This window comes from Pseudorasbora parva, chromosome 14 (genome assembly GCF_024679245.1).
Source record: "Pseudorasbora parva isolate DD20220531a chromosome 14, ASM2467924v1, whole genome shotgun sequence".
Classification (NCBI taxonomy): domain Eukaryota; kingdom Metazoa; phylum Chordata; class Actinopteri; order Cypriniformes; family Gobionidae; genus Pseudorasbora; species Pseudorasbora parva.
The window spans coordinates 21,849,689-21,921,263 of record NC_090185.1 but is presented as its reverse complement, the minus strand read 5'-3'; the positions used below and the strand labels follow the sequence as shown (position 1 = coordinate 21,921,263).

The following is a 71,575-nucleotide window of genomic DNA, read 5'->3' as shown; positions in this document are numbered from 1 at the left end:
TGTCTTTCACGTCTCTAGGCCGTTTTATTTCTGTCCTTGAAAAGAAAACTAACCACAGTTCCTTCACGAGGACCAAACAAATTGTAGATAGGTTGTCAGTTCGACCAATAGAATTGCAGCTCTCATGCGGCTTCGACATGGCCCAATCAGAGCGAGCGATTGTAGCATACGTCATCAAAATACTCCTTCAGCTGTTCGAACACTCAAGTGTCACCACGAGAGCTGCTACATGGGACATAAACTCATTCATTAAACTCTCCAAACGAAGATGGTTAGTAGATTTACTTTTTCCACCGTTAAATTGATTTGTAAACGTGCTCTTTTACACGACCGAACCGGCTGGTTGTTTGTATGTTCTGTATTGAAATCATGTTAGCACCGTGATAGCTTGCAGATTGGTTAGTGGTATTTTGTATCCACTGTACGTTACTTGTATTACTTGTGTAAGTGGCTGTGGCCTTGCAACTGCACCTTTTCTTTTGTTCCAGTTCTCAATGGTAGCTCTGTAGTGTTGTATTATAGGATGTTTAGCTATAGCATGTAAGCTAACCACCCATGGCTCCCCATGTCTTGGGGGTTTGCAATGCCACCACCTGCTCGCTTTGACAGCTTGGCTCCAGTGCTCATCTTGAGTGACTGGCACAGGCCCACAGTCAAGTAGCTTTGGAAGTGAAGTGCTGTAAATATACTAGAACCATATTTAAAGGAATTGTTCAAAACAAATAAGCTCCAGTGACATGCTTCTTATTAGCATAGAAAGCCATTTTGACCAGTATTTTAGTTTGTAAAGTAAACAAAAGTCGCATTTATTGTAGTTATTTTACTATGGAACTCTGTGGGGCAAGGCATGTCTCCCAGACAAACGTTAAAACACTTTTTGAAAGGAAAGTCATGAGAGTTAAACATTTTACATGTTAAAGCGAGACTAGTGTGACAAACATCACTTGATAACCTTGTCATTGCAAACTTCATTCATTCAAATTCCTCTAATGTGCAATAAATTTCCACAAACATGGTAGCTTTCCCGCGACGTGTGCAAGAGCACCAGGAGACTGTTTACATTCTTTGAAACAAATTAAGATCTTTTTGGTGAAATCTGAGAGATTTCTATCTCTCCATTGACAGCTACGCAACTACCATTTTGATGCTTCAAAAAATTCATAAAGAGATTGTAAAAATAATCCATATGAATCAAGTGGTTTAGTCCAAATTTTCTGAAGAGTCATGATCGCTTTATATGCAAAACATATTGAATATAGGCTTTTTTCACATAAACATTCATCAACTCACATATACATTGTTGGGAAGCTTAAGCATGTTTGCAAGAACCAATGAGGTTCATACAGCGTTTGAACTTCCTAAAGAATCAATGAGGTTAATTCTCATGTTACACGTTTAAACTAAAAGAACCAATGAATTTCATTCTTGTGTTGCTGAACATTTGAGCTTCAGCTAGAACCAATGAGGTTCATTCTCGTGTTAAGCAGCACATTAGTTTTCATTTTCATTTTTGGGTGAACTAACCCTTTAATATTAGTAATATTTGACTGCACTGACACTATTAGATGAGAGCAAAACTTAAACTGAACTGAGCTGGAAGAGATGACACAAGCTGCTTTATAGTTGATTCCACTTTATTTCATAATTGACTATTTTTTCCACATCAACACTTATTATTGAACTGAATTTTATTCACTTAATTCTTTTTTTTTTAGCTGATTTACAGCATAATTTAATTCTATTTGGATCATTGATCATTATTTCCTATTTATCACTGTAAAGCTGTTTAACCATCTCTATTGTATAAATTGTATTGTATAAAGCGCTATAAATAAATAAAGGTGACAAGTCGACTTCCATTGTAAAATCAGAAAAGTACATGCAATTTTAGTTTGTTTTTTAAAATTATAAAGGCATGAGTCGACATTATTTTCTGTACCAATATACATTCTCTATATGTCTGTCTCTTTTAAGGCTCTGATGGGGGTTCAGTTGGTGGTGAGCTTGCTGGCGGTCAGCATAATGCAAAGAATGGCCCCACATCTCTCCTTCGCACGCTGGCTCTTATGTAATGGCAGGTAAGTAATACACGTTTTTTTTTCATGTAGACATACATAAAATAACCAGTTCTTTCTAAAACCCCAGCCTGTTGGTTTCCTCAGCCTTTTCAGATTCAAACACCCATCTGAAGGCGAGTTGTGCGCCCTCGCAGGGAAGCAGATTCCTAAGAACAGCAGGCGAGACAGGTGTGAGCTTAAATCAGTGCAACTGTTGTCACTGTTACTTTTCTGTTAAGGAATATAGGAACTTTTGCTTGCTGTTTCCAGGAGACAAAACGGACATGGAGAATCCAAGCCACTCACAGTCCCGAAAGACATTGATCTTCATTTGGAGAGTGCGCCTGTAAATGTCTTGGATGCACTTGGTAGGTCTTCATCTCGGTTCTTGAACATCTGCAACTAAGTTTGATCTCAGAAAAGGTCCTTGAATGATCTTAACCTTCTCTGTTCCTCACAGTTTTACGGTTCTTTGTGGAGTACCAGTGGCTGATTGACTTTGCCATCTACGCCACAGGGATCTACCTCTTCACTGAAGGCTACTATAGTGTAGTGGATGCCAGCAAGGAAGTCAATATCGCTTCCATCTGGTGTGTGCTGATGGTTTTCTTCTGCCTGTATCCTCCAACACTGCAGTCCTTTGGATTAACAGACCTGAAGCCACCTGAGAAATTCAGATGTGACTTACCTCATGCTTAAAAAAATTGTAGGTCTTGTCTTGTTGTCCTTGACTGAAGTTCTCAGGAGGACGCTGTATCTTCTCATGAGCCACTACTTCCGCTCCGAGGAGGGCGGCGAGCGCTCTGTGTGTCTTGCTTTCGGCTTCTTATCTCTGCTTATTGCGATGCTGGTTCTTGTAGTGAGAGAAGACTACCTGGAGTTTGGTCTTGAGCCTGGTATGTGGTTATCTGTCCTGTATTTTCTAGAAGTGAAAGGGCATTTGATATTTTGCCACAGTGACATTTTTCCCGATCTATTTTTTTGTTGTTGCAGGATTTACCAGCCTTTTTGACAACTTCGAGGTCTTTGCCAAACAGCAAGGCTATGAGTGGACGTAAGTTATACATTAATGGATAGACAACATGTTCTGTATTCTTTTGTCATGAAAACACTGAAAATATTTTAACATTTCAACAGAGTTCCCTTCACCAAGCTATCAGTGAAGTTGGGGCTGGCTGTCATTTGTGCCTTCATTGGAGCTCTCCTTGCATTCCCTGGACTGCGATTGGCCCAAACTCACCTGGACGCCGTTCAGATGAACGCAGACCGTCCAATCATTCAGTAAGACTCACAATATAGAACTCTATAAGAACATGAAGATATTGAAAGTTTGATTTGATATGTCGCAACAACAACTTGTTTTGCTTTTTAGGATCCTTTTGCACATGAGTTTTCTATCGCCACTGGTCATAATTGTAATGTGGATTAAACCGATTGCTCGAGACTTCCTAGAGAACGCCCCCATGGGAAAGACCTCAGTTACATTGTAAGTTGAGTACATTTTATGTGATTTTTTCCCCCAATAATTTATGTATTTGAGGGTGCTTCCACATCTCTAGTTTGGTTCATTTGGTCCGAACCAAGGGCAAACAATTATACATTGTTGCATTTTCAGCTTGTTTGGTTCCTTTTCACACCACACTGATTGCTTTGGTCCGAACGAGTTAAAACAACCTAAATTCAGGCACATGACAACATCCACATCACTCATTAGCCATGGCGTATTTCCTAAACTGCTTTTCGATTGGTCAGAATTTACGTGTAGGAAAATTCCAACAGAAGAGGAAAAGCCAGCAAACTACACAACTATGGAGAGACGACTGTGCGGGCTGGTGTTGTCCCTGGCCATAATCTACTACATTGTGTATCTTTACCACAGTAGGCAAACAATACATTTCCATAATGAAGCGTGTGTGCGACTTGAAAACAACGTCCTAATGTACTGCAAATGGCGAGCATGCATCACTCGTCACTTCAAATGGAGGCGTGCATTAATTATTCTTAACTCTGACATGCTCGACTTAAAATATTGCCAACGATCTATCAGGTAATGTCATGCACAATGTCAGCGCAGCTGGTTTTGTCCAAAAATGATCAGCACTTTTGCAGTTGGTTCTGTTCGAGGTCGGATCACGTTCTCACCACAAACGAACCGCTCCAGAGTTCGTTTGAAAGCGTACCAAGACCACCTCTTCAAGGAGGTCTCGGTACGCTTGTTTGGGCCACTTTTGGTGAGCATCTGAGTGTGATTGCTGCTTTCACACCTGACCAAACGAACCACACTAAAGAAGGAAACGAACTCTAGTACGATTCAACCGAAAGCACCCTTAATGCTTTTTAGTTTAGTTAAAAGTTTAGTATAGTTCCTTTTTTTTTTCTCCAGACTTTCTAGTTCTGCCTTTAACTCAGTACGTCTATGGACTATCGTGGTGCTGTGTGTTTTGCGGCTGCTGCTCACACGCTACCACCTGCAGGCCTACCTCAACCTCTCTCAGAAGTGGGTGGAGCAAATGAAGAAAGAGGCGGGGCGTATCGCTGCCATTGACATCCAGAGGAAGGTGGGGTTGCAATGTGAAGTAGCATTGTTTTATGTATATAAAAAATTATAAATCACAGAGTGGAAAGCATTAATGTTTACAATAAATTCACGTTAATGATGTAATAAATACTATGATGTAATGTTTTCAAACCTGTTTATGTAGGTGACACGAGTTTTCTGCTACCTGACTGTCGTCACTCTCCAGTACATTATACCCATTCTGCTTGTGCTTTTCTCAACTTTGGCACTCAAATCTTTAGGTGGGTTATTACACTTCTCACTGGCAGTTAAAGGTACATGTTTAAAAAAACAAAACTGCATGCAATTTGTGAAAGAACATTGTTTTGGTTTTGCTTCGTCTCTGCTTGACTGAATATGGTTATCTGCTCATAAATCATTCACTATTAGGGTTACGATATATAACCAGTTTAGATGAAAATTACATCAAGCTAAAACATTACTGTAGCTACACCCATTATTTGACACGGTACTTCCTTGAAAATAAATTCTTTTTATTTTCAAGGAATAAGCGCTACAACCGCTTGTTGTAGCAAGCGCTACACACTACAGCGCTACAACCACCATAATGAAATGAGCCTTCATAATCGAGAACACTGAGAACTACGTATCTCCACGTCGCTCTTACCATATTTCAAGTCCCTCAGTTCTCTCCTTCTCATAGCCAAGCCGATGTTGATTCTTGTTTTATTATGAGCGGTCACATTCTCTTTTTACCAGATGACTCTTCTATGTTCAGTGTTGGTTTAAAACGTGTGATTCCCTTGAAGTTCAATATTTAGCTGCTCCATTTCTCAATTGCTGTGACAATTAACCTATGCAACTCCCACACCATACACACATCAGTAGCTGGAGTAAGGACTGAGTACATTGACTCATACTCGTGTGTATTGAAATGTTGGAAATTTTGAACAAAAAAGTTACCTTTAAATAAGTGTTCATAATATAATAATAATGTAAAAATATTGTAATAATTTTTCATGTTTTTTATATATATATATATATATATATATATATATATATATATATATATATATATATATATATATATATATATATATATATAATATGTATATGTATATGTATATATAAAACATTAATTATTTTATATATATATATATATATATATTTTTTTTTAAATTTATTTATTATTTTATTTATAGTTTATGTGTTATATAATATAATAATCTATATTTTTATATTTAATGTTATATTTATTTTATAAAATGTATTAGTCAATGTTATTTTATATTAATTAGCCTTGTTTTATTACTTGTATTTAAAATTATTATTTGTATTTAAATTCTTTTTTATTATTTTTTTTATAATTTATATTGATTTAAATTTTTCAATACTTGTTTTTGAAAGAATGTTTAATATATTCTAAAATTCTAATGTACCCCTCAGGTGACTTCTCATGGGGCCTTGGAGAAGAGACTCCAGGTGTAACCCCTGCTCCCATACTTCCCACCACCCCTCCACCAGCCCCTAGACTGGAAGACGACGAGGACATGGAAGACATGGAGGAGGACATCCAGGCCACCGTAGCCCACGTGATGGAGCTGTTCACTGCCTTACGTGGAGTCCTTACGCCTCTTTTCTTCAGGGGCATCTTTGCCTTTATCACATGGTGGGTCGCGGCCTGTCAACTCCTCAGCAGCCTGTTAGGCATCTATTTCCACCAGTATCTGATGCACAACTGAAAAGTGCTGCAAAATGAAGCTCTGTGCACTGAATCTAATCCCTCAAGGTACCGCAGTATCAACACGGACAGTCATGCAAACACATCTGACGCATCAGCGAGAGATGAAGGCTGGCCTTCGGAACAAACGCTCAAGTTTGACCATCTGAACCCATTTAATTTTCCCGGTACCTTATGGAAAATTTTGTTAGGTACAATCAAAGCAAAGATGCTAGTTAACTGAGCTGTTAAGATTTTCATCAGCTCATCAACAATATGCCAAACACCATTCTTGTTTGTAAAAAAAAAAATCTCACTTTTTACCTCGAAAGTTTTCAGTCAAATCGCATGCGTCCCCCTTCGTTGAGGTGCAAATCTAAGGGCCTGGCAGCTCAGGGATGTGGTCCGAAATAGCTTTTTTCCCACCAGCACAATATCGTCAAGTGCAAATGAAAACCTGCAAAACAGTTTAGCGCTGTAGTTAACAGACTTGAAAATACCATTTAATTTCATGCCTTGGATGATTTTTTTTAACAGAATGTTATAGTGTATTTTAAATACTGTGTTTGCTAAATGGCTGATGACGTGTAACAGCAGTCCTAATCATTTTGCCAATGTGTGTTAATAATCATCTATGAGTTTTTAATTTGTTCACTCGGTTAGCTACCAATCTTCACTCATAGGATCAGAGGAAGTCATCAGGGATTAATATCATTTAAGATGGTAGACTTAAAAACAATTTATTTATTCATTTTCTAATGTCAAACAACTTTCATTTGATTCACACTAATAAACTGATGATTAAAAAAAACATGACTGGTTGTTTTTCCATGACATTATTTTCCATGATTTATTGCTTTTTTTTTACATTAAAGGGAAATTTTGACCTAAAAATGAAGATTCTGTCATTTTCTCACCCTCATGTCTTTCCAACCCCGACTTTCGTTCATCTTCAGAACACTAATAAAGATATTTTTAATGAAATCTGAGAAATTTCTCTCCCTCCATTGACAGCTATGCAACTACCACTTTGTTCATAAAGGGATTATAAAAATAATTCATATGATTGGAGTAGATTAGTCAAGATTTTCTGAAGAGACTCGATTGTTTAATATGATGAACAGACTGTATTGAGTCTTTTATTCACATATTTGATCAGCGAACAAAAAACAGAAGCTCAACCGAACCTTGACATGTGAGAGCAAACCTCTGGTTCTTGCACGTCATCTGAACATGCTTGAGCGTCCGTTTACCATAACTGACGTATGTTTACTAGTAAATACACAATAAAATTCAATCTGTTCATCATATAAAGCAATCGAGTCTTTTCAGAAAATACATATGAAAATACACGCTCGATACATATGGATTAGCTTTACAATCTCTTTATGCACTTTTTGAAGCATCAAAGAGGAAGTGACACGTGTCACAGAATTGATTAAAATATCTTAATTTGTGTTTTGAAGATGAACGAAAGTCTAATGGGTTAGTAAGGACATGAAGGTGAATAATTAATGACAGAATTTTCATTTTGGGGTGTACTATCCCTTTAAAATACTCAAAAACAGCACATTTTAGTAAATAACTATAGTACTAATAAGAAATATCAGAATATGTGTAGTCTTCTGTTAAAGTGCTAATTTGTTACACAGATCCTGATAATCTCAAAATGGTCAAATATTGACCATATAGTTTGGTATATCACTACTAATTAATTCTGCAATGTTAATAACTAATACTACATTAATAGACAAACCAATGCATGATCTCATTCAACTAGCATGCAAATAGCGCATTGCTCAGACACAATTGAATTTATACATGTATGTTTATAAATTAAATCTAAATGATCAATCCTAACGATAAACACACACACACACACACACACACACACACACACACACACACACACACACACACACACACACACACACACGCATATTGGTTTGATCAGGCTTGTAGTTTTGTGTCTGAAAGACGACATGATTAATGGCTGATAAAATGTGACTTCCACAGTCAGAACAGACAACGTCCCATTCAAAGGGTCAGATGGTCACATGTCTGACTAATATGTAAGAATCTTACAATATGAACTGATAAAATGTATATTTCTGTTTTTAGTTCAAACCTATGGACTGATATTTCTTCATTTAAATATTTTTTATTTTATTTTTTATGGTACATCTAAATAAATCGACCAAAACAATTGGGTGTTTTTTCAGTTGTTCATCTATTGCCCATTTATTGTAAATTCGAAGTTCTTTACATACATATTATGGGGGTGATATTTGAAGCATGAATGCACCATTAACCGTCTGGTGCATTTGTGTCTATATCCTCTGTCTCGCCACCAGCCCGGTGCTGTCCCAATGACGTCTCATCTTGAACTCAGACGGATATTTTTTCCCACGTCGGGCTTGCTGATGACACGTCTGGAGGCCGTGTCTGGCTTAATGAAGTGGAGGGTGACGGGGTTGACATATCTATATAATCACATTAATTATGTGCATCTGTCAGGAGGCCCAGTCTGAGACCTACTGCAGCCCTGGCTGTTGCTATAGGGACTGGACCGAGGACCATTCAGACGTGCCCCACAGACTCGCCCCATCGCCCCCCCGAGACCTGCCCAGACGTGACCTATGTAGCCCTCTTTTCAAATGTGGTAGGGTAGGGTGTGTTGACGAGATGGAGAGATGGGTAATTTCAGCCAATTTTCAGTTTTTTAATAGCTCAAGGGGTTCAGGATGGTGTGGATGGGTGTCTGAGAAATGTGATTTGAATATAATTGTGTGTAGATATAACGGAAGTGCTCGTATGATTTTAGCGCTGATTATAATCAGTATTGTACACAGAAGTGACCTGATAGACTAGAATATCTGATAACACACTCATCCTGTCTGTTTTGACAAGCTTCATCATTGTGAAGATGATGGTAATTTTCTGCATTTCATGTGTCAGTCCTAAACGGTCTTTCAACATTATGCTAAAAATGCCTTTCAAAAACATACTCTTCGTCTTTTAATATTTATTTTTGCCATTTTTACCTTTATTATGGCAGGACAGTAAGCTGGCAGTAAACTTAGTGGGAGAGAGAGGGGGTGGCAGGATCGGGAAGGGTCTTGTGAGCCGGGACTCGAACTCGGGTTGCCCGAAGCACAATGGCGCTAGATGACGCTGCACTGACCATGATGGGTTTGATGAATGTTTTAACTGAGAAAATGTATAATTTTAAGGGGAAAATAAGTTTATTTTAAATTTCATGGCATCAACACATCTCAGAAAAGTTGGGACAAGGCCATGTTTACCACTGTGTGGCATCCTTTCTTCTTTTTATAACAGTCTGCAAACGTCTGGGGACTGAGGAGACAAGTTGCTCAAGTTTAGGAATAGGAATGTTGTCCCATTCTTGTCTAACACAGGCTTCTAGTTGCTCAACTGTCTTAGGGCTTCTTTGTCGCATCTTCCTCTTTATGATGCGCCAAATGTTTTCTACGGGTGATAGATCTGGACTGCAGACTGGCCATTTCAGTACGTGGATCTTTCTTCTACACAGCCATGATGTTATAATTGATGCAGTATGTGGTCTGACATTGTCATGTTGGAAAATCCATGACATGGCGTCCAAGCTTTCCAAAAAGAACTTCACATTTTGATACGTCTGACCACAGAACAGTTTTCCACTTTGCCACAGTCCATTTTAAATGAGCCTTGGTCCAGAGAAAATGTCTGCGCTTCTGGATCATGTTTAGAGATGGCTTCTTTTTTTACCTATAGAGTTTTAGCCGGCAACACCGAATGGCACGGTGGATTGTGTTCACCGACAATGTTTTCTGGAAGTATTCCTGAACCCATCTTGTGATTTCCATTACAGTAGCATTCCTGTATGTGATGCAGTGCCGTCTGAGGGCCCGAAGATCACAGGCATCCAGTATGGTTTTCCGGCCTTGTCCCCTTACGCACAGAGGTTGTTCCAGATTCTCTGAATCTTTGGATGATATTATGCACTGTAGATGATGATAACTTTAAACTCTTAGCAAATGTTTCTCTGAGAAACTCCTTTCTGATATTGCTTCACTATTTTTCGCCACAGCATTGGGGGAATTGGTGATCCTCTGCCCATCTTGACTTCTGAGAGACACTGCCACTCTGAGAGGCTCTTTTTATACTCAGTCATGTTGCCAACTGACCTAATAAATTGCAAATTGGTCTCCAGCTGTTCCTTATATGAACATTTAACTTTCCGGCCTCTTATTGCTACCTGTCCCAACTTTTTTGGAACGTGTAGCTCTCATGAAATCCAAAATGAGCCAATATTTAGCATAACATTTCAAAATGTCTCGCTTTCAACATTTGATATCTATATTTTATTGTGAATAAAATATAATACGTTTATGAGATTTGTAAATTGCATTCCTTTTTTATTCACAATTTGTACAGTGTCCAAACTTTTTTGGAATCAGGTTTGTGCATTATTTTCCTGTTATCACTGTAAAGTTACTTTGAAATAATCGGCATTATAAAAAATGCTATAAAAATAAAGGTGACTTTACATGGTACTGGTCAGGTGAAATCACTTGATCATTTTGATTAGATTATAAGAGTAGACAGATTGCTATATAATGAATTTGTGTTCTTCAGTCTCTTCCCAAGAAAGATGTGCATTGCATCAAAATGGCCTCATGCAAAGACATTTCTGCAATGAATACTGCACCTGAAAGAACCATTTACCGATCATCAAGAACGCATCCCAGTGTCCAGCAAGTACCAGGACCCTCTCTACCTGAGGAATCAGCAACAGAATCATGTCACCACCAGTGCAGAGCTTGATCAATATTGGCAGCAGGTGGGTGTGAGGGAATCTGCGCAGTGGGGCGAAGAATGTCAGCAAAGAAGCCACTTTTCTCCTAGAAAAACATCAAGGATAGACTGAAATACTGCAGGAAGTACAATGAGTGGACAGCAGAAGACAAAAGTGCAATCTTATTTTCTCTGATGAAGCTTCCTTCTGACTGTTTGGGACATCTGGAAATTCGATTGTCCAGAGAGGAATAGGTGAACGCTACCATGAGACCTGTTACTGTATCGTGCCAACCATGAAATCCTGAGACCATCCATGTGTGTGGTTGCTTTTCAGTTATGCCCAAAAACACTGCAGTGAATAAAGAATGGTATCAAAACTTCCAGGAACAATTTAGGGATGGAGCACCATGTCACAAGGCAATGAAGTGGCTCGTAGATCATTACATTGAAATTTTGGATCCTTGGCCAGGACACTTTTCGGATCTTAATACCACAGAGAGCCTGTGGTCAATTCTCAAAAGCAGTGTGGCCAAGCAGAAGTTCACAAATTGTGATCAACTTTTTTAAAACCTAAGCTGGTCTTACAGGTTGGCTTTAGAGGGATTTCAGGCACTTTTTTAGCTGACCAGGCTGGACTTGTCATTGTCTATTTTTTTGTTTGGCCACGACTGTAAAGTCCTATCAATAAGTGTTCCTTGACGTTTAATCAGTTAAACATTTAAAAATACGCCTTTCCATTTTTTTTTTTCAGTTCGCAAATGTGGCTTTCTGATGGTGTAGACGGCCTAAATTTAAACGTGGCAGTGAAAACGTAGGTTATGTTGTGTTTAATAGTTTAATACGGATTTAGTTGTCACAACAAAACATTAAAAATACGCATTTTAAACTTATTTTCAGTTGGCAAAACTCGAAAGTAAAATTGATTTATGACCATATAGCTACTAAACGCTAAGCAGACGGTCTCTCACAACCTCGTTTTATTGTGTCTGTAGTTTACTTCTACCCTTACCTGTACCCTGGTATTTCGATAAATACCACGACTGTGAAATATCAATATTCGTATATTGACATGGTTCTTACAATCCTTCATACTTAGGCCTACTGCCATGAGAAATGCCCAAATTCACCTCATTACGCCTCACTACATAAAACTAATGCGTATTGGTTAATACAGCACATTCGATAGCAACAGCGTTTTTGTTTGTAGTGTAGCATTATTTACTTCATGATAACTTTGAAATAATTTTAAGTGATTTAAACAAAGTTCTGAGGTCCTCTAGTGGCCTCCAAGTGCCTTAACCACTGATTTAAGTTTAGGAACGTGTTGGCAAATGAAGCCCTTATATACTAATATGCGTTAATAAATATATGGCATACTACTCAAGATGTACAAATGAAATTCTTTAATTATTATAAAATAAAGGATAGGCTACAAGGTGTCACGTCAACAAGAAGCACTCAGATGCCTGATATGGTTATGTGCCGCCCTCGTGTGGACATTGCAACAAACTTCAACTGGCAATACTTCAGGATGGTACATGGTGGTATGCAGCAAGCACAAGCACAAGTGAAAAAGCATAAGTATGGAAAATAAAACATTATGTAATATATAGGTAATGCCAGGAATAAAGCAAATTAGCAACAACAACATTGTTTTTTCATTTAAAAAAAGCAGTCCGTTCTGAGTGAAGAACATTTACATGAAAATCATTTTTGGCCAATATAAACCATGTGAGGAAAAACAGAAATCACATTTCTAAACAGGGTCTGCATTGATTGTATATTAAAATTCGAAAAATAGCTGGGGAAAAAATGTTATGCGTCGCCTGTTAAGTAAAACAAATATGATGCATGTTTCTTTTTAATATGAAGATTGCATCTCCCAATTAAAAAAATAATAATAAAGAATTTCATTAAAAAAGGATGGGGCGATTATCTAATCCATTCATTACTGATGTCATGTTGTTTCAGAGGCTGGTTGCTTTTCCCCTCTCCGGAGTCTCTGTTTGGACCAGGCTGGCTGGAGTAAGCCCCCTTCTCGTCCCTCTCCAGAGCTGTGTATTCCTCCTTGCGCTCTTCAATTGGTGAGTGCTGCAGCATGTGATGGCTGGGGGGCGTGGCTGGGAGCATGTGATCAGGAGAGGTGCGCTCTGATTTGATGCTCAGGTTGAGGGAGGGGTGCTGCGGCGAGGAAGGGGAAGAGCACTGCGAAGGGTACGAGCAGCTTCCTCCTGATGCCATCCTGTGGACAGTGACGTGCATTGTCAGAGGTACTTGTAATAAATAACTCATGAAAAATAAATATCATATAAAATATAAATTAAAAGAGAATTCAATTGTTTAATGATGTCATGCATGATAATATATGTGTAATATGGTTAAAAAAAGTCTCACCCAGGGCTGATCATGGACTGGTGGGCGTCCTGGTGAGACACAGGTTGCCAGGTATTCATAGAATTGCGTTGAAAACCTACAGTGTAACTCGGGTGGCTGTATTCTAAGACAGAAAGTGACCGTTAATGTCTTTTTTTTAACAGTATTATCCTATTTTGTTAGTGGATTATAATTTTGCAGAATAAATATTGGGCCCCCACCCGAGGCTCCGTAGTTGCCCAGACTGTGGCCCAGTATGCCTGCCTTCCCCATTGCCATCATGTGACTCCCAGCATGCATACTCTGATAGAGTGCTCTCTAGATGGAAGGCAAAGAACAAAAAAACATGTAAATAACCACAGGGTTATTATATATATATTATATAATATTATAATGATTTAATAATACAATATCATAATTTCTAAAATTGATATGACAAATATTAATATTAGAATTAATACTACATCATTTTATATATATATATATATATATATATATATATATATATATATATATATATATATATATATATATATATATATAGCAAAAGTTTTCATAATACAACTATTTGTAAAACTGATGAAAATATTATTATTTTAAATGTATATTATAATACATTAATAACAATATAAAATTTAAATGACAAATATTAATATTTATTAATTAATACTACATTATGCTATTATGAAATGTTAATAAAACTACATTTTACACACACTACACACACACACACACACACACACACACACACACACACACACACACACACACACACACACACACACACACACACACACACACACACACACTTTCTATAATATATATAAATATAATATAAAATTTAAATGACAAATAGTAATATGTATTCATTAATACTACATTATGCTATTATGAAATAAAACATGACATATATACAGATACATAAACACGCACACACATATTTTCATAAATATAATTAAAAAAATTGAAATGACAAATATTAAAATGACATTAATACTACATTATGCTATATTATGAAATGTATAATATAATATTTTTTTAAGATTGAAAATGATAAATTAATACTATATTATAAAAAGTGTCTATATAAGTATATAATAATAATATAGTATACTATATCACAAGTGTATATTATATTATGTACTTTAATTGGGTTTATAATATAATATAATACAAAATAATATTGTTGATGAATATTATGCTCAATTTTGAAATGTCTATATTTAGAACTATTATACAACTTAAAATCTTGTATTTTCGCATATATTTACATGTAATTTAATTTAATGTCTGTTAGGATAGTATATATATATATATATATATATATATATATATATATAGGCTATGTATTGTGACAAATACAGTCATTACTGTGTACAAGTGTGTACTTTTGTAGACTCTCTCACTGCATTGGCCAAATTGCTGCGGGTTCCACACAGTCCGCTGTGAGCATCAATGCGACGTCCATCACTGGTCATATTCAGAGGGGGCGGAGTCTTCATCTCCAAGGCCTTGCTCAGGTTGCCATGGGAAAACATTGAATAGCCCAGACCTTCAGTCATATGGGAAGTGAAAAACAAGATGTGGTTGAAATTATTTCTTTCAGTTTCTCTCTCCCGTTCTCTCTGTCACTCTCTGAAAGGAGAAGTTTTCCTTCGCAGACAACATTTAATCACTATCTATGTTGCCACCTGTATGGAAACTCCTTTTGCTGATAAGTGTGAACTTGTCTTGATGTTATTGATGGCTCTGAATGTCTTTTAAGAGTAATTTCATAGCTAGCATTTATGTATCCTACAATCAAATGTTTTGCATTATTTGACAGATTAACAGGTTGATTGGAAATGAAAAAAAAAAAACCTTCTCAAGTGACATTTTTCTTGATTTCTGTTATATTCACAAAAAATCGTTTAATCGTCATACATTTTTAAGCATGTAAACTTACTTTTGAAAACAATTTTTTATTAAAATCAGAATAAAAAAACACTTGAATATTGAAATACGTGGTTAATTTCACTTTTTATGTAGATTGTTATAGTATTAAAATGTAGTGATAGTTTTGTTTATCATAGCTTCATTCATAAACAAACAAACAAACAAACAAACAAATAAATAAAGAACATCTCATATTTCATCATGAATCTCCTTGGCAAGTAAGTACACTAACTTTTGAGGGAAAAAAAACTTTTTATTACTTTTGTTTACTTTTTTTTAATACTTACAATATTTTCACCATTTTTTACTCAATAAATATATTTAAATAAATTGTTTATTGTCACTCTTTATCTACATTATCATATTAAAAAAAAATATTTGTAACACTTTAAAATAAGGTTTCCTTAGTTAACATTAGTTACTTTTACTGTTGAAAAAAAACTGTTGGCTTAACTTAAAAAGTATGTATATTTTGAGTACATTGATATAAAAAATTTGAGTTAATACAACAAAGGAGATTGGTTTAATGAACAGAAACTCAAAATATAATGTTATCTGATTCACATTAATTATCAATAAAGTTGATTTGACGAAAGAAAAAAGTTGTGAAAACAAATAATTTTTTTGTGCATTTATTCATTTTAGTTAATGTTAATTTCAACATTCACTAATACATAATGGAAATCAAGTAACATTAGTTCATGCACTGTGAACTAACATGAGCAAACAATGGACAGCTGGAAAAGATTAATAAATATTGTAACAAATGCATTGCTCATTACTTAATGTTAGTTCATACATACTGATGTTAACCAATACTATTTGTCATAATGGAGTTTCATTTTTGCCAGAATAAAAAAAGTCATAAATAAATAAATGGTATTAATGAAAAGTATACAAAATATACGATCCATGGTAAAAAATAATAATATTCAAAGACCATTTTTATCTGACCTTTGAGCAAGAAAAAGTAAATAATGTTAATATAAGAATCGAAAAGCGCCCATGGTTCAAGTAAAATCCTTACATGTTAAAAAACTTGAACGTTCACCTCTACACCAAACTATTTCATATTCCTTTTCAAGACCACCGTCACAATTAGAAGCTGCATTCTGATGCATGTGACAGTTCTGCTAGCTTTTAGCGTTGGATTCATACCACGGGTTGCTTAAAGTAGAATATTCCTATGCAGCACTACTAATAGTAATATGGAGGCGCTGCATCAAAGTCCAGCAGGTGTGACAATCTGCTCAGAAACCACAGCTCAGTCTTCAGCTACTGTTTCATATGTGTGTCTGTATGTGTGTGTGGTTAAGATGGTGGGCTGTTTCATATATGAGAACTTCCTGTGCGCAAGTACTAAAATACTTGGGGAGCGTTCCCCACTGCCTTTTAGTGTAACACCATCCGATAATGACTCGAATAAGTACAATACGGTAAACGGCTTCAGTGGTTCGTTTCTACAAAACATTTAGTGGAACACAAATATGCTTTATATGCAGTTGTTTATGTAGTTAAAACCAAACTATGTAACTTTTTTTTTGTTCGAAACAATCAAAATGTTTCTTCAGAACGTTCAGAGAGCATTCAAAAGTAATGTTTTCATAATGTTTCCAAAATGATAAAATGGAATGTTTGCATAACAACAACAACAAAAATGGAGGTATTGAAATTTGAGAGAAAATAACTTAATGGGAAAGTTAGCAAAATGTTAATTGTTCACTTGGTACATTATAAAGTATGGAAGCTTGTTTCTGCTACAGAATAATAATAAAAAAGTAATTGTGACTTATTATTTCACAATTCTGACTTTTATTCTCGCAATTGTAATAAAGTTGAAATTGTGAGTTATAAAGTCAGAATTGTGGATATAAAGCCAGAATTGCGAATTGCACTGTACAAAGTCAGAATTACGAGTTGTAAAGCCAGAATTGCGAATTGCACTGTACAAAGTCAGAATTACGAGTTGTAAAGACAGAATTGCAAGAAATAAAGTTAGAATTGCGAGGTATAAAGTAAGAATTGGAATTGTGAGTTATAAAGTCAGAATGCGAATTGTGAGTTATAAATTTAGTATTGCGAGATATAAAGACAGAATTAGACATAAAGTGAGACAAAGTCAGAATTGTCTGATATAAAGTCAGAATTGCGAGATATAAAGTCAGAATTGCGAGAAATAAAGGCAGAATTGTGTGATATAAAGTCAGAATTGTGAGCTATAGTCAGAATTGCGAGACATAAAGCCTTATTTGCGAGATATAAAGTCAGAATTTGCGAGATATAAAGTCAGAATTGTGAGACATAAGGTCAGAATTGTGTGATATAAAGCCATAATTGTGAGCTATAGTCAGAATTGCAAGACATAAAGTCAGAATTGCAAAATATAAAGTCAGAATTGTGTGATATAAGGTCAGAATTGAGTGATATAAAGCCAGAATTGCGAAATATAAAGTCAGAATTGTGTGATATAAAGCCAGAATTGCGAAATATAAAGTCCGAATTGTGTGATATAAAGTCAGAATTGTGTGATATAAAGTCAGAATTGCGAAATATTAAGTCAGAATTGTGTGATATAAGGTCAGTATTGTGTGATATAAAGCCAGAATTGCGAAATATAAAGTCAGAATTGTGTGATATAAAGCCAGAATTGCGAAATATAAAGTCCGAATTGTGTGATATAAAGTCCGAATTGTGTGATATAAAGTCAGAATTGCGAAATATAAAGTCAGAATTGTGTGATATAAGGTCAGAATTGTGTGATATAAAGCCATAATTGTGTGATATAAAGCCATAATTGTGAGCTATAGTCAGAATTGCAAGACATAAAGTCAGAATTGTGAGCTATAAAGTCAGAATTGCGAAATATAAAGTCAGAATTGTGTGATATAAAGTCAGAATTGTGAAATAAAAAAAAGTCAGAATTGTGTGATATAAAGTCAGAATTGTGTGATATAAAGTCAGAATTGCGAGACATAAAGTCAGAATTGTGTGATATAAATTCAGAATTGTGTGATATAAAGTCAGAATTGCGAGACATACAGTCAGAATTGTGATATAAATTCAGAATTGTGTGATATAAAGTCAGAATTGTGTGATATAAATTCAGAATTGTGTGATATAAATTCAGAATTGTGTGATATAAAGTCAGAATTGTGTGATATAAAGTCAGAATTGTGTGATATAAAGTCAGAATTGTGAGATATAAAGTCAGAATTGTTTGATATAAAGTCAGAATTGTGTGATATAAAGTCAGAATTGTTCGATATAAAGTCAGAATTGTTCGATATAAAGTCAGAATTGTGTGATATAAAGTCAGAATTGTGTGATATAAAGTCAGAATTGTGTGATATAAAGTCAGAATTGTTTGATATAAAGTCAGAATTGTGTGATATAAAGTCAGAATTGTGTGATATAAAGTCAGAATTGTGAGATATAAAGTCAGAATTGTGAGATATAAAGTCAGAATTGTGTGATATAAAGTCAGAATTGTGTGATATTAAGTCAGAATTGTTTGATATAAAGTCAGAATTGTGTGATATAAAGTCAGAATTGTGAGATATAAAGTCAGAATTGTTTGATATAAAGTCAGAATTGTGTGATATAAAGTCAGAATTGTTTGATATAAAGTCAGAATTGAGTGATATAAAGTCAGAATTGTGTGATAAAAAAAAAATCAGAATTGTGTGATAAAAAAAAATCAGAATTGTGTGATATAAAGTCAGAATTGTGTGATATAAAGTCAGAATTGTTTGATATAAAGTCAGAATTGTGTGATATAAAGTCAGAATTGTTTGATATAAAGTCAGAATTGTGAGATATAAAGTCAGAATTGTGTGACATAAAGTCAGAATTGTTTGATATAAAGTCAGAATTGTGTGATATAAAGTCAGAATTGTGTGATATAAAGACAGAATTATGTGATATAAAGTCAGAATTGTTTGATATAAAGTCAGAATTGTGAGCTATAAAGTCAGAATTGTGTGATATAAAGTCAGAATTGTGAGATATAAATTCAGAATTGTGCGATATAAAGTCAGAATTGTGAAATATTAAGTCAGAATTGAGTGATATAAAATCAGAATTGAGTGATATAAAGTCAGAATTGCGAAATATTAAGTCAGAATTGTGTGATATAAAGTCAGAATTGTGTGATATAAAGTCAGAGTTGTGTGATATAAAGTCAGAATTGTGTGATATAAAGTCAGAATTGTGTGATATAAAGTCAGAATTGTGTGATATAAAGTCAGAGTTGTGTGATATAAAGTCAGAATTGTGTGATATAAAGTCAGAATTGTGTGATATAAAGTCAGAATTGTGTGATATAAAGTCAGAGTTGTGTGATATAAAGTCAGAATTGTGTGATATAAAGTCAGAGTTGTGTGATATAAAGTCAGAATTGTGTGATATAAAGTCAGAGTTGTGTGATATAAAGTCAGAATTGTGTGATATAAAGTCAGAATTGTGTGATATAAAGTCAGAATTGCGAAATATTAAGTCAGAATTGAGTGATATAAAGTCAGAATTGCGAAATATTAAGTCAGAATTGTGTGATATAAAGTCAGAATTGCGAAATATTAAGTCAGAATTGTGTGATATAAAGTCAGAATTGAGTGATATAAAGTCAGAATTGTGTGATATAAAGTCAGAATTGTGTGATATAAAGTCAGAATTGTGTGATATAAAGTCAGAATTGTGTGATATAAAGTCAGAATTGTGTGATATAAAGTCAGAATTGTGTGATATAAAGTCAGAGTTGTGTGATATAAAGTCAGAATTGTGTGATATAAAGTCAGAATTCTGTGATATAGTCAGAATTGTGTGATATAAAGACAGAATTGTGTGATATAAAGTCAGAATTGTGTGATATAAAGTCAGAATTGTGTGATATAAAGTCAGAGTTGTGTGATATAAAGTCAGAATTGTGTGATATAAAGTCAGAATTGTGTGATATAAAGACAGAATTGTGTGATATAAAGTCAGAATTGTGTGATATAAAGTCAGAATTGTGTGATATAAAGTCAGAATTGTGTGATATAAAGTCAGAGTTGTGTGATATAAAGTCAGAATTGTGTGATATAAAGTCAGAATTGTGTGATATAAAGTCAGAATTGTGTGATATAAAGTCAGAGTTGTGTGATATAAAGTCAGAATTGTGTGATATAAAGTCAGAATTGTTTGATATAAAGTCAGAATTGTGTGATATAAAGTCAGAATTGCGAAATATTAAGTCAGAATTAAGTGATATAAAGTCAGAATTGAGTGATATAAAGTCAGAATTGCGAAATATTAAGTCAGAATTGCGAAATATAAAGTCAGAATTGAGTGATATAAAGTCAGAATTGAGTGATATAAAGTCAGAATAGTGTGATATAAAGTCAGAATTGAGTGATATAAAGTCAGAATTGTGTGATATAAAGTCAGAATTGTGTGATATAAAGTCAGAATTGTTTGATATAAAGTCAGAATTGAGTGATATAAAGTCAGAATTGTTTGATATAAAGTCAGAATTGAGTGATATAAAGTCAGAATTGTGTGATATAAAGTCAGAATTGTGTGATATAAAGTCAGAATTGTTTGATATAAAGTCAGAATTGTGTGATATAAAGTCAGAATTGTGTGATATAAAGTCAGAATTGTGTGATATAAAGTCAGAATTGTGAGATATAAAGTCAGAATTGAGTGATATATAAAGTCAGAATTGTTTGATATAAAGTCAGAATTGTTTGATATAAAGTCAGAATTGTGTGATATAAAGTCAGAATTGTGTGATATAAAGTCAGAATTCTGTGATATAAAGTCAGAACTGTGTGATATTTATTTATTTATTCATTTATTTATTTATTTCTGCACGGATATCACATGGATACAGTACAAGGGGTGGAACGAAGCCCAATTGGGTTTATACAGATATAAAGTCAGAATTGCGAGACATAAAGACAGAATTGCAAAATATAAAGTCAGAATTGTGTGATATAAAGTCAGAATTGTGTGATATAAAATCAGAATTGTGAGTCATAAAGTCAGAATTGTGAGTTATAAAACCGGAATTGCGAAATATAAAGTCAGAATTGCAAGACATAAAGCCAGAATTGCGATACATAAAGCCATAATTGTGAGTTATAAAGTCAGAATTGCGAGACATTATGGGCCCTGTTTTAACGATCTGAAAGGCAAGTGTCAAAGCGCGAAGCGCAAGTAACTTTGTGGGCGGGTCTCGGCGCTGTTGCTATTTTCCCGGCGGGATAAATGGCTCTTGTGCCCGGCGCAAATCTAAAATGGGTTGGTCTGAAGTATATTCATTATTCATAGGTGTGGTCTGTGCGTAACGTGAATAAACCAATCAGAGCGTCATCCAACATTCCCTTTAAAAGCAGGTGCGCAAGTTCCATTATGGATTGCTATTATTATGGCGTATTTACCAGGCGCACGCCAGGAGCGGTTCACAGCCGAGGAGACTGATGTTCTTGTAAGAGCAGTGAAAGACAGAGAAGTTGTGTTGTATGGGGATGGGAGAAACATATATATCTTAACACTATTGGGCAAACAGGTCTGATCCTTAATTACTACAATTTGCATGAATAATTTGTAAGCTAGATTTATGCCTATTTTTTCACATCTTTGTGGCACACCACAATGATTTCCTTCATCTCATGTGTTAATATTTTGTTAGTGTAAAATTTATGATTTGCAAAAATAACTGTTGCATCTGTGTAGATTACATGAGCAAAGTGTATGCGCGTTGTGCACGCTATAAATTATGGTCAAGCATGCGCCCTTAAAATAGCATAATGAACAACGCGCAACGTGCCACTGACTTTAGACTAGGTTTTTTCTGGTCAGTGGCGCAATTGTTTAATGGAACAGCAAAATAGCACCTGGGATTGTTTGCGCTGGAACACGCCTCATTTTTTGCGCTGAACCGCCCAAGGAGCGCAAGTTCATTCACTAGTTTAGCGACGTGCTTCTGTGGAGGGAAAAGTGCGCTTTGCGCGGGTGCAAAATAGGAATGACACATGCGTTGGTGTACAAAGTCAAATGCGCTGGGTGCAAGATAGGGCCCAAAGCCAGAATTGTGAGCTATAAAGTCAGAATTGAGTGATATAAATTCAGAATTGTGTGATATAAAGTCAGAATTGTGTGATATAAAGTCAGAATTGTGTGATATAAAGTCAGAATTGTGTGATATAAAGTCAGAATTGCGAAATTTAAAGCCAGAATTGCGAGACATAAAGCCAGAATTGTGAGATATAAAGTCACAATTATTATGTAACCTAATATGTAACTTTTAAACCTTTTTTACATCCAACATACAGAGCGTAGCGTAATGGATTGTAGCAGAGCAGTGCAAGAATTTCAAATATTGTCTATGGTAGGCCCAGGCCCACCAGTCCAGCCTGTATGCTTAACCATAACCAAACCATAAACGTCTGTTTCACTTCAAAGGGCAACATTACAAATGAAGACCACCTTTTATTACATTTAGATTCTGACATCTAAAGGCACAAGTAAAAAAAAGTTATTTGTGGATCTTACCCCTTTTTCTTCCACTTTATATAGCCCTGACTCTTTTCAGTGCTGCACTCACTGGGGCCTGTATTGTATTTCCAGAGCATGAAAATAAGATCTTATGGATTTCTGAATGAACGGCTTATTTTAAAATCTTCCCGGTGTAAAGACATTTGTTTTGACATCTGCTTCAAACATTACAATGCATGTGATAACTGTGTTAACTTTACAATAAGTAAATCCACTTCACCAGCTGATTATTCTTTGAAAGTGGTGCCATAGAAATATACAGAGTTACTGCAAAAAAGGAAGTTCAAAGACAATATTCTAAAGATGGCTGCATGCTTGTTTCTCTTGGGCATAAAGTCTATAGCAGGGGTGTCTAAACTCGGTCCTGGAGGGCCATTGTCCTGCAGAGTTTAGCTCCAACTTGCCTGGACGTTTCTAGTATGCTTATTAAGATCTCGACTAGACTAAGAGTGGCCCTCCAGGAGCATGATTGGACACCCCTAGTCTATAGCTTTCAATCAAAACGGGAAAGCGACAGTACCCGTAATAAAACATGAATCAACATTTGCATAGAATTACATTTTCTGTGCACTGATTAGGTTCAAAAACAATGTTTATGTTGGTAACAACACCAATCTCTAAACCAGTTACTACTCTACTTGCCAAGTTATAGTGTCCACCATTATCTGATATGAATAGCAATCGTTATGTCTACTGCCAGCATTGCCAAACTTCTGTTACGTTATTTAAAAAAATGATTGAAGATACATTGTGTGATACATTTAAAGGCTAGTAATGTAATCAAATGTTTAGGCTAGTAATGTATTCTTGGTCGTTTTTAAATGACATGGACCTTACCTGCATGCGGTCCCATGAGGGCCGGATGAGAGTTTGAGCTGACAGAACCGGTTGAGCCCGGCCTGCTGCACAAAGGTTTGTAAGATGGAGTCCGATGGGCCCCTAAGTTTGGATTGGAGGCGTGGCTGTAGCCATTTTCAGTACTTGCACCCATCACTTCTGAAGGGAGGAGTGATGGAGCCTAATGGATTTGTAACATTACTTCAGAAGAACATGCATTTGTTTCATTTCGGTTCAGAAATTGTTATCTGAAAGATTTTACTAACATAATAGCGCTGCCGAGCAATGGAGAGGTCCATGCCGTCGTGATATTTCTCTGTTCCCATTGGCACGCTGTCTTCGTGATCGAGCTCTGAACTATCCAGCCCCAATCCTTTCCTTCTCAATGTCTGGAGCACTCAGAGAGAAAGAGGGTGGAAGAGAAGAGAAAAGAGAGAATAGTATGAAATTGGGGGGAAGGAGCAGAAATTGGATTAGGACATGACACACGACAATTTCGAACCTCTGTCTCCCATATGAGCACCATAGCTCCTATATATACACACACACACACACACACACACACACACACACACACACACACACACACACACACACACACACACACACACACACACACACACACACACACACACACACACACACACACAAACCTTTATGTTAGATGCAGTCAAGTAATGGTTTTGACAGAACTTGTATATAGGCTAAATATAAACAGTGCACCAAAAATATATATGCTGTTATTTTATAACTAATATACATACTAACGTTAAAAAATGTAGGATCAGTAAGTTTTTTTATTTTGTGTTAGTTTGTTACTTTGTGTAGTCTCTCTTCTGCGGACCAAGGCTGCATTTATTTTATTAAAAATACAGTTCAAACTGTAATATCCTGAAATATTATTACAATTGTCAAATAACTTTTTCTATTTGAATATAGTTTAAAATGTAATTTATTCCTGTGACGCAAAGCTGAATTTTACGCATCATTACTCCAGTCTTAAGTGTCACATGATCCTTCAGAAATCATTTTAATATGCTGATTAATATTTTGTGGAAAAAAATATTCTTATTGAAAAACTTTTGTAACATTATAAATATCTTTAATGTCACGTTTGACTAATTTAAAGTGTCCTTGCTGAATAAAATTGTTAATTCTAGCAACAACAAAACAATCTTACAAAGTTTTGAATGAATTTCATTATAATTATAATAACATGAACATTTGAAAACAATGCAAAATAAAGCAATTTCACTAAAGGTCTGAATTTTGGCTCTAAATATACAGGCAATGTTCAGGACAAAACATCTTCAGGTTCATATTACTTAAATTCTCCTAGTACGTCTCGCTTATGCCTGTTTAAAATTGGGACTTTGTTTGGTTATGTTACAATTAAATTAGGCATAGGGAAACCGTAACGGTAGCCCACCTGATTTGGTGATATATTAATAATGAAAAGGGGAGAGATTTGGCATGTACCTCCAGTATGTCAGTGTTTGTGCGGCTCTCGTGAGGTTCACTGTATTCTGTGTACTTTAACAGAACTTTGTCCATATCAGTGCTGGCGTACTGGAAAAGACGGTTAGTGCTGTTGAAGATGATGAGAGCGATCTCACAGTCGCACAACACGCTCAGCTCGTAGGCCTTTTTCATCAGACCAAATTTGCGCTTGGTAAATGTCACCTTGAAGAAGAGAACAAACCACAGAAGTATTGTTACAGAAACATCTAATAGATGCCACAAAGCTATGATGGTTTAACTTCTCACGCTGTATCTTTTTGGAGTCTTTTTTTGCATGTACGCCTTCTTCACCCTTTAGCAAAAGCAGTGTTTCGTACCATGAGATCATTTTGACCTGGATTAAAATATTGCTTTCTGATGTAGTGCATCAGATGATATTAATTGTTAATCAGGTGTGTCATATAAATCATAAAGGTGTGGCCCATGTTTGAGGAGTTTTGGCCCATATGTGGAAAATAAAGATTTATTAAACATGAACTCAAAAGAAACACACCTGGTTTTCTAACTGAAAAATATTTGTTTTCATTATGTTTTATATTATAAAAAAATCTTAATTTAAATTTATTTTCTATTTAGAACATTTTTTGGTTGCCAAAACCAAAGCTGCGCTTAAGTGTTTGGGGGAATCAAAACAGTAATATTCACTGATAATAAATCTAAGATAACATCCACTAATCAACTCACATTAAAATCAAGCCCCACCCTACATTATTTCCCGCTTAATATATTTAGTTTTACACAGAAAACATTTGAGTGTCATTTCATGTTGAATTTAAACAAAGTGAAAAGAGTATAGACCTGTCGATTTCGCTGGTCAAGAATCCGAGATATCTGTATTTTCTTCCGCCCCATGATGCTTTGTGTTCGGAGTGTGTTTTTCCTAAATCAGCAGGATGGAAAAGTAAAAATATATATAATTTATTAGTAGAATATGTGGCATGTGTAGCACTTTTTTTAAATGTTTACATAATTTACACACACAATAAAATTTACATAATAAATAGAAGAAATACAATATATTTTGTAGTAAAATATTATATATCTATATAACCATTTACAATATTCATATTTATGCAGAAACATATGTATTGCTTTTGTAAATATAATGGGAACTGCTCATGCGTGATGTGTTCAACCAATACCAACTTTCTTCCCAACCAAGGATTACGGACGTTTGTGTACTTATACCCTCCAGAGGGTTAGTTGGGAGTAAAGTTAGCCCAGGGCGCGCAGGCTAACACCCCCGCAGTCTGGGTTATACCAGCACAAACATCAGCGTTTCCACAGGGCACGGGTTAAAAATATGTCATCTCCATTTAAAGGTAGAGTAAAGTTAGCATTAGCGTTACAACCGCGCTTAGAATAATAGTGTTTCAATGAAGGGAAAGTTCCTGTCCACCCCCTGTTCTCCCATGAGCGAAATGGACATCAGCAGTTGATTTTAGGGTGGGGTGGGTGAGGGGTTGTAAAGTATCCTAGTTGAGGGTCATCATTCATCAGAAACTGAATGGTTTTAACCAATTAGAGATCATTGGTGATGGAGTTCACAGACCTTAGCCTGGGTAATTGCTCGTAGCTAAAGCTAACAACATTGCTCAATTGCTATTTTAAAGCACATTTGATAGTGAAGTTGCACTAGAATAACAATTTTTAAAGCTAAAATGCTAGTAGCTAACAATTTAGTGAGTTACAGTATTGTAGCTAGAACTGCTAAGATGTTAGCCGCATTTGATGACAATGAGATTCTATTAGCTGACATAAAAAGCAAAGAAACATGAATATGAAAACATCTTGACGTATCTGAACAAGAACAACAGCCATTTGATGTTGACAAGAAGCACGAAATCAAGAACTTTACGCTAGGCTTGTAGCGTCATTTGCAGCTTCTAATAGGCCTGTTAATCAGTGAAATACAATCATAAATTTGTCTTTACTAATGTATTAGCTACCAATCCCACCGGGAAATGTCTTTCAGCGAACGCTTGTCGTTAACATAGTGGCTAAGCGCTAATGTAAAAGCCCCAGGACTTCAGCTATGCTTTTTCCCTCTCATATTAGACGTGTAACCTCATCTATTTTTAAAATCTCAAAGCCAATGGTTTGCGGAGAGAGCGCCGCTGTTCCCACGATCCATGAGTGCCCGTTGCCCTCACACCCACCCCTTGGCACACAGGCAGACAAGTTGAAGAATCCTTGTTTTTTGCCATTATAACCATATAAAGAGAATACTAGTATGATATTCTCCATACACACACCTAAAGTATTTGACAGGTGGCCTAGTGCATCAGGGTCAGGCAGTTGGTCATGAGATATAAATGTAATGCGAGGAAGTGAGCATTTGTGACAAGATTGCTATCACTAAACTATGTGTTGGGCTAAGTTTAAAGTTCCTCAAATTTGTCAAAGCATTTGCTCTTGGGTCTCATGTTCATCTTTAACTCTTGTTTTCAGTGACTTGTCTCATCAAACTGATTTGTGATGCTATAGTAGACATAACCACAGACAGAAATGTCATGCACTCTCATGGTAATTCATAACTAATTTAAGTTTTGGTGAATTTGTACGTTCTCATTCATGTTCTCATTCATACTTAGTAAACTAGCTTAGCTGAAGTCCTAAAAAGATGTTTTCATACGATCTGCTTAAGCCCCACCGATGGTTATAGGGGTGAGAATCATACATTTTCTTTTGAATCAAATATAACGAACTCAACCAATTTACCATGCAACTAATTCGCCATAATGTGTTAGAAATCACCTTTGGTCGTCAAGCTTGATAATAAATCTATGTTAAAATGGTAACACTTTAGTTTGTGGTCCAATTCTCACTATTATTGCTTATTAGCATGCATATTACTAGGATATTGGCTGTTTATTAGTATTTATAAAGCACATATTAATGTCTTATTCTGCATGACCATAATACTACCTAATACCTAAACTTAACAACCTTACTAACGATTAATAAGTAGTAATTAATAATCAGCGAATGTCAAAGTAGTTAATTAAAAGTGGCAATTGGACCCGAATAATAAAAAAGAAAATGTGACCATTAATATACATTTGATATAAATATATAATCTATGAAATAATATATATTTTCTTATTTATACATAACATGCAAAAACAACAACAACATTCAAATCATACCGGGAACTGGAAATCCACTATTCAGTTTTACAAATGCTACTGTAAAACAAATGCATTAAAAAAACACATTTTTCTTAATGAAATAGAGTCAACATTTTTACAAATTGTGCTGCCTAATTTACTTTGTTAAATTAGCTAATGCATACAGCAAACAGCATTTTCGAGTGTAATTTACTGATTCCGGTGGGATGCACATAATTTTTTTAAAGATGTAGTACGTAATAATGCAACTATTGCACCTTCTGGATCCTGTCTGCCCTCGTGTACATTCAGCTTCCTGTGTGATTCTCCCAGAGGCCAGACAGTGGAAAAGAATACACACAAACAGTTGGCAGTGTTATGCAGCACTCGCTCTGGGGCCGGAGTGCTGGGTCCCTCATGGGGACAACACCACCAGAGCTCCAACAACAAACACCTTTGTCAAAGCTGTTGGAGCAGGGGAACGCAAATAAATGAGCTCTAGAACACAATAACTTGCTAAAGGACGCCAAAAACCATATGCAACTGGCACCTGTAGCATGCAGACACTTCAGCTGTTGGTGGCTGTAGCTAATGGTTTGTATGCGCATGTATCGGTGGGATGAGAAACCTGCTTGAGCCAGAAATAGTAAGTAAGACTTATATTTGCATACCAAGAGCAAACGGTCTAAGAACCTCAAGAAGCAAAAGGAAGGCTTCATGGGCTTTTTTAATGGTTATGGCACAATACTATTGTGTGTATTATTATTAAAACACTTAAATTATGCTGCAGTAAATGCACATCAAGCCAGTTTAAGATATGCAGTAAACATATGGTTTCTGTGTTTTGCAAAATGCAGCAAACGTCCCTAGGGTGTAAAATTACATCCAGGTGCAAGAACATCTATTAGATGACACAAATGTGTTTTGCACAGGATTTCACCTTTTGGTTGACCTTTGTAGGCTGTTCAAGTGCAGAGGTTCTAGGTTTGATTCCAAATGAGTGTACATACTATAAAACTGTACATTTTATAATGCAATATGAGTTGATTTGTAAAATAAGTAATACATGTAATTGCATATCCCTAAGGATCAAATAATCATCTTGAAATAACATAAAAATGGTAAATATGCCATATGTTTTGAGGGGGAAAGTGTTAAAACACTTTATGTAATAAATAAAGCATTCTGCGTTAGTTTCTCACATTCTCAAGGTAACACATCGATGGTGGCTTGATTTGAACTAGTGAGTGAACAAAAGGCCTTATTTCTGTCCTATGCTTCAATTGTAGGATATATATATATATATATATATATATATATATATATATATATATATATATATATATATATATATATATATATATATATATATATATATGCTATCAAATATTAATATTTAGCGTATTTAAATAGTTCAACCTGTCATTCCAATAACCCTCCTTTTCCAGGGTCACTCAGTCATGTAAGATATATCTCATACCTCATAACGCAAAACTATAGCTAGCTGTTACGTACTTATTATATATAGGCCTAACTACATTTTAAAAAGACACTATCTTACCTGGTTTTGACAATGAACCCGTCGGTTGAGTCGTTCAGAACAGCGTCTCCAGTCAGCAAAAGAAGATGAATCAGTTGAATGAGTTGGTTGACTTCACATCACCTGATGATCGTCGAGCTCTTTTGACAACAACGCATCTCCAGCTGTTCATACTGTAGCAGCATCATACAGCAAAAAAACACGCCCCTTCGGTGTCTCCATTGGCTGAAAGAGACGTCAATCATCTCCTGCTATTCCTACAGCAACGTCGTCATATAGAAAATGCCACGCCCCTCTGGCGTTCCCATTGGCTGAAAGAGACGCCCATCATCTCCGCCTGTACTGAGTTTTGCACCGGCCTTATCGAGTTTCATTGGCTGCAAAAATTACTTTATATTGGCTCCGCCATTACTTTATATTGTCATTCATTGTATAAAAACCTTATTCGATACTTTAAATAGACATCTAATTATTAAGCATACACGGGTTTTAGTTTATGGATGTAGTTAAAGTGAAACAGCGAAAAGGAGCTCTCTCTCTCTCTCTCTCTCTCTCTCTCTCTCTCTCTCTCTCTCTCTCTCTCTCTCTCTCTCTCTCTCTCTCTAGGCTATATTTATATTTTAATAATATATTGTTTAACTAAACTTTTTTGTTAAAAAAAAAAAAATATATATATATATATATATATATATATATATTTTTTTTTTTTTTTTTTTTTTTTTCAAATTTTTTTTCATATTTTATATGTAGCTATATCTTATCCACTGAGATCTATCTGGCTGGAACTTTTTTGGCCTGTCAAATTTGCTTCAATTTATATAATTTTTTTGCAATTTTTTTAAGTTAACATATATTGCATAAATAGGTATAATACTTTTCCAGGCAAATTATATTTTCTTTTTATGAATTTAAAAAATATTTTTTTATCTTATCTTATATATATATATATAATCAACCAATCTCATGGCAGTTGCTTCAATGCATTTAGGGGTGTGGTCCTTGTCAAGACAATCTCCTGAACTCCAAACTGAATGTCAGAATGGGAAAGAAAGGTGATTTAAGTCATTTTGAGCGTGGCATGGTTGTTTTTGCCAGATGGGCCCGTCTGAGTATTTCACAATCTGCTCAGTTACTGGGATTTTCACGTATAAAATATTTCTAGGGTTTACAAAAACATCCAGTATGCGGCAGTCCTGTGGGCAAAAATGCCTTGTTGATGTTAGAGGTCAGGGGAGAATGGGCCAACTGATAGAAGAGCAACGTTGACTGAAATAACCACTCGTTACAACCAGGGTATGCAGCAAAGCATTTGGGAAGCCACAACACGCACAACCTTGAGGCGGCTGGGCTACAACAGCAGAAGATCCCACCGGGTGCCACTTATCTCCACTACTAATAGAAAAAAGAGGCTACAATTTGCACAAGCTCACCAAAATTGGACAGTTGAAGACTGGTAAAAAATGTTGCCTGGTCTGATGAGTCTCAATCTCTGTTGAGACATTCAGATGGTAGAGTCAGAATTTGGCGTAAACAGAATGAGAATATGGATCCATCATGCCTTGTTACCACTGTGCAGGCTGGTGGTGGTGGTGTAATGGTGCGGGGGATGTTTTCTTGGCACTCTTTAGGCCCCTTAGTGCCAATTGGGCATCGTTTAAATGCCTGGGCCTACCTGAGCATTGTTTCTGACCATCTCCATCCCTTTAAGACCACCATGTACCCATTCTCTGATGGCTACTTCCAGCAGGATAATGCACCATGTCACAATGCTCGAATCATTTCAAATTGGTTTCTTGAACATGACAATGAGTTCACTGTACTAAAATGGCCCCCACAGTCACCAGATCTCACCCAATAGAGCATATTTGGGATGTGGTGGAACGGGAGCTTTGTGCATCCCACAAATCTCCATCAAGATGCTATCCTATCAATGTTGGCCAACATTCCTAAAGAATGCTTTCAGCACCTTGTTGAATCAATGCCACACAGGCGAAAGGGGATCAAACACAGTATTAGTAGGTGTTCCTAATAAGCCTTTAGGTGAGTGTGTTATATATATATATATATATATATATATATATATATATGTGTGTGTGTGTGTGTGTGTGTGTGTGTGTAGAGAGAGAGAGAGAGAGAGAGAGAGAGAGAGAGAGAGAGAGAGAGAGAGAGAGAGAGAGAGAGAGAGAGAGAGAGAGAGAGAGAGAGAGAGAGAGAGAGAGAGAGAGATATTCACACATATACTTCCCATAAAAAGTGACAATGAGATGCACATACTGTACATGCTGTGAAGAGGTATTTCTCAGTGGCCTTAGTTCCCCTCAGAGTATAATCTGCATATCAACTGATGCAACAATTAGCAAGCTAATGTCATGCTCATGAAAGTCCCTCAGCATCCCTCCTGCAAGAAGCCAGGTGTAGTTTGATTCCCTCCAGTCTGGAGAGGAAAGGCTTGATTTTAAAAGGCATACCGAATATGACATCTCTATGAAATGGACCAGATATAATCTAAATTAGAGAGAAAATATTTTATTATTAATAAGTTTGCAATTACAGTTTTGGAACTGTAATTGCAAAGTGAATTAGTGAACCTTAGTGAACTTTGAGCAAATGCGGCTGTGAAAATAAATCTGCATTGTTTATCCTTTAGATTTTTCATTAAAAAAACAACAACAAAAAAACCCTAACATTTCACTAAAGTAAAACAATTCAAAATGGGGAAAACTCACATTATTAAATAAATATTTTTCCCCAATACATGTTGGTCACAATTATTGGCACCCCTAGAAATTCTATAGTAAATATATTCCCATTCATATAATCAACAGAAGTTCCAATCTACTAAAGATATTACAAATCTGCCTGGAAGAGGACGTGTGTCTATATCGCCCTAATGTAAGGCGAGGAGGAGAGTTTAAGTGGAGATTGCATAAATTTGTTGAGTCTTGGGGTTAGAAAGCCTAAAAAAGTTTTTATCAAACAACCCCTCATCACATTGTTTGGAAGGGTTTCTAGAAAAATCCTCCTCGCTCCACCAAAAATTTCAGCATATTCAGTTGTTAGACACAACTGGACATTCAAAAGAGACCTGGTTCTATATGGTCAGATGAAACAAACAAAAAAAGAGCTTTTTGGCAGCAAACCCAGTAGATGGGTTTGGTGCGAACAGGGATAAATGTACCCCATGCCCACGGCTAAAAATGCAGCTGGATCTTTAAAGGTGGGGTTATTTCAAAAATGCTTTATAAAAGTATCTCAGGCCGGGTACCAAAACAAACGTGTAGCCAATAAGCAGTAAGGGGCATGCACTAATAATGGTGAGAAGAAAGCCCTCAGTGCACGTCATTATTCAAAAGACACGACACACAAGACAGACATTAGCCGAGCGACGTCAGAAAGAGAGATGACAGATTAAAAAAACACTTGGAAAATGTCTGTGAAACAAAAGAAGTGTCATGTTTGCTTGTTTGTCCATTTGCAATCGTGTCGTCGTTTACTTCAGCGATGATAAGGACCCATTAATTTATACATCCTATAAACCACTGTCTGTTTCAAACGTCAGCTCGCAGTGTGTCCGAAAAGTAAGACAATAAACTCCTAATATGTTTGTTTCCTTTGCTTCTTCTTTTCTTGATTGATATAACCCTCTAATCTTTTCATTATTGTAATATGTTCATTAATTGGACTGTCATGGTCATGCTATCGAGTTTATTGAACTGTGGTTGTGTTTTTGGGATGTAAGGGACTTTTTCATTGAACATTCGACATGGACTTCCATACATCCTTAAAAATAAAGGTGCCAGGAAGAACCAAAAATGGGTTTTCACAGTAATGCCATAGAAGAACCATTTTTGGTTCGCCAAAGAACCATTTTGTGTAAGGTTTTTTAAAGAACAATTTTTTTTCTAACCATTTTATAGCCTTAAGAACCTTTTTTCACTACAAATAACCTTTTGTGGAATGAAAAGGTTCTTTGGATATTAAAGGTTCTTCAGAGAACCATACCCTGCCAAAGAACCATTTAAGACCCTTTATTTTGAAGAGTAACACGCATTGCTTTCACTTATTGATGGCATCATACACAGCAGAGCAGATTCCGCTATAGTCGTTGCATATGTGTGGGGCGGAGCGATCAAAATAGTGACGAGACCCTTTTGGGGGTAGAGGCCTGTTTGTTTTAGTGATTTGAAATATCAACATCGGTTACCAGAAAGCACTTACCCCACCTTCAATGTTGTGGGCTTATTTTTCTGATAGAGGTCCTGGACTTTGTTCAGATACATGGTATCATGGATTCTTACAAACACCAACAGATAAAAAAATCGAAACCTGACCGCTTCTGCTAGAAATCTTATAATGGGCTGTGGCTGGATCTTGCATCAGGACAGTGATCCAAAACAAAAAATCAACACAAACATACAAAATGAAGCTTCTGCCTTGACCAGTCCCCTGTAGCCTGACAAGCCAGACCCACATCAAGATGTTTGGTCTGGAAACTCACCATTGACAGGGCTCAATCCGAGGGGCGGGATAAATGGTTGTCTTTCAAACTCCCTCTGCACAGCGTGCACGCAATTGGATATTGCTATAACCAACCAGAGCAACGAAGGTGAAGCAGAGCTAGTTGACAGATTAAACTTTCACCGTATCTGGTCGGCAAAACTCAGAACACTTCTTAAGAATGACTTCAGTGCCGTTCTTTTCTCAGAGAAAAGCTTAACTCCAAGTCTGTGTTTACTAGAAGCACGCAAGTGGCCATCATTATGTTAAGCCCCGCCCCCCGACTCTATACATGATGTGATTGGCCCGACCAGAGTTTGGCTTTTACAGCTCAGACGTGTATTGAGAGTTGCTAGGCGACACTCGCCGCAGATTAGATTTGCTGCCGCTAGGGTGCGTCTAGATTTCTAGGCTAATTCCCCTGACCTGAACCCTACAGAAAATGAGGGCTGAACTAAAGAGAAGAAGCACCAACATGGATCTGTGAAACTGAAGGATCTGGAGAGATTCTGTATGATTAAATAGTTCTCTGATCTCTTGTCAGGTGTTCTCCAAATTCCTCAGGCACTATAGGAGAAGACCCTATCTTGAGAAAAGGATGTTGTAATAATTGTGGCCAACATGAATAATAGAAAAACAGTTATTTCATAATGTGAGTTTACACTCACTTTTTAGTAGTTTTACTTCAATGAAAGTTTAGAGTTTTTTAATTTTTGTTTTGTTTGTTTTTGCAGCGGTAGCCACAATGCAATATAACCATTTTTGGTAAACCAAAGTTTAACAATTAGACTGTGTAAACCAGTGATTTGATTTTGCCCTTCAGCTCAGTCTGGAAACCTGTACATTTATTTCTGCTGTTTCTGTTACACTTTTGCGGGAACCAATCAGAGACTGGCTTATCCACCTGGGCCGCTATTGGCGGTCGTTGCCTGTTTATCACGCCTCTTGTGGTCTGATTGGTTGAAGGACTATCCAATTGCGTACAGTCATTCAAATTATGCCCTTGTGGTCTGATTGGTTGAAGGACTATCCAATTGCGTACAGTCATTCAAATTATGCCCGTTGATCACGCCTCTTGTGGTCTGATTGGTTGAAGGACTATCCAATTACGTACAGTCATTCAAATTATGTTGATCATGCCTCTTGTGGTCTGATTGGTTGAAGGACTATCCAATTGCATATAGTCATTCAATTTATGCTTGTTGATCATGCCTCTTGTGGTCTGATTGGTTGAAGGACTATCCAATTGCGTACAGTCATTCAAATTATGCCCGGTGATCACGCCTCTTGTGGTCTGATTGGTTGAAGGACTTGATTGGTTAAAGGATTCTCCAATTACATACGGTCATTCAAATTATGCCCGTTGATCACGCCTCTTGTGGTCTGATTGGTTGAAGGACTTGATTGGTTAAAGGATTCTCCAATTACATACGGTCATTCAAATTATGCCCGGTGATTACGCCTCTTGTGGTCTGATTGGTTGAAGGACTCTCCAATTGCATACAGTCATTCAAATTATGCCCGTTGATCACGCCTCTTGTGCAGTAGAAAATACAGAGCAGACTCCCCAGACCAATGTTCAATTTTAAATTGAGTTTGGTCTGGTGATAGCCACAGTGTGAAAAATTATTTAGAAAAACATACCAAATTGTGCTATTTTCATGATTTATTAAAAATTTTTTATGTGGTTCAGATACAATAATATTTTGAGTTTCTATTTATTAAACACATTTCCTTCATTGTATCAACTCATTTTTTTTATTTCAATAAACTCAACATTTTAAGGCAACCAGGTTACTTACTTTTTTAAGTTAAACCAACAAACCCCCCCCCCCCAAAAAAAAATTACAGTGCAGAAAACCTTACAATACAGTTTTTTTCTCAGTGTAAAGAATATTTTAATAATCTAAAGAACCCCCTTTCCACTTTAAAGAACATTTTGTGTGATGGAAAGGCTCTAGACTTTTTAAAATAAAGGGTTTTAAAGGGGGTTTCCACAGTGAAGCCATAGAAGAATAATTATTTGGTTCCCAAAGAACCTTTCAGTGAGAGCAGATCTTAAAATTACCATTTTTTTTCTTAGTGTGAAGATTCAGAACATTTTAAAAATCTAACCTTAACCTTTTGATGGAAGTATTTTTATGAAGTTTTCATGGATGTTAAAAGTTCTTCATGGAACCTTCCATGCCAATAAAGAATCTTTATTTCCTAGAAGAACCATTTTGGATCCCCAAAGAACCTTTCACCGAACAGTTCTTATAACAACCATTTTTCCCAGTGCTAAGAGAAATGTATTAATCTAAAGATTTTTGCAATGGAAATAAATGTTTTAAAAATGATCGCAGTGATGCCATTGGTTCCCTAAAGAACCTTTAAGTGAAACGTTCTTAAAAGAACCTTTTTTTCACTGTAAAGAACCCTTTGTCCAATGAAAAGGTTCTATGGTTGTTAAAGCTCCTTCTTAGGAGCTTTAACAACAAACCTTTATTTTTAAGTGTGTGTTCTGTAAAAGTTTCTGTTATCAAACTCAAATGTCCAGTAAAGCTCTTGCTGATTATGAAATGCCATAAGTGAGAAAATAAAATAATCATACGATATGAGTCTTAAATGTTAAATAAATGTTAGACTCTCATATCACTAGACTGAAATCTGGGTTCTTGAAAGCATCATCACACTATATACACTTTACGTAAAGATGTATAATAAATAATGGTTATTAATGTAATTATACCCTTATGCGTCTCAATTAAATAAAGGAAACTCTGGAAAGTGTCAAGTGTCAACTTTGTTTTTTTTTTCCCCCTGAAACTTCTCACTTCTGCTTTTGACAACATCAGCGGCCTGAAGTTTTTGTACATGTGGTGAGTCTCTCGGATTCAGAAATAGCCTCTCTGGTCAGCGTTCATGTTTAGGCGATTCTTTAGGCAATGTTTTTTTTAGTGTCGTGCTTATCACGTTAAGCACAGCGGCAGACCTTAAGTTCCCATCAGCCCGTTCTGAGCAACAACAAAAAAAAAAAAACCACCTGTGCATTCAGACTGAAGGTAACAAGCAACATTTCACCTTTATGCAACCAAGCTAAATATGATATGAGACTTAAAAAATATATGGCATTTATAAATGATATTCATAAATAAAATGTTCAGATTGTTTTTAATAAAGGGCTATAGAGAAGGATTGATGGTCTTTAGATCTTTAATGCATTAAAATCTGTAACACAAAAAAAGTGAAGATGTTTTCCATTTTGATCAGAACATATGAATGACTGTGATGGGCTATTCTTCAAAAAGATTCCATTGCATTAACTATGCATTCTCTGCAGTCCAATACTCGTCTCTAAGGCAAGTTTTATAAAGGAGTTTTATAAAGGAGCTCCTCTATTTGCACCACTTCCAAAACACATTAAAAAGGCACTGGCTGTGCACCTTAGTGCTCTCAGAACCTGGCCCAAACAGGTTTGTAGTTTCATTTTTGTGCAAAATAACCATTCTTAATATACTAATGTTTGTGGATGGTTGTGACTATGCATGGTCTTATGTTTTGTAATGGTATTGTCATGCAAATTGGAAAAAAAGCACTCTATTTATTTATTTTAGCAAAATAATAATAATTAAAAAAAAGCCTACTATCGTTATAAAAAGAAAAAAAATATTTGTTGCTGAATATTGTATTCATATAATATTAAATATACATTTAAAATCAATGGGAAACTTATTTTCTTGATTATTCTCTAAATATTAAACAATATATAATAATTAAACGTATATATATATATATATATATATATATATATATATATATATATATATATATATATATATATATATATATATACATATATACACACAATTTTTACAATAATAATATTCCCCTTAAATTTTGCTTAAGCTGATGAACGCACTGAAAAAAAAGTTGCTGCCTTAAACTGAAGTACAATCAATGTAGATTTTTAAGTAATTTCAACTAAAATTGCATTAAAATTATTTTAAAAATTAATTGAATCTTTTATAACTTATTAAAAACATTTAAATACATTTCATTCGAAATATGGGAAACTTTATTCTTGACAATATACTTGAACTGTTAAAATATATCATATAAATGTTTAAAAAGTTAAATTAAAAATAATAATAAAATTAATTAAAAACATAAAAAAAATCCTTATTTATTGAAAATAATCATAAATAATTAAAAAAAATACATTTTAATTACAATCAAACTGGATGTTTAAGTAATTTCAACTTAAATGACATCAAAGTGACTTAAATGAGTTGAATCTTGTATAACTTTTCTTCTTTTCTTTTTTTAAAGTTGAAGATTGTTCATCTTATTTTGATGAGTTAAAGCAATGTAAAAACATGTTGTCATAACTTATTGATCAATTTAGTGCTTTACACCTGCTGCATGCACATGATAGCAACACTTGGTTGGAATAGGCAGGCGAATTCCTTCCTTCTGAGACGTTATAACGTTTCAAAGGCCAAATAAGTATAGGAAGAGTAAATTGAGGTATGTTTTAGGCGAATAAATCCAAATACAAAGTCCATTGTTGCATGAAAAAGTATTTAATCTGGGGATTTAAAATGGATCACATGCTCTGACTGAACAACAGCGGCACGAGAGCACGCGCATTCCACAGCAGCCTCTCGCGCATCGTTTGTTTTGCGCCTCAAGGAAACAGCGAGAAGATAGCGAGGGAAGTGGGAAAAACATCATTTTTGATGGACTATTGCGGTTTGTTTGTGTAATAAATCGGACATTTGCGCACTGTCGGACATGACGCATTCCTACAGTCAGTGTTCTCTCGTGGTGCTCGCGTTTTTAGGGATTTTATCCGCAATAATGTCCGTGTTATCCGTCATTTTGATTTGCCAGCTCCAAACGCAACAGGCTGTTATAAAAGATTCGCCTAGTTTCGTGTCGAGTGAGATCACAGCGGTGTTACTGCCCGTTTCTACGGTCCTCTCCGCCTTGTCTCTGACACTCAACTTGAGCTCAGTTGTTGTGTGTTTGCTTCACAGCTATTTCGCTACTGAAATATGCCGAGGAGAACCAGATACACAAAGGTAACTAATGGAGAAACATACTAGTGTATATTACTTAATATGCGAGTTACAGAATACCGAACCAAGTGAGTGATATTTATTAGAAAAGAACGAGAATACTTGTATTTCAAGCAAAATAATAACCCTCCCCAAAAAGAGTTTGTTTGGTCTCACATAATACAGGCTGCTCTTCAGATAAAAAAACATTTAGGAAACAAAAATCATTTGTGGTAACATTTTCCTAGTGCTGAATCACACCTGAGTGAACCCGAGGTAAACTGACTTCATACATCCACTTTGAAAGTCATTGAAATGAAACGAAGTTAGTACAGCCTATTTGTAGTTCAAGTAGGCTATCCAAATACTTTTGGGGTCATTGTATATCAAGCATAACCTACACAACCTTTGTATTCATATTGCGCTCTAGAACCTTTTTCTAAGATATAAACCAGTAACATTATTCCAGCAGCATGACTTGCTTCTTTACGTATTACATATTCTATTACGTATATGCTTCTTTATCAGGTCTTTTTGTTTAGCAAATTGAGGCCCTGCTACTAGTCCACTCAACAGAAAGTGATCTAACTTTTTTTCTTATATTCTAAGGGCCGATTGGTTTCTATCGGATAGCAGGGCTGTCCGGCACGTGAACATTGGGCTGTTTTGCCTGGGAGTTTCAGTTTACATAGCTGGTAAGTGCACATGAAAACCACAAGAAATTCAAGACATGAATTATTCTTAAAAACTTTAATTATTAGATTCAGAATATACACATTTACAGAACTAGAACAAGTAGAATTATAGTGCAAAATATGAACAAACTGTAACCAAAACCTAAAGCAGCTTTTATTATATGCCGGTCCTTACATCTTGTATAAAAAAGGATGTATTTTTCTTTTCTTTTTCCTCTTGCTCTTTAGTATGGAAGCACATTTCAACCTAAGAGTTAACTAAATATTGATAACTGCGATTTTATATCTTCCAGTTGTGACTTTATATCTCATAAATGTGACTTCATATGTCACAATGTGACATTAAATCTCGCAACTGTGATATTTTCTTTACAGTTGTAACTTGATATTTCACAATTATGACTTTACATCTCATAATGACTTTATATGTTACAGTGTCAAATTAAATCTTGCAATAGCAATATTTTCCTTGCAACTTTATAGCTCTCAACCATGACTTTACATCGCAATTGTGACTTCATGTTACATTCAATCTCAGATAGTGCAATTAAATTTTTTTGTTCTTGCAGTTGCAGCATTATATTTCCTTTGAATTTGTTTCATATTTAAACTGAGAATTAACTTTATTTGTTAACTCCGAGGCAGAAATGGCATTCCATACTTGAAAGTAGATGTGGTGGCACCAAGTGAATATGGCATATGATTTCATCTATGTCTTCCTCAGTGATCAAGTCTATATCCCAGAGCTGTGCTTTTCTCCTCCATCCTTATGCATGCCAGAATCCAAAGCTCTTTTCCTACTAAAAAAAAACAAACCCATTAATGTATATTCATTATTCAGAAGTCATAATATGGAGTGATTTGACATGAATATTTCTTTTCCCCCCCCTCACAGCCATGTGTATTTACATGATATTATTGTTTGAAGTGGAGACTGGCATAGCCAGTGTGTGCGTGCTCTCCTCTGGAGTTCTCATCCTGCTACTTATCATAATTCACTCCCTAATACGGGCCGCACATACAGCCAAAAACTTCCACAGCGAACATGCCCACACCATGTACCACAACGACCCTGAAAACAGCCCTGGATTCCATATGTCAAACCTAAGCATTTCGGAAAAGCCAAGGAGGCAACACAGCTTAGCCAACCTGCATAGACATTTCATCAACCCCGCTCACATCGATCCTAAATTGCTGTACTCGCCGTCCAACGGGCCTCACGTTTACTCTAGCGATAAGGATTGCTACAGTGGCAGTGGGAGCGGACGGACACACCGGACCCTTTCGATGGAGTCTGGCCTGTTTCACACCCAGTCCAAACCTTGGAACGGCGTCAACAGCGAGATGAGATCTGTACTAGCTCGCAAAGCCACAGTCAAGGATTCAACTTTAGTATGAATAGTGTCACATGCTCTATTTATAAGATGTGCACCATATAATATGTGGCTTATAATATGTATATGTATATATATATATATATATATATATATATATATATATATATATATATATATATATATATATATATATATATATATATATATATATATATATATATATATAGGATATAATTTTTTACTAGTGGGTGCAGGACACTACTCATTTAAGTAAGTAAGGATAGCAAAATAAAGAAAACTGTGACATATTATACCCAAAAATTCTTAATAGAATGGACTACCAGTAAAATTTATAAAAAAAATTGACCAAAATTATTCAGACACTTTGACCTGACCATGTTTTGCTTAAGTGTTTTTCTTTAATTGCTAATGTGACCTTTTACACCACAGACTGAACAAAATTAAGCATTGCTTGGTCATCGGTTGACCTAAATTGGTATTATCTAATTATGTTCTTAAATTTAACAGCTGACAACTGATTGGTTGACTGTGATCCATTACATGCCTTTCTATGAAAGTTATCTGACATTATCAAGATGAATTTGTTCTGACACAGTTTAATTCTTGAGTTCGTGTCATATTTTATACCATTTTCTAAACTATACCGAATAAACTGATAATGTGAGAAAATGCTGAGGTGTCTGAATAAATTTAGGTTAGACTGTGCATATATATATATATATATATATATATATATATATGCTGTGTGTCTATACATTATTGTCTTAGAAGGCAGCCAAATTATTTATGACATTTAAAGTAAAATGGTTTTAAAAAAAAGACTATATTTTTTGTATACATAATATCACTTTACAGATGTTCAAAATAACACTAACTGTTAAATTTTAAAATAATATGGTGAAATTACTACTGAAATACATGAAATACTACTAGAATTTGTGTAGCTGTTTTTGGATAATGAACGTTTTTTTTTTGCTTAAAATGCGTGTTTTGTTTAATTAATGCACTACAGTCAACGTGACTTTCTACCAAAATACAACTATAAAAATTCAGATGACAAATGACAATTAAATGACATATACCACATAATAATAAATTAAATGTGTGGGAGAAGCCGATTTGTATTAGTATTTAAAATGTCATAATAAAACTGAAATACAAAAGAAAAGGTTTCTGAACTTTTAACAAACCAACAAATGACTACTAACACTGCACGTGTGATGTACAAAAACATAAAAATGAAGCAAAACTAACCTTGGAAAAAGGTTTTGATGAGTCAAGGTGGTGTGACTGAAGTGTGTGTGGGTGTATCGTTTGGATTAATTGCAGGGTTCACATCACTGAAGCCACATGCATGTTTAAAAACAGAAAAAAGTGAGCAAATTAAAGTGAAGCAATCAAGCAAAGAAAAATGTATGAAAGCATGAAAAGGTCACATTTACGATTAACAGTGAAATGATATCTGAAACTACAAAAAAGGAAAGTAATAATAGTGAATGCATTGAATTGCAATGGAATAAAAACGGATAGTGTGTACAACCTCCGTCCCTGCGAGCTGCTCATCTGTTCCTTCAGTGAAATGGCTTGACGCAGAAGACCATCTATGTTCTTGAAATATAGACTACTATTTGTCATGCTTTTAACCGCACTGAAAGAAAAAATGCCATGAAGTATGTACGGTACTATATAATATATAATATTATAAATAATACATTTTGTCTGTTTGTGTAATGGAAATCTTACCTGCATGCATATTCAACAGTGTAGATCGCTCCCTGACTCTGCTCCTCCCAGCTCTGCATGTCTGTCTAAAAATTCATAATTCAATATGTCACAAGACAGCTTAGGATGTGTTAAATTGTTAAATATTATGTAGCTGGCCAACAAAAGAAGGTCAAACTTGAGGGCCCAATTGTTACTATTGGTGTTTTACTATAGGATATAAGCTGTTTTTGTACTTATAAAGCACATATTAATGGCTAATTCTGCATGACCATATGTGACCCTGTATCACAAATCCAGTCATAAATAAGTCACAGATATTTGTGGCAAAAGCCAACAATACATTGTATGGGTTAAAATTAATATTATTTTCTTTTATGCCAAAAATCATTAGGATATTAAGTAAAGATCAGGTTCCATAAAGATATTTTGTAAATTTCCTACCAAATATTTATGAAAAATGTATTATTATTATTAATATGTGTTGCTAAGGACTTCATTTGGACAACTTTAAAGGCGATTTTTTTCTTTTGCTCTCTCAAATTACAGATTTTTAAATACATGCGTCTCGGGCCAAATATTGTTCTATCAAAACAATGGAAAGCTTATTCATTCGGTTTTCAGATGATATATACATCTCAAGTTTTAAAAAATGTACCCTTATGACTGGTTTTGTGGTCCAGGGTCACATATTCTACATCTCTTAATCCTTCCCAATACCTAAACGTAACCCTACTAACTATTAATAAGAAGTAAATTAGGAGTTTATTGAGGCAAACATCATAGAAATAGTTAGTTAATATCGAGGAGTGGACCCTAATCTAAAGTGTGACCCATAATAAAACCACATTTTATTTATAATGCGCAATCTCATTCCTTAAGCTCTACACGAATAAATACAAGACAATAAATAATAATGATTTTAAAAATATAAGAATAAAGATAAAATACAACATAGAGGAAAAAAAGCATAAGACAAATTAAACAATGTAGACTATTTTAAAAAGATGTGTTTTTAATAGTCACTTAAAACATAGATAAGATTGTGCAAGAATTGAAGTCTTTAAAAGAATGAAATAATAAACTAATCAGTAATATATCACACAGCAGCACATTTTTTCCAGTAAATTCAGTCTATGCATTTATAAGTGCTGAAGTTGTACAGATAAGAACATGCTACTAAAATAATTTATGATATTTGTCGCAAGACAAGTCAACATTTGAAAGAAAGTGTATTTTTGAGCCCTGTGTGTATACTAAATCATACAAAATGGAAATTGAAATGCTTCTACAGTGGCATTTACTATTTTAAAAAAAATCTGTGAATTTAGATTATTATATGGTAGCTACAAGATTAATGAATGCAAATATATTCTGTATACTATAAAATATATGCAATATATAAAATCATTCGCAAACACTAGTTTGAGAAACCATGATGTAATGTAATGTTTAATGCACTGTTATGGATAACAAAAAAAGGCTTCTTTTTTTATCAATATATGATACAAGATTATACTATTCAAATCAATGTTATAAACAAGTTAGGTCAAAGGTAAATCTAAAATTAACCAGATTTTATTCCCTAAAATATGAAATGTAACTACTTTTTATCATGTAATTTGTATTCAGTAATGGACTACGTTAAAATGTTTGATTAGTAGCCAGCATCTAAATTGAGCAATATTAATAAAAGCCATTGAAACAACGCACCTTATGTTGCACGAGCTCTGGTAGGGATCTCCTGACGTGCTCCTGTAACCTATAAAGCGCTATAGACGGTTCATTGGCCAACACATACATACTCTCTGTGAATTTATCAGTCACTGCAGCAGAAATAAACAAAACAAGGGATCGTTACCTCTCCATTAGGTTTATGACAAATAATAAAATGCGTCTAATAAAAGTCATGCGACATAATCAACAATCACACGAATTCTGAATCTAGCCATGGTAACTTACCTCTTTTTACTTTTAACTGCATTTCTTGGTCCTCCATTATTATTAATGTACAACAAAATAAACATATGAAATAAATGTCCTTTTTATTATTACAGCGCCGCTGTTTCCCTACGACTGTGCTTTCAAAACATCATCCGTAGGAACATCAGCCCAATACCTAGTTCCTAGCCACAAGTTCGAATCTTCCGACTCGACTCACTAAAAGATTCATTCACTGATTTGTTCAGTTGCCCTTTCTGTAGACTAACATTTACGAATGAGTCGTTGAAAGATTCAATAAATATACGCTCCCCTACAAAAGACAATGAATACGTCTGTGCAGTTGCTAGGGTAATTAATATAAACTCTTGAAAAAGACAACAAGCAAGCAAACAAAGAAACATTCATTTTAATATTGTTATTACGCCATTTTAATAGTGCATGATTATGTCAATGCGGGTCAATACCGTCAATACACGTTCATAATTCTTCCAGAATAAGTTCAGACTCAAAACACCTACGCAGTGAAAGAGGCGTATTGATGCTATTGTTTAAACCAATGAAATGCTTTTCCTCGGCCCGCACTCAAATGCTATTGGCTGCGGCTGTAGTCAGTCTCTGAAGTCGGTCACGCGCTTAAAGTAGTCAATAAATGAAAGTGAACTAAAAACGATTCTTAAAAGATTCATTCAAACCCCCCGAATCGTTCGTTCACGAAAACCACTTCCAGCTACAGTTCCAACTCTTATTGTTAAGAAGGATGCGATAAAGTTTGCAGACAAAAGTACAATATATATTATGAGAAAAGTGATTCATTAGACTTTGAGTGTGCGGGTGTGTACAATTCTCAATGCACATCTCCTATTTCAGTTTCACTTTTGCAAACGAATCAGGAAACAAAAGCAGCATATGATCACAAGCCTGTGAAGTTTAAGATCAAAGTATTTGCTCATAAAGTGTAAGGAACCGAAGGTAAGATACTCCTAAGACACATATTTTATTACTTCGTATTAGTATTCATTATTATGCTAATGTTTATGAGAGTTAGGATATTTCTCTCTATTATTTTCTAAATTGCGTACATTTAAAGCAGGTGTAATGATCAGTGATTATGGAAAACAGACTCGACGAGAACCACTCGACCACTTTGACGAATAAACAGCGTGGGAATGAGGTCACAGTCCGACCGGCCACTTTAGACAGTGAGACCTTCCCTAAGTATGAAACGCAGATTTCAAACACTGCACTTTTGGACATAATAATGTTAATTATATCTTGTAGACCTCTCAATTCATCAGCTGGCAGCCCATGGAGAGATTTCACAACTGGAGATACATTTATCCAAAGGTACCCATAATTAACAAAACACAAGGATCCATCACTTGATGAAATAAATAAATAACAAATGTATTGGTAATCTTGCAGACAGCTCTCTGCTTAACAGTCAAGATGAGCGAGGTTTCACACCGCTAATGTGGGCTGCTGCATTTGGAGAGATAACGATGGTGGAGTTTCTCCTTCAGAAGGTGAGGGGAAAAAATGTTTAGCTGCTGAGACTGGGCAATATATTATTATATTATAACATATTATATTAAATTAGGGATCAGATCCGAGAACACTTGCTAGGGAACGAGAAAGTGCCCTGTCTTTGGCCAGTGCAGGAGGATTTGCAGATATTGTTAATATTCTTCTACAACATGACATCGAGATTGATTCTTATGACTGGGTATGAGCAATTTAACTATTTTGAACATTTTACAAAAGCTATTTAAAAGCATTAAAGGGTTAGTTCACCAACACAAAAAAAAAAATCTGTCATTAATTACTCATGTCACTTATAACCTCATATCATTCCAAACCCATGAGACCATTCATCTTCAGAACACAAATTAAAGTACTCAACTGAACAAAATATGTAACACTGGCCAGTACATAGTGCACCTTTAAGATATTTTTGAAGAAATCCAATAGGTTTCTGAACCATCCATAGGCAGCAATGTAATTACCAAGGCCAGAAAGGTAGTCAAGACAGAGTTAAAATAGTCTATGTCAGTGGTTCTCAAACCTGTCCTGGGGACCCCTCACCACTGCACATTTTGCATGTCTCCCTCATCAGACACCCAATTCAAATCTTAGAGTCTCTACTAATGAGCTGATGATTTGAATCAGGTGTGTTTGATGAGGGAGACATGCAAAATGTGTACTAGTTGGGGGTCCCCAGGACAGGTTTGAGAACCACTGGTCTATGTGACTCCAGTGGTTCAAACGTAATGTTATGAAGTGGCTAGAATACTTTTTGTGCAGAAAAAACAAACAAAAATAACAACTTCTCGTCTGTGTCAGTCTCCCACGCCGTTTATGCTGTAAATACAGAGCATTGCTTTTAAAGCGCTACAGCGGAACGCCAGCTTAATGTGGTAATTAAATTGCTGTCTATAGAGGGGTCAGAAAGCTCTCGGATTTCATCTTAATTTGTGTTCTGAAGATGAACGAAGGTCTTAGGGGTTCAGAAAGACATGAAGGTGAGAAATTAATGACAGAATTTACATTTTTTGGGTGAACTATTCCTTTAATTACTGCAGAAAATGTACATAAACATCTTTCAATTTTAAACACAGAATGGTGGGACCCCTCTTCTGTACGCAGTTCGTGGTAATCACATAAAATGTGTCGAAGCTCTCCTAAGTAAGTCTTTTCAAAATACACACGCTTTTTGTTTTATTATTTGTGATGACAAACTAAAGTTAATTTGTGTTTAGGATGTGGGGCAGATATCACGTTTGAGGCAGACTCTGGATATAGTCCTGTTGCCCTTGCTGTTGCATTGGGCCACAAAAAAGGCAAGTCATTCCTTACAGTATATTGATGTGCAAATCATTTATTTGATAGTTTAATCACTGAACTGTCTACTTATTTGCAGTGCAAAAAATTCTCGAAGATCACATTTTGAAGCTGTTTCGGGGACCGGTTTCAGTGTCTGAGAACACATGAAGCAAAGGACTGCTCTTACAAGATCTTGCAATAATCCTGCATACTGTATAGCTTTATTTTGACATGAAAGAAATAATCAGTTTTTCTACTTTTTTTTATTAAAAAACACTTACAAAAATGCATGTGTGTTGACTTGAAAAGGCACGTGAATATAATCTGTAGAAATGAGATGTAATCAAGTTACATCAGTTGATGCCTTCGCTGTGCGCAAGTGGGAATAAACTCCACATCCAGAGGTAAAAACAAGGGGAAAAGAATGGTTGGCATTCCCGCCTCTTCAGATTTCCTCTCTGTCCTTTTCTCAAAACATTACAAAGACTTTTCCCCCAGGATATCCAATGTGTAAACAATTATTCTTCCAAAAAAGTCAGCGCTGTTTTCAAACACTATTTTAAGCCTCTGCACCAAAGGGGCATCTTGAATGGGAAAACTGTGGGTGAAGAATCAAGGATTTGATAAGCTTGGGATAAAATGAAAACATGGGTAATTTGGCCATCAGCCAGGAATGGATAAAAAAAAAAAAGGTGTAGAAGGCACTGGAAATGTCCACTGAGTGAGTTCAATTGACCCATTTAAACGCATTTATAAGTGGATGCAAAAATGGAAGGTGCTGACAAGTAATTTTGCACCAGGTGGAAGGATATTTGTAGACAGTTGTTGTCCTCTGGATAGAAATCTGAAATGTGTTTGAGATCCTCTTCTTTTGCAGACCCTGTAGAAGAGAAAGCCTTTAAATGGCTCTTAGTCATATGAAAATAACTATTATTAGGCCTATATGTGTATATGTCTATCTATCAGTCCGTCTGTCCGAATTCACAGTACTCATAAAAGAGAAGGCAAAAAGTACCCGGATGACCTCCTACTTCTTTTTTTTAGCAGCCATTAAGTAATTACTTGTTCAAAATAAGCACCTATTCAGAGTACACGATTTTGGACGCTGTCAGTTCCTTTTGTTTAAGAAGCCATTTTTCTTAAATATATGTCACAATATAGGAAGAAAAGACTATCAACGATTGTTTCCGTTTCATTAACATGTATTACATTTTCGATTATACAACAAATAGCATATAAAATGCAAAATAAATTCATAGAAATTATTTGCACAGCTTTATGGGACATCAGTAGTTATAAACACTATTATTTAAAACAATGTAAATTATCACAGGAAAATAGTCTAGAACAGTTTTCAAATTGGGGTCCAGGGATTAATAACAACAACAAATATAAGAATTAGATCAAAATAAATGAGAAAAGCAATAAATTAGATCTAAATAAATTCATAAACTATGTGCTTAAAATAAAAAAAAATATTAATTATGTATTAACCTATTAAACAGATTACATTAGATTAAAAATGCAGAATAAAAAGAAACAAAATAAATAATAGAATATAAAATTAATATAATTAGATTTAAAATATTAATTTTACTGTGTATTAATTGACTGTTTACAAAAGACAGATTCCTTATACATTTTAGGATGGGGGTCCCTCACACAGGGATGCTCTTATTTGGGGGTCCGTGGCATCTAAAATATTGAAAACCACGCTCTAGCATATGGACTAGCATCTTCTAACACCCTCTGAGCTCATGGTAGGTCCATCTTTTAAGGTCTTATTCCTAAAAGTTGTTGTGTTGTGTTGACTAACCTTCTAATTTACAAGATTTTCCTGAAAAACCTCCTTGGAACTGGAGTCTGAGCCCTGATACTTTCACAGGCTGTGGAAACTCCAAGACAACCCACTGAGATTCACCCTATTTATTAAATAATAATAAAAAAACGTCAGTAAAGAGGGCTGTAAGGATGAGAAAACCACAAACCACACCATCTCGGCAAAATTACCTGGTCGGAATTCCAGCACGTCTCCTCATTGGAATCAAACATGAACTTCTTTCCGAACTGTTTGACATCTCTGTTGAGGACAGAACTCACCCTGCGGGATAGAAACTTCGTCTATCGTCATTGTAATTTGCGTTTTACATAAAAAAATATATACAGGTCTAGTTTATATTGATGTTATTTATATGAAGCACCCCACGTTTTTACCTGCTTTGTGTGTTGTTACAAATCAATGTCTCTGCCATCTTCAATTCGACCTTTCAACTGTGGGCAAAACAGACATGCGCAGTTTTACGACAGTGAGGGCAGTGTGTAATGCGCTTCTCTACCGTTAGATGTCAGTGTCGCTCCTCAAATTGCTAGCCATGAAGTGTCATACATCCGCGTGAGTATTGCAAGCCGAAAATGGATGTAAATACTGTGCATCCAATAAAAGTCAAGGGTATTTTTGTACAGAATCATTTGTTAAGGCAGAAGCAAGCAGCCAATTAGGCAGATATGCCAACATGGACAGGTTGCCTTGGAAATTATGAGCAAAACCAAGCCAAGGTAATGGATAATTTGCCCACGTTCAGTTTGAGATTCCAGATAACGCAATCCCTCTCGTTCTCTTTCTAATTTTGCACATTTCTGTATTTCAGTTTTTAATCTTTTAGGACAGCGTTTGAATTTGAAATCATTTTGGTACTGTTTTCATTTGATGTCCGTATAATCTGGACCCTGAAGCAAAACCAGCTGAAGACCACTCTCTTTGTCATAGATTGGAGCCAGTGGAAAGAAATTAAAATAATTTTAGACTTGTTTATTACTTCTTCTTTTTTTAGGCGACACGTCTGTGTATTTTTGACTGTGACTTGGCAGAATACCACATTTGATGTCACAATCTTCTCTCTTGTCTTATTTGCATCAGTAGCCTAACAGCTTTAATCTAAAACTGCGTTTGGCTATATTTGGAATAAATGTTCTTTCATGCTTTTAAGAGACGCAAGATCAGAGACCAAGAGAAAGAGAAGGATTGACAAGATTATAAATAAACATTCCAGCTTCAGTTTGTTTGATTGGTCTTAAAGGGATAGTTTAGCCAAAAATGAAAATTAGCCCATGATTTCCTCACCCTCAAGCCATTCTAGGTGTATACGACTTTCTTCTTTCAGACGAACACAATCAGAGTTATATTAAAAAATGTTCTGGCTCTTCCAAGCTTTATAATGGCAGTGAATGGGGGTTTGAGATTTTGAAGCCCAAAAAAGTGCATTTGATCCATCCATCATAAAAGTAAGACGGCCGTGTGCATCAATTTATGGGAAAAGAGTAACCCCTGCCCTTTTCTGACCTGACACATCCATGTATTGATGAACGTGGAAGCGCAGAGGATGGGGCAAAACTATACTGATAGGGACACTGTACTGTCAAAGAGCAGTATCGTGAGCCTTCAGATGAGACGTTAAACTGAGGTCTTGACTCTATGGTCATTAAGAATCCCAGGATGTCCTTCGGAAAAAGAGTAGAGGTGTAACCTCTGCATCTTGGCCAAATTTGCCCATTGGCCTCTGTCCATCATGGCATCCTAATCATCCCCATATCCTCTCAGTCTCCTCTCCACCAATCAGCTGGTGTGTAGTGGGTATTCTGGTGCAAAATGGCTGCATCCAGGTGAATGCTGCACATTGGTAGCCTGACAAGCCAGACACATCAAGATGTTTGGTCTGGAAACTCACCATAGACAGGGCTCAATCCGAGGGGCGGGATGAACGGTTGTCTTTGAAACTCCCTCTGCACGCAATTGGATAGCGCTACAACCAACCAGAGCAACGAAGGTGAAGCGGAGCTAGTTGACAGATTAAAGGGGGGGTGAAATGCTGTTTCATGCATACTGATCTTTTTACACTGTTAAAGACATGGAATCCCATACTAAACATGGACAAAGTTTCAAAAGTTAAGGTGGACGTTTGATGGGAGTATTTCTTTGTCAAAAATACTACTTCCGGTTAGTCATAAGTTTCGGCAAGTTTTTTGCGATCATGCGTCCCCATTGACGTTAGTGGGGGCGGAATTTCCTTGTATGGGCCTTACGGACAATTCTACCGGAAGCGTGTGAGAGAGAGAGAGGGAGAGAGAGAGAGGGAGAGAGCGAAAGCAACAGGCTATGCCCATCAAAGCGCTCGTAGGCTGCGCTGCACAGGTAATGTGCACAATTAACAATGACATCAAAAAGTGCGTTTTTGGTTGCCAGACCAAGACAGTCCTGCACAGATTCCCCCAAAACCCCGCGGTAAGGCAACAGTGGATGTAATTTGCTTTTCCGGATCAGCAACTGAGTTGCGCGAATGTTTATATCTGTTCGCTGCATTTCGGTGCCGACTGTTTCATAAACATGGCCCAGCATGACGCCGGATTTTCCAATAGCCTAATGCTGAAGGATGGAGCAGTCCCAACGTTAGAACCGCGGGCGGTGAGTTAGACTGCTTCAAATGTCTGTGTCTATGCTCATCAAGTAGCCCAAACATGATCACGTATAGTTACTATATATATTACTATATATAGAAATTGATCAATGGAGCATGCGATGTGTAGTGCGTGTACATTTGTTTAGCTGGCCACTATATGTGTAACTTTATGTTTGTGTATTGTAAAAGCACTCAACAATACACAAAGAGGGGGGAAATATGTTGAACTAAATAAGCACGCTTCTTCATTCAAATGCGCTACTATTCCGTGTCTATCTATGTAAACACTAACTTAACCTGTCTACACAAACCACGCGTAAACACACAAACACGTGCACAACTGCACTTCCCACATGTACACCTTCAAAGACAAAAATACGACGATATAATTCAAGTATAAATATGTAAATAACACAAGCCGCTAAGCATATTATATAGTTAGTGTATATCGTACCACATAGAGACGTCCTGCTCTAGTCGTTTTTGCTGATGCTCCTGTTCAACTGCAGCCTCTGGGTCTGATTCCGGATCATAGATGTATGGCTGTATCTGATTAAAAGCCATATTTTTATTTTGAATAAAGTTTTTTCCCCGCTGTTAGGGATGACAGCTTTACGACGCACTCGACGCACTCTACACAATAGCAGCAGCGAGCACACGTCATTATTTAGCTCCGCTCACACGACACGCCCCCACCCGCTCGGCTTTTTTCGGAAAGACTCGGAACAGCGCATCTTTCTTATATAATTATAAAAAAAATAAAGACTTTTCGGAGATATGCAGGATGCAATGCTACTCTATAGGTACTCAAGATTGACATGACACTGACTGAAACTGAGTGTTTCACCCCCCCTTTAAACTTTCGCCGTATCCGGTCGGCAAAACTCTGAAACTCTTCCCTTTTTAAGGATGAATTCAGTGCTGTTCTTTGTTCTTTTCTCAGAGAAAAGTTTAACTCAAGTCTTCTAGAGTCGCGGTCAAAGCTGATTCGAAAGACCACTGTTCGCCAGTTTCTGTGTTTACTAGAAGCACGCAAGCACAACTCTGCCGTCATTATGTTAAGCCCCGCCCACTAGGGCTGCACGTTTTCAAGTTTTTCATTAACCGTTAACCGAGGCCCTTAGCGGTTAATACTCGGTTAACCATATTGTTCGTCAGGGTTATTTTTAGCTTATTAATTTGACGACCACCATCTCCGTAGTGAACGCGCCTATAGAGAGAAATGCACATCATGGATTACACAATCAGAGAGTAGCCTATTTCTTTTCGTTTTAAATTGTTAAAAGACATTTCAAGTTTCTTTAGATCTATTTCATGTCTGCGAGGCGTACGCTGAGTTTCGTTAAATTAGGATGAGATGCGCTCCAGTTCACGAGCAATGCAAGTGGCCGCGAGGGCGCCTGCATGATTAGGGCATTAGTAAAATATGCAGCCGAGAAGGATTCACACAGACAGCGTTTGACTCGCGCGGCTGCTGAGCCTCTCCCGGCAGAGAGTTCAAGCATCTGTGGACTCGTCCCTTCAGCTCTGGCCATCTTGCTTTCAGTCCGCGATTAGCTTTTTTGTTTTCTTCATTACAGTTAAAGTAACGTCTGCTTTTCTCTAGTCATTCACAAGTTTCTCACTTAAAACTTTCTTTCTTCTGCTCCGTTATGCACAGCGCGCGCGGCTCGCGCTCTGCTTCTGCCCTAATGCGACTTATAGTCCAGTGCGACGTATGTTATTTTCCTCTTCATGACGCATTTTTTGACTGATGCGACTCATACTCCGGAGCAACTTATAGCCTGAGAAATGCGGTAAGCACTGCATTGCAATACTTGCATTTTGCCCCGTCACTCTCATTTTTAAAGTGCTCCCACGCTTTCTTTGCCCGCTTAGAAAGCTGGTCATGACTTCTTCTTGTGGATATTACAAATGTCTGGCAGCGCTCTTGCGGTCTCTAGGGGTGCAAACATATATTACAACTAAATTCAAAGCACGTCATTGACGCCACTTAACCGAGTAAAATGTTTCACTCGGTTACACAATTTTTAACGGTTAATCGGTCAATCGGTTAACCATGGACACCCCTACCGCCCACCGACTCTATACACGATGTCATTGGCCCGGCCAGAGTTTGCCGTTTACAGCTCAGAAGTGTATTGAGAGTTGATAGACGACACTCGCGGCAGATAAGATTTGCTGCCGCTAGGGTGCGTCTAGATTTCTAGGCTAGCACATTGGTGGTGGTTGAGGAGATTCCCCCTTTCTATATGTAAAGCGCTTTGAGTACCCAGAAAAGTGCTATATAAATGTAACAAATTTATTATTATTATTGAAACAAAACCCCAGTTACAAAGCTAAAATTTTAATTTTACAAGAGAAATGTTTAGAGGATTTTGATTTAAGACAAGAGGGGCTTGAGTTTTTTGGACAGCCCTATTTGTTTGAACCACGAGAGGTGTCAAAGCTTACACTACTCTCTTACATCAGGGGATGTTACACTTTTAGCCTAAGTTGACTTGCGTAGACCTTCTGCCAGAAGCTAGTTATTTAATAAAGTTTTAAAAATGGACATTTTTTTCCACTTCACTTCTCTTCCTATATTAACCCCCTGGAATCGTATGGTTTACTTTTATAATGGGTGGATGCACTTTTTGGGGCTTCAAAATCTCAACCCCATTCACTGCCATTATAAAACTTTGAAGAGCCAGGATATTTTTTAATAGAACTCCGATTGTGTTCATCTGAAAGAAGAAGGTCATATACACTTAGGATGGCTTGAGGGTCACGGAGTAATTTTCGGGTGAAGTATCCCTTCAAGGTTTACCATCTATGGGTGTTTGAGCAGTATGGAAGCATCTGGGTATAGCAATATTCAATTTGAAATGTAATATGCAATGTATTTCTGTTTTTAAATGTACATCTTCCATGCCAAATATGCAATGTTTGATGCAAAATGCTACTTCAATCGTATAATTTAAAGTGGTGATTTCCTACACTAATTTTAACATATAATTTAAACATGTTTGTTTTCATTTTATAAGTTGCAAAATTGGAGGGGAAAAAAATCAAGCAAAAATTGTAACAAAATTATAAATCTTATTTTTCTTTTTGTATTTACACACAGTTAAGACACGTGATTGTGTTTTCATTTAATGTCCTGCAATGAATGTAGCAAAATTCATTGCGGAAACTGAATTGATGAGAGGGCGAGCACATTAAAAATCACAGTAAAATTTTTAGCTTTTTTTTATTTTTACGACACTACTCTTCTAGCTCCACTTAATAAAAGCAACATTTGAACTCTGCCAGTCTTAAATCTTTGCTATATTATATGTATATTATATATAAATGGCTGGTAAATTGCAGTTAAATTATCCCATCCCTAAGCCCCACCTTAGTTACTGACCAATCCTTACTTAGCAACTGTTGCCATGGCTACATGGCTTGTTATAGACAAGCTTTTTCTCTTTTTCCAGTTCATGTTAATGGAGAAAATCTGCGTTTAGATCATTTTAAGTTTAAATTTTAATTTCCCTCCTGTAAATTAAAGTGCGCTTCAGTCCTCATTTCCAAATGAAAATCCTACATTTGTTTCAAGGAATATTAATGTTTAATTTAGTTCAGGTCAAAGTAGACTTCAAGTATTGATTCAGAGGTCACAGCATCAAATCATATGAGTTATATTACTCAATATTTCAAGTTGAGCAATTAACATTCTTGTAAAGAAAATTAATATCTAAAATTGATTACTTCAGTTTCTTGAGTTATGCTAACTTATTAGGGTGTAGTAAAATACATTGAGATGCAGGAGCAGTTCTTTTGAATTTAAAGTTGTCGCCTGTAATTGCCTTCATGTTAAGCTTCTCTCTTTCAGTCATCTGCCTTGATTCTGATTTGCAGTCTCTGCACTTTTTAATCATGTTACTGCTTCATTTAACAATTTCTTTCGAGACAAATGGCTAAAGAAATGCTTGCAATGTCGCACTTCATTTCAGCTCATGTACGAATAATATCCATTCAATTTTTACCACTTTATGAGCACACAGGGAACTCTCTAATTCTTTCTAATGGGATGTTTTGAGAGTCTTGATTTAGCAGTTTAGCTAAGGTTTTTTCTCTCTCTCTCTTTTTGTATGTACAGGTCATTAAGTGATTCGGAGCATTTATCAAACTGCAAAAGTTTTTGTTACGTTATACCGTTTTTGAAATGTTTAGAAATGTCAATGGTTTGCCACAAGGGGCGATCTTTGTGAAACCATAAACCTTGAGACTGTAAAAAAAATATGGATATAGTGTCCATGATGTCACCCATAGGTTTCTGAAGAGAGTTGTTTTCGAGCTTAAAGTCGGCCATTGCCATCTTGGCAGCGTGTCCCGGATGACTGGAAATAGGCAATGAGGCAGGCGGGATGTGGGCGGAGCTGAGAAATGATGACTAAAAGACAGCAGACAAAGGACAATCCACCTGTCATTTAGAGTGGCCACGCCCTTAATTATGCAGAAATTTAAAGCTTTATATAATGTAAACAAATGAATTTAAAACAATTTTACCCCCTCACAGTTGTCATGAAGGGCAAAACTACCAAATAGACCAAAACCACAGTTTATACCAGACTATAAACATGATTTTTTTTTCAGCTGTAAAGTTGGCCATTTTAACATTGGGCTCAATGAGATTCTGCTCCCGTCTGGAGCCTGTACATTAATTTCTACTGCTACTGTTACACTTTTGCGGGAACCAATCACAGACTGGCTTATCCACCTGGCGCACTATTAGCGGCTTTAACACGATGATGGATAGAGATGCGATGGGTCATTGCCCGTTGATCACGCCTCTTGTGTTCTGATTGGTTAACCTCTTACTGGCTAACCAGTACAATTTTTGTAATTTCTGCCTGGATTTGGCCTACCCAAACTGAAAACCTTACCATACACAGTGGTCTAAGTTCAAACTTTTGGTGACATTTTACAGGAAACCATTTGAAGGCACATAAAACACTGCTAAAAGTGATCAATATGTATGTATATGTTTTCTAAGCTGTAATAACCCCCTCAAAAAAGTTGGCGTTTATTTTTTTATTTTTTTATAAATTCATTTTTGAAAGTGTGCAACTCAGGCCCTGTGCTCTAGGTTTCTGCAGACAGTTTGGGCTGTTTCCACTAAATTCCAGAAAATAGTGGAAAATAGAAGTTTTTCTGTGTCATGTTGTATGCAAAATTTATACAAATGGTCTGAAAGGAGGACCCCCCCCCCACACACACACACACACCATATACAGTGGTATACATGCAATATCCCAGTGTCATTAAATTAATCGAATATCCTGGAAACAGCCCAAACTGTCTGCAGTGTCCTAGAGCACAAAGGGCCTGAGTTACACACTTTCAAAAATGGATTTATAAAAAAAGAAAAGAAAAAAAAAGCGACTAATTTTTGGGGGGTTATTGCAGCTTAGACAACATATACATGTTTATCACTTTTAGCAGTGTTTTATGTAACTTCAAAAGGTTTCCTGTAAAATGATACCAACATTTTGAACTTAGACCACTGTATGTGTGTATGGGAAGCTTTTCAATTTAGGTAGGCCAAATCCAGGTCGGAAATGACACCAGAGTAATTTAGTGTAAATTACTTTGTCTAAAACAAATGCCAAAGTGATGCATATCTCTAGAAAATAGAGACTCTAAGCTTTCAAATGGTACCAAATATGAGGTCATAGCTCCTCCACAGACATGAAAATATATACATGACCGTGTCAGGTACAGGGTCCACAGTGTTTAAGTGTTAAGGACTATCCAATTGTGTACAGAGTCATTCGAATAATGCTCGTTGATCACGCCTCTTGTAAAGTAGAAAATACAGAGCAGACTCCCCAGACCAATGTTCAATCTTAGGTTTTTGAATTGAGGATTTCAATTGAGGTTTTTGTGAAAAAAATGTGACATTAAATTTTACGTTTTTACCTGATCTCGGATCAATTTTATAAATTTGTAGGCATTGAATGTCACATTTATACCATGATGAAAGTAAAGAGTTGTAGTTAAAAGTCTCTTATTGGTCTGGGTTGTGTTTCCCAGAATCATCGTAAGCCTTAAGGCGGATTTATACTTCTGCGTCTGACCTGGACCGTAGCCTCTACGCGTCATTTTTCATTTATACTTCTGCGTCATTGTCTATGATGAGCATGTGTACCCCTGAGGAAGGGGTTCTGGCAGACCAATCACAGAGCTTGCGGTCCGCGTGGAATCGACGCGCTGTTACATTTTTTGAGAGGTGCACATCAGAGTAGCACTCCGGGGGTGGTGGGGGGACACAGAAGTACAAATTGGGCTTAAAGGGTGGGTGAAATGCTGTTTCATGCATACTGAGCTTTTTACACTGTTAAAGACTTGGATTCCCATCCTAAACATAGACAAAGTTTCAAAAACTAATGTTTGATGTTTGATGGAGTATTTCTGTGTCAAAAATACTCCTTCCGGTTTCTCACAAGTTTCGGAGAGTTTTTTTCGAGTATGGGTCGGCTTGACGTTAATAGACTGGAAGGTCCTTTTATGGACCGTACGGGCTCTTCTCCCGGTAGGGTGCGCGCGCGCATGACCAGAGCAAGAGAGGAAATGCACGCACGTAAACACTGTTCTCAAGCTGCAGATCCAGTCGTCCGTGAACACTTCTGTCACGCTGCGCTCCACTTTATTCCTATGGGTGATGTCGAGCGACTTCAACGCTTCAGCACAGCATTCCGGGAAGGCAACGCTGCATTTGAACCGATTTGAACGCAGAAATGACGGGAAGCTTCACAACATCGCTTCAGTCGCGTCGCAAAGTGGATTTCCACGGTCACTGCTGTCACAGGACTTCATCATACCAAAGAAGTGTGTTTTTGACGGAGCGGTCCCAGCGATAAAGGTTCGGTCCTCCTTTGGAAGCAGTCGGTGAGTAAAACTGCTTCAAATGTCTGTGCTGTTGGCTATCATCGCGTGAGTAAACATCAGTAAACGACACGATCGCGTGCTTTGTCATTCAAATGCGCTAACGGTTACTCCATTGTTATTCTCTGTAACGTTACACTAGTCTGACGTGCAAAACCGGTTTGCTTGCTACTGCTAAGGTTTAGTCGCATACAATAGTCCATAAACCGAATCATGTCCTCATAAACTGCGAGTAAACAAGTGCAAATGTTGACAGGCCACTAAATACAGTACATGCACAGAGACGTCCGTCCTGCTGTTGCTGTTTCTCCTGTTCAATTTATTTCAGCCTCCGGATCTGATTCTGGATCATTATCTGTATTAGCTGAGATAGCCATGGGTTTCTCCACACTTGAGGACGTCACCGCTTTGTGTGCGCTCGTCATTCTTTAGCTCCGCCCACACGATACGCCTCCAGGAGCTCGGTTCTTTCCGGAAAGACTCGGTACAGCCTATATTTCTAAATATGATTTTATAAATATGATAAAACTAAAAACTTTTCGGAGATATGAATGATGCAATACTACTCTATAGGTACTCAAGATTGACACGAGATTGACTGAAACTGAGTGTTTCACCCCCCCTTTAAGTTGATCATAGCACAATTGCCACCAATTGAATCTACAATCACCTTAGCCTTATGATGCTTTCGGGAAACGCAGCCCTGATTAACCAAGTTCTCCATAAAGCAAACAACAAGCCCTTTAATTTGATAAAATAACAAGCTTTTAATCGATTAAAAATATTTATTCGATATATTGTGCATCCAAATAGCAGTAGATGATTTGTTATAGCATTTAATAGATCACAACTTTATTAAAACATTTAAATTAGCAAAGCAATTGGTTCAGTTGATTCATGGTTTTGAAAAGCATTGTTTCATTGAAAATCAACAGCTCCAAAAAAAAAGTTTGTGGTTTCAAGTACAGGATTGGTCAGTAAAACATTTAAGGCGGGCCTTAGTACTGTTTGACAGTATTGCTATAGATTACAGCCATTTTACAGTGAAATGCAATCTGTGCAATATGTTAAGCATGAAGAAGCCATAAAATATATTTCTGTTGATTTTCAATCATTGCTCTGTGTTGAAAATCACCACTCAAAGAATGATATATGGATGGCATTTTCTTTTTGCATGCCGTAGGTTGATGCGATAGTCACAGCCTATCAATTATTCTGAATGTCCCACAAGGCACTCTGTGCTTTAATAAGCTGAAAATGGCTCCAAATAGAAGACACATCTGTTTGCTCTGGAGCAATTAGCGATATGTCTGAGCCGTTCCATGGTTTTTGGCAAGTCTCGATCTTATACTGCACCAGAATTTTCTGCTTCAATATTAGCACGACTCATAATTAAACCCTTTAGGAGCGAAGCATTTGCACAATATGCTCGGCTGCTTTCATTACAAAGTGCAGTCGCTCATGCTTTATTCTCTTACAACTGCAAGCAAAAGATTCTGATTATTGTCTCTTTTCCAGTACATTGTCTTGAGAGGCTGGCAGTCATTATTCAAGGTGAACGTGTGCTACTGCCAGCACTAAATTAGAGGAAAGATTGATGGACGCAGAAAAGAAGATTGACGACGAGGAAATATTCAGTATGTGCTCTAATCACTGTTTGTTAAATAGAAAGCTTTCAGTTGCATGCTAATGGATGGATTTAGTCTTTGTAATGGTGATGTTATAGAGAAATCAGCTTTAAAATGCGGTTGTAAACTATAGGTATTTGGCTACTAAGCGCATATCGGCCATAATTCAAATGGTGAAAGACGTTTTATTCCCATTGGTGGGAAAAATTAGCCTGACAAGCCAGACCCACATCAAGATATTTGGTCTGGAAACTTTCCATAGACAGGGCTCAATCCGAGGGGCGGGATAAACGGTTGTCTTTCAAACTCCCTCTGCACGTGATAGGATAGCGCTACACCAACCAGAGCAACGAGGGTGAAGCAGAGCTAGTTGTCAGATTAAACTTTCACCGTATCCGGTCGGCAAAACTCTGAACACATCTTCCCTTCTTAAGAATGACTTCAGTGCCGTTCTTTGATCTTTTCTCAGAGAAAAGCTTAACTCCAGGTCTTCCAGAGTCGCGGTCAAAGCTGATTACTGAGAATAATGCTGATTACTACAAATAAAAAGTTTTCTTTGTAAAAATCCAAAAATCAAGGTTAACGTAAGGAATTTACATTGGAAATGAATGGGGACAAATTTGGGGGCTTTTAAAAGCAGATTATAATTTTAAAACATGCACTTACATTAATTATTCTGTTAAAATGTGCATTATTTAAGGTGTAAAGTGTTTTGAAAAATTAGGGTTTATGATGTTTTAATGGCTACAACATTTTTTCTGGATTCAGTTTTTTTTGGGGGGGGGGGATTCCCATCTTAATGATTAAATTAATTCATAGTAATCAATATACATATCTAATTAATTTAAACTTACACTTTTTAAACTCATACTACTATTAATTTAAACATATACAATTTAACATATATATATATAACACATTAACATATATGTATCGAAAATGAATATAAAAAAAATAAGTTACCCAGTTTAATTACAAATTTACAAATGCACTATGAGATATAAATATAAAATATGTAATATGAATATATTTCTGTCAATTTCTTCAGGTTAAACCAAACTTTTATTTTGATAGTTTGCTGTGAAGTTGAAATTCCTTTGCTGTGAGGAATTGAAACCGTTCATTCACACAGAGACACGCAGAACATGCAGGATTCATAATTTAATAGTCTTTTTGCGGTTTAATATTCACAGACACTAGTCTATATCCATTTAATTTAAGTGTGCTGACCTGATTTTTATTTATACATCAAAAATTAGACAAATCCTGTTCAATTCCACATTCTTTTTTGGATTAGATTCCGCAATTCCACTCTTTCCGCATCGCAGAAACTATTTGACAGTAAAGTTTAGTAAGTGTGTTTTCCTACTGCCTACTGACTGTTTATGTCTTGTAACTATACTACTGAAAGTTGAAATGCTGTGTATTTGCTGCTGTGTAACAGATTGCCGCATTAACTTCCATTGGGAGTGCCTCACTGTAAATTCTTTTAAGAAAGAGAGATATGTTGAAATGAATGTATTTAATATTATGTCTCAAATCCTGAGATTAACATTTGCTGAACCTGAACATTTCTTTAAATCTTCTTTTTCTCAGATTTTGATCCTGAGAAAAAAGACTCAGTTATCTCACATGTGCAATAGATTCTCTTCTCCCGGTTGTAACAGTAGCCATGTCAGCTTCATCTCTGTAGCATAACTGCAGGGCTTACTATCACCTTTTGGCAAATGACAGACCTCAGCAGCACTGTCCTGTTGTCAGGCCATTGCACTTTGTCATGGTACCTTGTGAACAGAGCAGTAAATCCCCTTGGCTATTGGTTTTACTGTAAAAATGACCTGCATCAGCAGGGTTTGTGAAGTGTGCCCGCTTTGGTTTAAATACTCCACTGGTGCTCGACCTAAATCGCCCAAGGGCTAGTAGAAGAAGAACCTGCTATATTGAAAATGTTACACTTCTTCATTTGGGACTAGTGCTGTGATTTGATCCATTACAAAACATTGTGAGCTAGACAGCATTTTAAGGCATCCTCAACATGCTCTTTTTTGATGCAAAGACAAATTGTAATATCATTAATTTCCTTTAATATTGAAAAGTAGTGATGGAAATAGTTAAATCCTATTAGAAAAAATCGACCATTTCAACTGATATTCATCTGCTCTGCACTATGCACTTTATGCTTATTAGAGTATTGAGGTGCATTCACACCATGTCGAAATTTCCGTAATTGGGCAATATGACATCATGACTTCGCGTAAACATACATGGCACTTTCTAAAGCCAAGTGGTGTGTTATCTGTACACATTTTGAGCTATGCGCGTGTATGTCTACACCGTGATTCCGCGTGTATGTCTACGCCGAAACGAACCATCATCTCAGCGTATATGTCTACGCCGTGTGATTCTGCGAGTTATGTCTACGCCGAAACGAACCATCATCTCCGCACTCGTTCATATTTCTCATTCAAATTATACACACGAGTCTGACTCTTTAGAATGACGCGATCGGTCACGAGACACACGAGAGCCAATGGCATTTTACAATCAAAGCTGACGTAATGACGCAAATGGTCACGAGACACACTACAGCCAATGCTGTCAAAGCTGACCTGACGTTTTTTCCGACGGCAATATTTAAAATGTATTCTTTGGCGGATGGACTTGACGTTCTGATCGCTTTTGGGGATTTTCTTCACACAATTCAGTTGCTTGGCCTCGGAATACTTGGGATATTTGTACTTTCTGAATAAATTGCGCCTTGAGTCGTATCTGCCTGTTATATCCTGTTTTTTATAATACACAAATGGGTAGGTTTAGGGAAGAGTTTGATTTCGAGTTGAAGACGTTGATTTTACGCATTCAAAATGTGTTTGAATGTGTGTGTGTGTGTGTCCACAAGGTAAATGGATTTATAAACATCCCAGTTTTTTTTTTTGAAGGCGCAGGGGCAGTAGTTCTGTCTGTCTATCTGTCTATTGGCCTAATTATGTCTGTCTATCTATAGTTCTGTCTGTCTATATGTCTATAGGCCTAATTATGTCTGTCTGTCTATCTATAGTTTCAAATTTCAAGTTTTCATCCTAAACTACAAAACAAACAAACAAAAACAAAAAAACAGTTATGTGATGCGGATGGATATTACAGGGAGTGCAGAATTATTAGGCAAGTTGTATTTTTGAGGATTAATTTTATTATTGAACAACAAACATGTTCTCAATGAACACAAAAAGTCATTAATATCAAAGCTGAATATTTTTGGAAGTTTTAGTTTTTAGTTTTAGCTATTTTAGGGGGGTATCTGTGTGTGCAGGTGACTATTACTGTGCATAATTATTAGGCAACTTAACAAAAAACAAATTTATACCCATTTCAAATATTTATTTTTACCAGTGAAACCAATATAACATCTCAACATTCACAAATATACATTTCTGACATTCAAAAACCAAACAAAAACAAATCCGTGACCAATATAGCCACCTTTCTTTGCAAGGACACTCAAAAGCCTGCCATCCATGGATTCTGTCAGAGTTTTGATCTGTTCACCATCAACATTGCGTGCAGCAGCAACCACAGCCCCCCAGACACTTTTTAGAGAGGTGTACCGTTTTCTCTCCTTGTAAATCGCACATTTGATGATGGACCACAGGTTCTCAATGGGGTTCAGATCAGGTGAACAAGGAGGCCATATCATTAGATTTTCTTCTTTTATACCCTTTCTTGCCAGCCACGCTGTGGAGTAATTGGACACGTGTGATAGTGCATTGTCCTGCATGAAAATCATGTTTTTCTTGAAGGATGCAGACTTCTTCCTGTACCACTGCTTGAAGAAGGTGTCTTCCAGAAACTGGCAGTAGGACTGGGAGTTGAGCTTGACTCCATCCTCAACCCGAAAAGGCCCCACAAGCTCATCTTTGACGATACCAGCCCAAACCAGTACTCCACCTCCACCTTGCTGGCGTCTGAGTTGGACTGGAGCTCTCTGCCCTTTACCAATCCAGCCACGGGCCCATCCATCTGGCCCATCAAGACTCACTCTCATTTCATCAGTCCATAAAACCTTACAAAAATCAGTCTTGAGATATTTCTTGGCCCAGTCTTGACGTTTCAGCGTGTGTGTCTTGTTCAGTGGTGGTCGACTTTCTGCCTTTCTTACCGTGGCCATGTCTCTGAGTATTGCACACCTTGTGCTTTTGGGCACTCCAGTGATGTTGCAGTTCTGAAATATGGCCAAACTGGTGGCAAGTGGCATCATGGCAGCTGCACGCTTGACTTTTCTCAGTTCACGGGCAGTTATTTTGCGCCTTGGCTTTTCCACACGCTTCTTGCGACCCTGTTGACTATTTTGAATGAAACGCTTGATTGTTCGATGATCATGCTTCAGAACCTTGGCTATTTTAAGACTGCTGCATCCCTCTGCAATATATCTCACTATTTTTGACTTTTCTGAGCCTGTCAAGTCCTTCTTTTGACCCATTTTGCCAAAGGAAAGGAAGTTGCCTAATAATTATGCACACCTGATATAGGGTGTTGATGTCATTAGACCACACCCCTTCTCATTACAGAGATGCACATCACCTAATATGCTTAATTGGTAGTAGGCTTTCCAGCCTATACGGCTTGGAGTAAGACAACATGCATAACGAGGATGATGTGGTCAAAATACTCCTTTGCCTAATAATTCTGCACCGTATATGTTCAGTCTATAGGGTTGAAGAGTTTCTTTACAAAGTGACATTGGCACCTACTGGCATGAATAACACGGATCCGTGTGAACGGGGATCGTTTTGACAGCGTTGCCATCTGTACGTGAAAAACGCAATAGAAAACTATTGTCATGTAAACGTACCCTTTGAAGACGGTTGCCCACCTAGGATGTAAATAGCTGCACAGCCCACTGGGTTTTGGAACAGATGCTTTCCATGCCACAGATTCTTCATGCCTTTAGTTATTTTACAATTCATGGAAGGACATAAGAGGTCATTTGTTGTCATGGTGATTCAATTTGCGTGTTGTTAAACCCTTGCACTGTGCATGAGAGTAAGTAATGTGTTGTAGATCAAATGGAAAATAAACATCTAGAGTGCAAATTAAATTAATATGAGTGCCATTTCAAAGCGCTGTTTAAAACGTCATCAAGGCTGTTTTTGTCAAAAAACCTTTCCACATAAAAGACAAATCATTTGTCGAAAGCACTAAGTTCTCACAAGGTCATGTTGTTATATGAACAAATTGACCACTGTGTTCTTTTTGAAGGTTCTTTTGTGCGCTTTTCAGGCCGTGCGCTGTATTAGATTACTAGTTTCTCCCCAGTGCATTTTCTTTCTCAATGCCTTGAATGAAAACAGCTGCCTCTCACAGTCGCCTACATGCATGAGAAACAAAGGTGTGAGTCCTTGCTAGTTTCGCACTGGCTTTATGCCTTTTACATGAACTTCAGTTTAACCTTGCAAATTGCTTTTACTGCTATTATCATAGAATAACACCTTGAATTAGGATGATTCCAGGTGTACACATACCATGACAGCAGTGCTCTCTGTATGAAATGTTTGTGAACCAGATAATACCATACCATGCAAAGAGTCCACCTCTAATAGGGAGCCACTGAAACATTGTGAGCCTGTATATTTGTAGGGGTTCAGAGAGGTGATGGTCTCGAAGTCCAGCAGCTGCCAAGAAGGACTTCATCATGACGGGGTCAGTTCAGTTGCTGCTAGTTCAATTCAAGCTCTAATATTGTCCAATCCAATTGATTTAGATTCTCAGTGGCGCCAGTTTCACCTCATAAGTAATCCAATTTCCATGCAAACTCCATTCAAACTCTTTCACTTTATATCCAATTTCTTCAGCTCATCCCCACATAATAGATGCGTCTACGCTCTCATTGCAGCTCCTCAAATAGGAATGATGAACCCTCCACACACTTGGACCTCGTCTGTAACTACATTTCGCCTGGCTTTGGGAAATCAGACAATGCTAGTGTTTCTAGTGAGTTAGCCTTTGGGAATAAGATCTACTGCTCGGTGGGAACCCTGTGGTATTGCTGTCCATAGCAATGCAATATCTCACATTTACCTGTGCGTGATAATAACCATGTTTGAGCAGGCTTTTGATGGAGGAGATCTTAAGGGATACCAATGGTTGAGTATTGCTTTGTTGTAACAGTGGGTTTAACTAGCCTGGTCTTACCAGACTCTTATTTCATTTGTACATTGACACATTGACAAGCGTTTCATCCGCGAAGGCGGGTACTCTGTTGAAGTTTAAAACTATTGGATCTGCCCTGAGCCACTCTGGATCTGCCATAACCAATCGCTAACGTTTGGTCGTGACGTATATGTCATGCGCCCTTCGCCTGTTTCACACAAATCCAACAACGTAAGTGTGCACTTGTGCAGGCCACCTCAGTGATAACCTAAAACTTGTGCATTCGGATTGTGATTTATTCATGCCACGGTGGAGGGAAGAGTTTTGTAATCGGGAACGTGGTCCATAACATGACTGTTGTAAATAAAATATCATATGCTTGGTATTATAATAAATGCTGCTATAAATATAATAACAGCCCAATTCAAAGGTTTACGTGCTTTTATTTTAATTTGTTTGAGCAGTGATGAAATGTATTGCTCTTGTAAATACTTGCCAGCAGTTTAAAGAAATACAAGTCTAGAAATGCATCCAAATAACAGAAAAGTGCAACCGTATGGTGCTCTGCAGTGGTCAAAAATTATTATAAACTGTGAAAATTCAGAGATGTGGATTCCGTCAGCTATTACATTACCACACGACCTCTGTGTTTGTCAAAAGCAGTTGGTAACTCGGCCGGGGAGTTTTACGCGGGTGGTGGGAGATGGACGGCAATAAAATAACTGACTAGCCCCTGTAAATAATGGCAATACCTTCCGACCCCACAAGAAACAATTCCTGTCCGAATGGGCTTTAGCAACTCCTTTCAGCACTAACGAAGCGAGCTGGAAAATTAAACTTTTCCCGAATTCCCTCTGTTGGGGAGGAGGGCCACAACATCATTGCCACCAACAAACCCCAGTAAAGACTGTTCTTGCTCCGGCTTTAACTTCTGAATATTCGGCAGCGGTGCCACAACAGAATGAATGGTTTGGTTCGCATCTTTCTCCGGCGCTATTAGTGAAATACAACTCAAACTAGCACATGACATCAACGTCCTCGTTCTCAGCTACTCCCTCTGTTCGCTGGTTGGACCGGTAAAAATTTGTAAGAAAACACGACCAGATTTAGTACTGAGGGAAAATGAAAATTGAGCGGAAGTACGTAGGAGGGCAGAGCCAGGCTAGGTTTAACATTGACTTGGTAGAAATACTGACTTTTGCCAATACTTTAACTGTTTTGTTCCATAGTCTTCCCTCTTATTATAATCAATAAAAAACTGGACTCTAGGAAGTAAAATGTGGATTTGCAGCTATCATTTTGAGTCAATATGTAGAATTTTAGGGTAAAATCATACCCTATATATATTGAGTAGTATAAAAACCGTGAGTAATGCTGCCTTCACATACCTAGTTTCCTAGGTAAAAATTGCACATGACCGCCCTCTCATTTCGAAATTTGAATGCGATGAGCTTGTAATCATGACTTCAGAAGTGGGAATTATCAAATGAATTTGATAGCATGTAAAGGCGGCATTAGTGCAGCGGTGTTGTGTGCACTGTGTGTAAACATGAGGGTTGCTGTAGTTCTAGACTAAATTGCCCTCGTTTATCAATCTTGCGTAGAAACGGGCGTATATGTTGGCGTAAGATTATGCTTGCACTCCTCTCACCACCTGATTTATGAAGCTGTGTGCACCTCTGCAATTCAGGTGTACGCAATGCCTGCCCTTGATAAATGCCGCGGCTGAAAACGTTCATCATTAGAATAACACGCCCCTATATATTCAAGTCTCCGCCTCCCCCACGCCCTCATTTTACGCCATGGACACACGGAAGACGGCAAAGAAGCGAAACTTCTCCAACGTGGAGATCGGGCGCGTCTCAATCATCTTACAAGTCCACTAGTCAGGGCACTGATTAGGACATAAGTCAATGGTCTGACTCCCTGATATAAGTGCCCTGACTACTGAACTAGTGAGATGATTGAGACGCGCCCATCGAGACAATTACCAGGGAAGTGGAAAAAAGCGAAATTGTTTTATTTGGGAGTTTAAAGAGTGGGATTAAAGGCACCCAAAAAACAAACAAATATGGACCCAAATTACGAGTACTGTTAATAGTGTGGAGGTTGAGAAGCGCATTCCAGCAGTTTAAAGCTGTTTGGATGATAAATTAGGCCTACCTCACAGTGCATTATTTTACAGCCCATGTTTCGATACGATTACCATTTAATTTCGTATCACGGCACATGTATTGGGGTGTACGATATGATGATGTGATGTGGAGTAGCCTCCTTCATTCACATTTATAATTGCATGATAATTTGTAGGATTCTTTTTATTATATTATTATGATTTTTATTATTAATGACGCTTATTGTTATTTAGAAGAAGAATGTTGTTATTATTTATTTTATTAATATTTAAAAGAAGAAGAATGTAATTTTTATTATTTTGTCAGTCTGAATTATTCAGTCCCAGTCCGTGCACAGCTGTCGTACAGGCTCGCAGCTGGAGGAATACATGCCTCAAATGCTTTGGTAGCCTATAGTCACACAAATTAAACATTAAAGTCTACGCTGCACAAAAATAAACACTGAAGTGTATAATTACAATGTTGTTGTTGTTGTTTGTTTTTTACAGTGGGTCATAATTTAGCATATATTTGTCAGTGCGTCACAAAACGCACTGACAAATATATGCTAAATTATGTTAGGAATTGTTTTTCTGCACATTTTCGCACTAACTCCAAACGTGCGTACACCACCTCCTGAGCTGGCATAGGATTTGAGCGTGCCGTACGCCAACGTTTGATAAATGAGGGCCAATGTGAGCAAGCATTTACTAATTTCAATAAAATCTCACTTTTATATCTCACTTTATTGACTAATATTTCTCTCCTTCGATGATTCAGTTAAACCATAAGCAAAAATGATTTTAGATTTTTTATTGGATATTGTATTTACATTTAAGGATTTGTTACATTTTGCGAGGAGAGGACGAGGGTTACATTGCTCTATCCTCTACATGCAGCTAAGGTTAAGTGATTTAATTCATCTGATCTTTGATACCATGTCATTGAGTTAACCCAGCCATTTAAAGTAGCACTGGCATTTTGCTGGCGAGTCATCGGATCAATGGTTTGGAAATGTCACTGGATTGATGACTGTGTATGACAGAAGAGGAAATTATTTGTAAGTCTATTCCTTATTCTCAGAGTCTTTCTGAGCCACGCCGAGCGATTTCCTTGCACTAGGACGGTAACCCTTTTGTTGAACCAAAGACCAAAAGAATGTCTCATTCGGTAGCTTAGCAACATGCTGAACATCTTTCACGTCTTCAGATGCAGAAACATTGTTTCAGGTAAATTTACATAACGCAAAGACGTGAAATCCTAATGTTTACACATAATTAGCTTGTCTGAGTGCTTGTCATATGTTAAAACTGAAGGGAAAACACTTTGAGTGCAGTTGGAAGAGTGTTTGCTTAACATTTGAGATAAATTTGAAGGTTTTGGCATCCTGGGGAAAGGTTTGTTTTTACTAGTCTTGGAATGCAATCTTGTCTTCAATGAATCCCCTACAAAAAACATAATTGAATTATGGAAGCAATGTGTTTAAATGAATAAAGTGGCTAAATGCTGACTACCCTTGAAACACTCAGTTTCAGTCAATCTCGTGTCAATCTTGAGTACCTATAGACTAGTATTGCATCCTTCATATCTCCAAAAAGTCTTTAGTTTTATTATATTTATTAAAGGGGGGGTGAAACACTCAGTTTCAGTCAGTGTCATGTCAATCTTGAGTACCTATAGAGTAGCATTGCATCCTGCATATCTCCGAAAAGTCTTTATTTTTTTTATAATTATATAAGAAAGATGCGCTGTTCCGAGTCTTTCCGAAAAAAGCCGAGCGGGTGGGGGCGTATCGTGTGAGCGGAGCTAAATAATAACGTGTGCGTGCCGCTGCTATTGTGTGGAGTGCGTCGTAAAGCTGTGTCATCCCTAACAGCGGGAAAAAACTTTATTCAAAATAAAAATATGGCTTTTAATCAGATACAGCCATACATCTATGATCCGGAATCAGACCCAGAGGCTGCAGTTGAACAGGAGCAGCAGCAAAAACGACTAGAGCAGGACGTCTCTATGTGGTACAAGTTATACACTAACTATATAATATGCTTAGCGACTTGTGTTATTTACATATTTATACTTGAATTATATCGTGGTATTTTTGTCTTTGAAGGTGTACATGTGGGAAGTGCAGTTGTGCACGTGTGTGTGTGTGTTTACGCGTGGTTTGTGTAGACAATTGTAACGTTAGTAAGCGGACTGGTTTTGCACGGCAGGCTAAGTTAGTGTTTACATAGAAAGACACGGAATAGTAGCGCATTTGAATGAAGAAGCGCGCTTATTTAGTTCAACATA

At 36.7% G+C, this 71,575-nt stretch overlaps 6 protein-coding genes across 10 annotated transcripts; 3 read left to right on the top strand and 3 right to left on the bottom strand.

Moving 5' to 3' along the window:
* Positions 1-175: 175 nt before the first annotated feature.
* On the top strand, positions 176-7,240 carry tmem161a (transmembrane protein 161A). Its single transcript, XM_067414803.1, has 12 exons — positions 176-271; positions 1,975-2,078; positions 2,163-2,246; positions 2,328-2,425; positions 2,518-2,674; positions 2,802-2,953; positions 3,051-3,111; positions 3,195-3,338; positions 3,430-3,543; positions 4,441-4,615; positions 4,760-4,856; positions 6,022-7,240. Exons 1-12 carry the CDS (start codon positions 269-271, stop codon positions 6,315-6,317), a joined length of 1,485 nt encoding a protein of 494 aa, XP_067270904.1. The 5' UTR covers positions 176-268; the 3' UTR covers positions 6,318-7,240.
* A 5,500-nt stretch (positions 7,241-12,740) lies between these two features.
* Positions 12,741-30,141, bottom strand: mef2b (myocyte enhancer factor 2b). 2 transcript variants are annotated; one of them, XM_067414801.1, is made up of 9 exons: positions 29,969-30,141; positions 26,096-26,177; positions 25,256-25,459; positions 24,043-24,165; positions 23,777-23,957; positions 14,857-15,020; positions 13,690-13,786; positions 13,490-13,592; positions 12,741-13,337 (listed from the first exon to the last, which is right to left on the bottom strand). In XM_067414801.1, exons 2-9 carry the CDS (start codon positions 26,147-26,149, stop codon positions 13,028-13,030), a joined length of 1,236 nt encoding a protein of 411 aa, XP_067270902.1. In that variant the 5' UTR covers positions 26,150-26,177; positions 29,969-30,141; the 3' UTR covers positions 12,741-13,027. The 2 variants fall into 2 exon arrangements, with proteins under 2 accessions (XP_067270902.1, XP_067270903.1); XM_067414802.1 differs by having other exon boundaries at positions 14,875-15,020.
* An 8,935-nt stretch (positions 30,142-39,076) lies between these two features.
* Positions 39,077-41,668, top strand: tmem221 (transmembrane protein 221). The gene is made up of 3 exons (XM_067415881.1): positions 39,077-39,510; positions 40,096-40,181; positions 41,077-41,668. The coding sequence occupies exons 1-3, from the start codon at positions 39,221-39,223 to the stop codon at positions 41,577-41,579; spliced, it is 879 nt and encodes a 292-aa protein (XP_067271982.1). The 5' UTR covers positions 39,077-39,220; the 3' UTR covers positions 41,580-41,668.
* borcs8 (BLOC-1 related complex subunit 8) lies at positions 40,218-45,374 on the bottom strand. Of its 4 annotated transcripts, none has more exons than XM_067415883.1 (6): positions 45,224-45,374; positions 44,975-45,087; positions 43,283-43,347; positions 43,080-43,187; positions 42,794-42,879; positions 40,218-40,981 (listed from the first exon to the last, which is right to left on the bottom strand). In XM_067415883.1, the coding sequence occupies exons 1-5, from the start codon at positions 45,258-45,260 to the stop codon at positions 42,816-42,818; spliced, it is 387 nt and encodes a 128-aa protein (XP_067271984.1). In that variant the 5' UTR covers positions 45,261-45,374; the 3' UTR covers positions 40,218-40,981; positions 42,794-42,815. The 4 variants fall into 4 exon arrangements, with proteins under 4 accessions (XP_067271984.1, XP_067271985.1, XP_067271983.1 ...); XM_067415884.1 differs by having other exon boundaries at positions 40,218-40,978; XM_067415882.1 differs by lacking the exon at positions 42,794-42,879.
* Positions 45,375-45,873: 499 nt separating this feature from the next.
* Positions 45,874-48,260, top strand: rfxank (regulatory factor X-associated ankyrin-containing protein). The gene is made up of 8 exons (XM_067415891.1): positions 45,874-46,174; positions 46,293-46,404; positions 46,484-46,549; positions 46,628-46,728; positions 46,803-46,928; positions 47,821-47,887; positions 47,962-48,042; positions 48,123-48,260. Exons 2-8 carry the CDS (start codon positions 46,314-46,316, stop codon positions 48,191-48,193), a joined length of 603 nt encoding a protein of 200 aa, XP_067271992.1. The 5' UTR covers positions 45,874-46,174; positions 46,293-46,313; the 3' UTR covers positions 48,194-48,260.
* Positions 48,261-48,485: 225 nt separating this feature from the next.
* nr2c2ap (nuclear receptor 2C2-associated protein) lies at positions 48,486-50,296 on the bottom strand. Its single transcript, XM_067415892.1, has 5 exons — positions 50,240-50,296; positions 50,036-50,126; positions 49,842-49,947; positions 48,838-48,905; positions 48,486-48,625 (listed from the first exon to the last, which is right to left on the bottom strand). Exons 1-5 carry the CDS (start codon positions 50,275-50,277, stop codon positions 48,503-48,505), a joined length of 426 nt encoding a protein of 141 aa, XP_067271993.1. The 5' UTR covers positions 50,278-50,296; the 3' UTR covers positions 48,486-48,502.
* Between the last annotated feature and the right edge of the window lie 21,279 nt (positions 50,297-71,575).

Coding starts and splice junctions, on each gene's coding strand:
- tmem161a (XM_067414803.1), top strand. Junction 3,112..3,194: donor CAGCAAGGCTATGAGTGGAC/GTAAGTTATACA, acceptor ACATTTCAACAG/AGTTCCCTTCACCAAGCTAT. Junction 3,339..3,429: donor GCAGACCGTCCAATCATTCA/GTAAGACTCACA, acceptor TTTGCTTTTTAG/GATCCTTTTGCACATGAGTT.
- mef2b (XM_067414801.1), bottom strand. CDS start 26,149: ATGGGGCGGAAGAAAATACAGATATCTCGGATTCTTGACCAGCGAAAT. Junction 23,958..24,042: donor TTGCTCGGCAGCGCTATTAT/GTTAGTAAAATC, acceptor CAAATCCATTAG/GCTCCATCACTCCTCCCTTC. Junction 13,593..13,689: donor GGGCAACTACGGAGCCTCGG/GTGGGGGCCCAA, acceptor TTTCTGTCTTAG/AATACAGCCACCCGAGTTAC.
- tmem221 (XM_067415881.1), top strand. CDS start 39,221: ATGACGCATTCCTACAGTCAGTGTTCTCTCGTGGTGCTCGCGTTTTTA. Junction 39,511..40,095: donor GGAGAACCAGATACACAAAG/GTAACTAATGGA, acceptor TTATATTCTAAG/GGCCGATTGGTTTCTATCGG. Junction 40,182..41,076: donor AGTTTCAGTTTACATAGCTG/GTAAGTGCACAT, acceptor CCCCCCTCACAG/CCATGTGTATTTACATGATA.
- borcs8 (XM_067415882.1), bottom strand. CDS start 45,260: ATGGAGGACCAAGAAATGCAGTTAAAAGTAAAAAGAG. Junction 43,348..44,974: donor CAGAGCTCGTGCAACATAAG/GTGCGTTGTTTC, acceptor ATGAATTTTTAG/ACAGACATGCAGAGCTGGGA. Junction 40,982..43,079: donor AGCAGCTCGCAGGGACGGAG/GTTGTACACACT, acceptor GTTTTTTTTTAG/TAGGAAAAGAGCTTTGGATT.
- rfxank (XM_067415891.1), top strand. CDS start 46,314: ATGGAAAACAGACTCGACGAGAACCACTCGACCACTTTGACGAATAAA. Junction 46,729..46,802: donor TGGAGTTTCTCCTTCAGAAG/GTGAGGGGAAAA, acceptor ATATTAAATTAG/GGATCAGATCCGAGAACACT. Junction 47,888..47,961: donor ATGTGTCGAAGCTCTCCTAA/GTAAGTCTTTTC, acceptor ATTTGTGTTTAG/GATGTGGGGCAGATATCACG.
- nr2c2ap (XM_067415892.1), bottom strand. CDS start 50,277: ATGGCAGAGACATTGATTTGTAACAACACACAAAGCAG. Junction 49,948..50,035: donor CGTGCTGGAATTCCGACCAG/GTAATTTTGCCG, acceptor TTTAATAAATAG/GGTGAATCTCAGTGGGTTGT. Junction 48,626..48,837: donor AGGACAACAACTGTCTACAA/ATATCCTTCCAC, acceptor TTCTTCACCCAC/AGTTTTCCCATTCAAGATGC.